The sequence below is a fragment of the Pinus tabuliformis genome, chromosome 2_1 (genome assembly GCF_031772625.1).
Source record: "Pinus tabuliformis cultivar Carrire ecotype Pingquan chromosome 2_1, CPIR1, whole genome shotgun sequence".
In the NCBI taxonomy this organism is placed as follows: domain Eukaryota; kingdom Viridiplantae; phylum Streptophyta; class Pinopsida; order Pinales; family Pinaceae; genus Pinus; species Pinus tabuliformis.
The window spans coordinates 713,147,551-713,219,639 of NC_142299.1; the positions used below are offsets into that span (position 1 = coordinate 713,147,551).

General features: G+C 36.0%; 1 protein-coding gene and 1 pseudogene across 1 annotated transcript; one reads left to right on the plus strand and one right to left on the minus strand.

Moving 5' to 3' along the window:
- Positions 1 to 2,899: 2,899 nt before the first annotated feature.
- LOC149202579 (putative cellulose synthase A catalytic subunit 2 [UDP-forming]) lies at positions 2,900 to 5,393 on the minus strand. The gene is made up of 6 exons (XM_089401629.1): positions 5,280 to 5,393; positions 4,707 to 4,919; positions 4,358 to 4,610; positions 4,062 to 4,258; positions 3,600 to 3,950; positions 2,900 to 3,501 (listed from the first exon to the last, which is right to left on the minus strand). The coding sequence occupies exons 1-6, from the start codon at positions 5,391 to 5,393 to the stop codon at positions 2,917 to 2,919; spliced, it is 1,713 nt and encodes a 570-aa protein (XP_089257755.1). The 3' UTR covers positions 2,900 to 2,916.
- Positions 5,394 to 16,914: 11,521 nt separating this feature from the next.
- On the plus strand, positions 16,915 to 32,449 carry LOC149202580 (ABC transporter B family member 1-like; annotated as a pseudogene).
- The last annotated feature ends 39,640 nt before the right edge of the window (positions 32,450 to 72,089 follow it).

The following is a 72,089-nucleotide window of genomic DNA, read 5'->3' on the forward strand; positions in this document are numbered from 1 at the left end:
GAGTGTTATGATCAAAGTTATTGGAGTTCAAATCCCCTTAACTAACTCGCAGGAGGAGCAACCTAGACACCTAAAAGTTATAGTGGTAGCAATGAGATTCAACCCCATATCAAACGAGTACAAAACCAGCCCAATTACCAATTCCCCTGATCACTAAAAAAAATCCATATTATTTTTAATTATAATTCTAAAATAAATAAAACCCAAAAATAATTAAATATAAAAATTTATTTAAAATATATATATTTATTAAACCGAAGCGATTAAAAAGCATTGATTACCACTTTTCTCATTATCATTTACCATAAACCCAAGTGCTCATATTCTTTGCTACCCATTTTCCCGTATATTAATTAAAAAGAAAGAAAAAAATTGCCACCACATTCTAAATGTGTATTCAATGGTTTATTTTATACACATAAATAAACAAAGCTCGCACCTTTTATATATATATATATATAAACAAAGCTCGCACCTTATATATATATATATATATATATATATATATATATATATATATATATATATATATATATATATATATATATATATATATATATATATATATATATCGAAGTGCTCGTGTTCTTTGCTAACCCATTTTCCCATACCCCATATTCAATGGTCTACTACTATAATACTGGTGTACCTTCTGCACATTAATAGAAGAAAAACTCGCACTTACTTTATATCGAAGAACTTACTACCCTCTTCGTGTGTATTCAGTGGTCTACTACTATAATACTGGTGTATTTTCTACACATTAATAGAAAAAAAGCTTACACCTCCCAAAATACAGTCATGGTTATATTACTAGAAAACATAAACTTTAAACTTTTTGCTCTCACAGACTGTTCAAGTCAACATGGTTTGTTGAATTTTTAATACAGAACTTATTAGCAGCATCAACATTACAAGCCAAACCATAGTTCTAACATAGATGCCTATCTAGTACATAGTTTATCTCTAACATCAACATATATGGCTATCTACTCCATAATTTATCTCTAAAATCCCAATGGATTACGATTAGTTGCATTTTGTTTGAATTCCCTTCGGTAGGTTAAGCCGAGGATAGTGACCATCTTAATAAACCTTCTGTTGAGTTCCAAGGGGAAGGAAACCTTTGTAAACTCTATATTTGCAAACTATTTTACCATGTACTCACCTACTATGATTTCATTCCACTCGAAATCTCACATTAGTGTCTCCTCAACAATGCCTAAACACTGATCTTTGGAACGTCGTATGCACTAAACAGGCATCAGCTAACCGAGTCACCATGAAGCTGTGACACTTCTGATGGAACACTTCACTCTGGTTCTAGTTTTCCAGTATCTTCTCTGCGAGAGGGACTCATAACTTTCCGACTACTCAAATCCAGAGTCTCAGTTTATACGTCACTAAAGGCATGATTAGCATTCGAAAAGGAGAGGGACTCCATAACTTTCCGACTACTCAAATCGGAGTCTCAGCTTATCCGTCACCAAGGCCTGGTTAGTAATACAAAATTTTGAAGTTCTAAACCGAGTCTCCTCATTTTTTTCATTGCATTTTCTGCTCTTTTCATGACATTAATTTTCTGCTCTTTGCATGACATTATTCAAATGTAACTTGTACTCGTAGGAACTCATTGTGTGTGGAATTAAATTCTGCGACTGACAAGTATCTGACAAGTATCCACTTTGCATTCATTTTTGTAACACATCAAGAGAAAAAAAAAAAATTGAATTTTCATTGTATTTTCTGCTCTTTTCGTGACATTATTCAAATGTCACTTGCAGGAACTCATTGGTTTCCCCTCCCAAAATGTTTACCTCGAAGAATGACATTATCATCTTGAATCTGGCTGATTCTTTTAAAGTTGATTTTGATATTACTTTTTTTTATTGGGAGACTCATTTTTTAGCAGAAAAATTCCCCTAATAACAAGGAAGAGAATTATGATTTATAAGAAAATTAACAGACCAAAAATGATCACTTAGTAAAAATGATAAAAACGCTTAGTTTTATGATAAAAAGACGTCCCTCCATAGCAGGGGCTGAGACATCCAACGAAACATCCTAGCACAGTATAGACATTCATCTTCTGAATGAATGCAATTCAACCTCCTTCCTATTATAAATGTAAAGATGGCAGGAGTTTTATAAGTTCATGACCGGCCGTGTAGCAAGATCCGTTGAACAATAACTTCATAGAAATCTAGAATCCATCAAGGTACATGATGAAAGAGCTTTAGCTCCTTTAACCACAAATATGAACATAGTAAGATTGGCATCAGTTAAAAGTCTTCAATTATTTACAAGTAACAGCCGTGTCATTGCATGTAGTGAGATAATAGTTCAAAAGAGTAAACTAAGAATAAAATATTATATCTTTACAAAGAATCTTACAGAAAACAGACCATCAATGCTACGAGAACTACTACACTACTACACACTTTTTATGATGAATATATTACACAAACCCTCTTGGGCGTTGTCACAGGAGGTCAGATTATTTTCAGATACGGAATCACACTACAGTCAAAATTTCTTAACTATAGCTTGCAATTGTGCCATGTTCGGCAGAATCAGCACAGTACACAAACAACTGTCTTCAATGTCACAATGCCATCAGTTACCAGTGTCTTTTCAGTGGATCTTACTTGGTGACTTATCACCAAAACGAAGGATCACAAGTGCCAAGAAAAATGCCCTAGAGAACAAATGACGAGAAATATCAAGAACACTGCATCTACATGCCAACAGCATCCCATCAAATTAGGTAAGAGAATTATCAAATCCTGAAAAAGCTGTAATAGAATGCTCAAGCCCTCTGAGTGATATAGATCTTCGATGTCAGAGAAGCCTTTCCGAATCACAAATTAATTTTGGAATAGTCATGGTTGACCAGCAAATGGATGTTTGAGCCACTTAGCAATTGATGCCACACTGTTGTAGGTCTGGTCCTTTGATCTTGGTTGTGAAGGGATCTATACGAACCCATAACAAAGAGAAAATAGATGCCAGAAGAATTGACCAAACAATAACAATAGTTGGAGTGCGGTTCTGGCGACCCATTAAACCCTTGAGGAAAGGATAAAGGTGAACAATCACCCAAAAAGCAAAAAAGAGTTTCCCAAACAGGGGACCCCATGATCTATAACCGGTACTGATAGCATATGAGATGCCCGCCACCACATCTACAATGTTAATTATAAGAAAAGTGGTTGGGGGGATAAGGAGAGCAGTCCATTTGATCATATACAACTCTGCAAAATCACCACCTTCGTCTGAAGTTTTTGAGGTAACAGTGAAGTTTGTGTCAACGCCAGCAAGGACCTTTAGTAATCCTTGAATGACTGCAAAGAGATGAGCAGACACACCTCCAATCACCCAGAACTGCTCATTCCTCCACCATTCATCAATGCCAACCCCGCTCCATCGCATTTCTAGTATGCCAGTAGCAAAAATGGATAAAAATAATGAAATGAACCATAAACTTGCAAGAGTGCTAATCTGCAAATCAACAAATGAAAGTTAGAAGGGTCAGAACAATCCGATGTCTGTTAAAAGACCAGTTTTAACCAGATAGTGAGTAGAGGCTAAAAATCTACCTCGGGAATAATGAATTTCCCAGTAAGAAGACATATTGCCGGAAATGTACAATATGCAAGCAGAGGAATAGAAGTGATAGGATAAACAGTGGTGTTTATATATGCCAGCCTCTCCAACCATTTGAGCCTTCCAGTATAACCATACCAAATTGGAAAATGCCTGCTAAGAAGAATTTCCACAGAGCCCAAAGCCCATCGCAGAACTTGGTTCAGACGATCAGAAAGATTAATTGGAGCAGATCCCTTGAATGTAGGGCGAGGAGGCATACAGTATATTGATCGCCAACCACGAGAGTGCATTTTAAAGCGAGTCAAAATATCTTCTGTCACAGAACCATATATCCAACCAATCTGCACAAGATACAAAATCCCAATCCATTAAAAAATTAAATCTCAGTTATGCTAGGCCCAAAGAAACAAATATAGGCACTATTATTCGCAAATTGGTGGTTATGGTTTTACCTCTTTTCCCCAATCTGACTTGTCTTCATAACCACAGCTGATTACATGGATTGCTTCTTTTAATAAATCAGCAGGAGTTGCAGATTGTGGCACGCCACTATTCTCCATTTGAGTGGATGCCACAAAGACAAGGGATTGACCAAATTTTTTGTCCAAGCTTTTTTGGAACACCAGCGGGGATTTTTCATCATCAAATCCTGTGTATAGTTAGCAAACAGTGAAATATGTAAGGCAGAGGCAAATATAAAAATGTGGCATCTAGTAGCTTAAGAAACTGTTTAGAAATTGGCATTTACCTTCCACACCTCCTTCTATGTCTTCCAGACTACTGAATATGGGGACAGTTGAATCAGTTGGCCTGTCTAATTTTTTTGTGTCGTTGTACTTCTTGTTTGATTTTCTGCTCTTCTTTCTAGGTCCACAACAGCTTGAAAAATGGATCTTACCTTTGTGAGGAGGCTCATAACCATAGAGGGCTTGCCTATTGAAAACGCACCCTGTGCCCACATAAACAGGCCCCTGTATCCCATCCAAACCCTTCAAATTGATCTGCAAACAATCCAGTACAATATTTTAGTTTCAAAAGCGCATAAAGCAGCATACGCAAATGCAAGTCTGTAACAATGCAATTTGATCAACACTCACATCAAAAAAGACTGTATTGTGATTAGCATATCGATCATTTCTGTCAATGCCATCAAACCTTTGAGGGAACTGAACATAACGGACTTTCTTCCCAAGGGTAGGATCCATCATAAAACACATGGCCTCACGAAGGGCCCTGTTGTTGTTTATATAATGGTCACAATCAAGATTGAGCATATAAGGGCCATTGGTAAGAAATGCGGAAACACGAACCTGTAAATAAATAACAAGAGGAACATTCTTACTAAGAACAACATAATTTTAAAAAATCAAATTTAAAAGGCAAAATAACTTTTCCATATTTTGGTTTAGAAAATTACTTACCAATGGTTGCTAGATGAGCACGATGGGTGAGGAGAGTGGAAATGCTATTGGCAACGTAATGGAAATTAGGATTTCTGGGTGCAATCTAGGAGCAGTGGTAGCTGGTTGTGAAGTAGCTCAGAGATTGGAGGGATGTGTGCAGCTTATGAGCCTTCCCAGAAGTGCAGGAAGCATTGTTAGGTCAAAGCAAGTGAGTATTTGATTAATTTTTCCTTTTGAATGGATTCTGCAGGGTGCAAAGTTCCTGACCAGATCAAGCTTTATATGGTTACTTCCACAGGCATAAGCCAACTTCATACAAGCAAAATCGGCAAAATCAAGCATCACTTCTTTCAGTCCATCGAATTTACAGAATCGATCCATCCATGCACTCAGCAATGGAATTTTCTCTGGATCTATAAAACGCTATCGGTAGCCTTCTCGAGGACTTTGATAATCGCTGACAAACCACCCAATGCGATGTCAAGCAAGCCGATATGATCCCCTCCAAAATACAGTTTTCCTGAGAAGCACTGGTTGGTTCACAACGCTTCCTATCAAAAGAAAGTTTGTAACGCTATCTTCCACTGCTTTTTGTAGCTGCTCGCCATGGCCAGCGAAAACTCCTCGCAGACATGGATAGAACTGAGGGGCACACATTAAAACCAGGAGTATATTGGTTATTGAATAGAAAAATAATATTTTTAACTTTCGATTACATGGACTGCGATGATAAGCGGGTATGTGAAGAATGAGTTGTTCCAGGAAGCAATTCAACTCTATTCTCAAATGCAATGTGCTGCTATACAGCCTGATAATTTCACATTTTCCTGTGTACTTAAGGCCTGTGCTGCCTTATCAGCTCTGCAACAGGGCAAACAGATTCATAATCACATAATTCGACTTAATGGAGTGAAGCATGATGTGGCTATAGAGAATGCCCTTGTGGTCATGTATTCTCAATGCAGCAGATTAGACATTGCACGCCAAGTGTTTGACACAATCTCTCATAGAAATGCCATCTCTTGGAATTCTATGATTTCTGGTTATTCTCAAATGGGTATCCTGAAGAGGCCCTAGAATTGTTTCGTGGAATGCAGAGTGATGCCGTGGAGCTTAATTGGATCACCATTACGGCTCTGCTCCCGGCCTGCGGATACATGGGAGTTGTGCGACAGGGGAAGGAGATTCATGGGGTATGTAATTAAGAGTGAAATAGAGACTGATGTTTTGGTGGGAAATGCCCTCATAGACATGTATGCTAAATGTGGGAGTATAGAAACTGCGTGCAAAGTCTTCGATGAAATGCCAGTGAGAGATTTGGTGTCGTGGAATACAGTAATTGCAGGGCAGGGAATTAATGGGCGTGGGGAGGAAGCCATAAAATATTTTTTTCGAATGCAGGAGGATGAAGCAGGGTTGAGGCCAGACAGTATTACCTTTATTTCGCTTCTATCTGCGTGTAGCCATGCAGGCCTCGTCGAGGAAGGATGGCTATATTTCAAGAGCATGAGTGAAGATTATGATATCACTCCTGAGGTTGAGCACTATGCATGCATAGTGGACCTTCTAGGTCGTGCTAGACGAATAGAAGAGGCATACAAATTCATCCAAGAAATGCCACTGGAACCCAGTTATGGATAGCACTGAGGGGCACACATTAAAACCAGGAGTATATTAGTTATTGAATAGAAAAATAATATTTTTAACTTTCGAAGACACAAATAGCAGATAAGGAAAGGATCGATGAGATACGAATGCAGGCGATTACTAAGAATGAACTAAATTACCTTATCATCTACAAAGGCAGCCCAGAAACGAGCAATGGCTCGGTCATATGGATCTTTGGGAATTCTTGTGAACAGGGTTCGATTTCAGCAGCAGCTCGCTCTTAGCTCTGAGATTCTCTTCCGCGAACTGTTCATCGATACGTTTAAGAGCCAGTGCTATGCGAACTCGCGCACAATGAAGGGACTCAGAGTCATACCGAACCGCTTTACCTGCCCCTTTTCTCCCGTTTTCTTATTTCAGTTTTCGATCAACGATCAAAATTCGTTCAATCGTCTAACATCACAGATCCACGGTCCACAATAGAACACCAAGGCGGCTGGGGCAATTCATCTCAAAGGGAAACGCCTTACGGCGTAATTATTAGTTTTGCAAGAAGTAAAAAACCAGTGAGTCATAATAACTATTGGACACTAGTTGTGTCAAACCTTGACGTACATAGACTTGATAAAACAAAATAGTTTATTAGTGTTGCAAGAAGAAAAAAACTAGTAAGTCATAATAACTATTGGACAGAAGCTTCAAACATCACCCTAGTTAGTCGCTAATCTCATCCAAGGAGAAGGAGATGTTAGTTGATATCCTCATCGAAGGAGAAGCAGATGTTAGTTTATATCCTCGCTAGAATTATCAACATGTTGTCTATAGTGTCAATATTTTCTTCCAACTCTACCATTTCTATAGAATTCTCTTGCTAAGTCCTCTTGTACCTTCCTATGTCGCTTACAATTGTGTATGTTTCTTTGATCGATGAAATGACAAGAGTGCATGCAATGGGCCAAGTATAGTAGAAACCACAACCCTTTTCATGTAAACTAGCATCATATCAAGACAGGGGAACACCAACCCTTAAATACTTCACTAGGGGATAGTAAAATTTAATTCTCCTAAGGCATTCCTCCAAATTGCTATTTGTACAATTATTTCCCATCATTGAGCCGAGAGGCTCATTCTACAGTCGAGTATGAGGGGTATGTGTAGGTTTATTAGTCGATAGGCCCCCCTTTAAAATAAAAATAGAAAATAAAAATTATGTACTAAATAGAAAAATAATGTCAACTATAATAAAAAAATTAATACTTATAGTTTTCAAAAATATTTAAACAAGATATTTAATTAAACTATTTGAAGGTCTATGTTAACTAATATATGTCGATATCAACTCATAAAATGAAAATATATTCTAAATAGAAAAATAATATCGACTATAATTAGAAAAACAAAAAACTTGTACTTTTCAAAACTATTTCAAGAAGAGATTTAAATAAACTATTTGAAGATCTATGTTAACTAATATAGGTCGATATCAACTTCTTATATATCTATATATAGAAAAAATGTTAAAATAAAATATTTTAATGTTGTATATAAAAAAATATTCAATGTGGGTTATCAATAAAATATTTTAATAAAAATTGATATTGACATATACTTAAAAATATATTAATAATAAAAAATCATTTTAATTTGCAAGATTAAATGTCTCGATGTACATGTGATGTAAAATATCTTAATGTAAATTACATATAATGTAATAAACTTTTATTTGGTCCTATATATACTCTATTTAGCATTCAAAAATACAATTTATTATACAATGAAAAATAACACATTGTATGTTGCACTCTTAAGAAGTTTGCACGTGAAGAAATTTGATCCCTCTTCACTCATTTTAGATCAGTACTTACGATGGGTCTATGTTGGTTGGGCCCAAAGGCTCATTGTTATGAGGGGGATGTGGAAGTTTGTTCGTCCATCTTCCTTTAAAATAAAAATAAAAAATAAAAATTATGTTCTAAATAGAAAAATAATGTCATTTATAATTAAAAAACAAATTAAAACTTAATACTTTTCAAAAATATTTCAACAAGAGATTTAAATAAAATATTTGAATATCTATGTTAAGTAATATATGCAATATCAACTTCAGAAAAGATAATGTCAGATACAATAAAAAAAATAAAAAATAAAACTTATACTTTCAAAAATGTTTCAATAAGAAATTTAAATAAACTATTTGAAGATGTATGTTAACTAATACAAGCCGATATCAACTATATATATGTGTGTGCATGGGTGTGTTAAAATAAAATATTTTAATGTCGTATATAAAAAAAATAAATATTCAATGTTGGTTATCAATAAAATATTTTAATAAAAATTAATATTGACAGATACTTAAAAATATTAATAATAAAAAACCATTCTAATTTGCGTGATAAAATGCCTAGATGTACATGTGATGCAAAACGTTTTAATGTAAATTACATATAATGTAATAAACTTTTTTTTGCCCCTATACATACTCTATTTAGCATTTAAAAATACAATTTATTTTATAATGAAAAATAACATATTGTATTTTACACTCTTAAGAAGTTTGTATTGAAGAAATTTGATTACGAGGGGATGTGTAAGTTGTGCCCCTTTAAAATAAAAATAAAAATAATTATGCATAAATGAATGTGCCATAAAGTAATTAGAAGTAAAAAAATGTATGAGAAAAATGTTTAAATCTTATACTTTTCAAAAATATTTTCACAATAAATTTAAATAAACTATTTGAAGATCAGTTGCATTATCTGAAAAGTTTACATGCTCGGTTTAATAGGAAATCATGCCATCAAAATCTTTAATATAGTATAAAAAATTTAAATTAATAATATAAAATAAATTTTTTAACTCTAAAAATTGTATTTCTTAATATAATATTAAGAGAAATCTTTAAAAATTTTAAATAATAAATTTAATAATTTTGAAAGTATAATTTTCATAATATTTTAAATAAAATCTACATAGAAAAGCTAATTAAGCCACCCTAGTATCGTTCCACCACTCTCTACAATCATTACATTGTATGGGAAAATTTTAGTTTAATGTAAAAGTATGAAGTATAATTTGAGGACAATGTGAATTGCTATTTCAAACTAATTATATATATATTATATATATATATATATTTTTGAATTTTGAATTTTTATATATATTTGAATTTTGAATTTTTACATGAGGTATTTATATTATTTCCAATAATAATTATATAGATTAAAATTTATTTTGTTATTAGTTTGTTTTAAGGGAAACTAAATCTCTAATATATGTTAAGATTTTGAGATTGCTAAAACTTTGTTTAATTAGAGCATTTTGTAAATAAAAATTTACAAAAACATATTGGTTGTGTCAAACTTTGATGTACATGGACTTGATAAAACAAAATAGATTAGTAGTTTTGCAAGAAGAAAAAAACCAGTAAGTCATAATAACTATTGGACACTGGTTGTGTCATACCTTGACATATGTGGACTTGATAAAACAAAATAGATTATTAGTGTTGCAAGAAGAAAAAAACCAGTAAGTCATAATAACCATTGGATAGAATCTTCAAACATCACCCTAGTTAGTCACTAATCTCATCCAAGGAGAAGGAAATGTTAGTTGATATCCTCATCCAATGAGAATATGTACATGTGATGTAGAATATCTTAATGTAAATTACATATAAGGTAATAAAATTTTATTTGGTCCTATATATACTGTATTTAGTATTCAAAAATACAATTTGTTATACAATGAAAAATAACACGTTGTATTTTTCACTATTAAGAACTTTGCACGTGAAGAAATTTGATCCCTTTCCACTCATGTTAGATCCGTACTTAAGATGGGTCTATGTTGGTTGAGCCCAAAGGCTCATTAGTATGAGGGCGATGTGTAAGTTTTTTCGTCCATCTTCCTTTAAAATAAAAATAAAAATTATGTTCTAAATAGAAAAGTAATGTCATTTATAATTAGAGAAACAAATTAAAACTTAATACTTTTCAAAATATTTCAACACGAGATTTAAATAAACTATTTGAAGATCTATGTTAAGTAATATATGCAATATCAACTTCATAAAAGATAATGTTAGATATAATTAAAAAAAAAAAAAAAAATTCTTATACTTTTCAAAAATATTTCAATAAGAGATTTAAATAAATTATTTGAAGATGTATGTTAACTAATATAAGCTGATCTCTTCGGGCTCATGTACGAGGTGATGTGTAAGTTTTTTCGTGTGCCCCTCTAAAATAAAAATAAAAATAATTATGCATAAATGAATGTGCCATAAAGTAATTAGAAGTAAAAAAATGTATGAGCAAAATGGGACATAAAGATACCTCGACCCCTTTTATGGTGTGTTATGTATATTTCCTAAAACAATATATTTGTTGGGATTTGTAAGATTGTTAAAACAAACATAGAAGTAATCAACTATAATTCCAAATTATGGCTTATACGTACAACAATTTGTTGCATACAAGAGCTGAATATTCCTAAATTTCTACCAAACCTCATATATTTTCCAAAACAATATATTTGTGGGGATTTGTAAGACTGTTAAAACAAAAATTGAAGTAATCATCTATAATTCCAAATGGCTTATACGTGCAACAATTTGTTGCATACAAGAGTTGAATATCCCTAAATTTCTACCAAACTTTGTAGTAGATTATGGTATTTGAAATCATTTATGTAGCCTTTATTCCATGAGGACTTAAACACTATCACCAGATAATCACTAGGAAATGATGCACACTGTGGATAGATAGCATTTGGGGTGTAAAACCATGTTAATAGTTTCATTTGGGGTTCATGCTAATTTTTTCATATTCACTTAATTTTTTTGCTTATCTACCCTGCTCCTCATGAACATTTCCTTTTTACGTGTTGAATATTCTAAAAATGTGATTCTGAAATTGTAGAGACAAATGAGACAATAGCAATTCATTTTACAAAATTTACTTTGTGGCAAAGTCAAAGGGTTTCCAAATTCAAAACCATAACATCCAGAGGGTAATTATTGAGAAGATTCATAGCCTATATGACAATAATAAAGTAAGGGCAAGGACATCCATGAAACGCGCTTTGCTAGGTCACGCCGTTGCTGAACCTGCTCTTTCGGCCTTGGCCCTTAGCCATGGCCCCTCCGGATGCAACCCTGAAAGTGGCTACTGCCTAACATGCCTTCTCCACCCTTGTCAAATCCTTACCCCCACAGCGCCCTTGCTCAACAATCTCTAAGTTTGGGAAGAAGCTAGATGTTTTGCAAGAGGTGATCCTTCCTCCAGCTCTTCGTCGCATGTCAGCTCTTTCATTAGCAGAACGAGACCTATCTCATCGGATAATTCACTGGTCTCTAGCCCTCTCTAAAGAAAATGCAAAGGTGGGTCGAACGAAACTGGTCTGATAAAATACAAGGAAAAATCTCCATCTGCTTTTGTGGGAAAGGGTACTTCACCTTCCATTTTGAATCAAGAGAATACAAGGATCTAATATTTAGAAACAGACCATATTTCATGGACTCAAAAGGCTTATACCTCAACAAATGAAATCCTATTTCGACCTCGAATTGGATGTCCCTAGTGCAGTCCCGGTCTAGGTTCGACTCCCTCACCTTCCTCTCCACTATTGGGGAGACGAATCGGTTCGAGCCATTGGGAATGATGTTGGAAGATTTATTGATCGTAGTGAGCCAAAAGATAACATGCAATCCTGCGCCCACATATGTGTTGAAGTTGATCTTGGAAAAGGCCTCCCTGAGGCCATCAAACTCAAAGTGGATGACTGGATGCACATCCAACAATTGGAATACAAGCAGATCCCTTTCAAATGCAAGGCATGTCACAAATATGGCCATTTTTCCAATCGCTGCTCTAAATTAGTTGATGTTGAAAATGTTTCACAAGATGAGCAACGAGAAATGATCAAGAAAAAGAAAACTGCCCCCAACCCCAAGGCAAACCCTGAAGCTGCCCCTCCCAAGACTAATACAACCATTCCGTCGACCTCATCTCTCCTAAACTCTTCCATCCCCTCCCTCACCCATCCACTCCCTCCCCCTACTTCATCCAATCCTTTTTCCGCCATTTCCCCCCTTGAAGACAACCCCCCTTCCATGTTCCAAGCTGATGCCACTGAACCCAGGCCCCCTCGGCTTATCTCCACCTCCTTTTCCCATGATCCTCCCTCTTCTAGATCTACTAGGAGTTCTTCTAAAGAGCACGGTGTAACTATGGACACAAAAAAAAAACAAGGATTAGGAAGGAAGTCTTCAAAGCAACAGAGAGATGAAAACACTCAAAAGGATATTGCCATGGGTACGCAAAACCCCATAGAAACCTACATTTTCGGGCAAAATAATAAATAAGCAGTGCACAAGGAACAAGGAGGGCGAGCAACTCTTCATACCCCTCACACTCAATGATGAAAGTTCTATCTTGGAATAGCAGGGGACTAGGGCACCCCCCCGAAATTATTGCCCTAAAAGATATAATAATACATGAAAAACCAGAATCCTATTGCTACAAGAAACAAAAAAAGGACACCAAGAAATGAAAGGAATCATTGGTCAGCTAAAGCAGTATAAAGGATGCATAAGCGAATCAAGGGGTGTCTCCGAGGGAATTGCAACCCTCTGGAATCACAACATTTTAAAACACATAATAGATATAGTTAGCTAGTACTGGATTAAAATCGCTCTAGAGAGATTAACAGATAACCAAAGGATTGTCATCTATAACATCTATGCACCAATACACTATAGAGACAAAGAGAAGTGTTGGACTTCCCTCAAAACAAACATAGATGAAGAAGGAAGTAGCAATGTTATTATCGGTGGAGACCTCAATCTCATGCTCCACTCCAATGAGAAAAGAGGAGGCTATTTTTCTCATGACCCCTATAGATCACAGTTGGAGACCATCATGCAGGATCATCATCTAGTTGACGTTGTTGCAAAAAATCACAGATTCACTTGGAATAATCGCAAATTGGGAAAAGGTAATATCATGGAAAGGCTTGACAGGATTTTGGTGACTGTCATGCTCCTCTTATCTTACTCCACTGCTTATGCCATCGTTCTCCCCTACTCAACATCTGATCATTACCCCACAACTCTTGTTCTCGAAGCACACTACCCTTTAGGGCCCATACCTTTTAAATACAGCCCACTGTGGAGCAGCATTCCTACTGTCAAAGAGATTGTCAAAAACACATGGTGTCAGCACATAGAAGGATCATCGGGATACATATGTGAAAACAAGTTTAAAAGGACCAAATATGCCTTGAAGGAATGGGAAAAAAACTACTACACGGAACCTCAGAATGACAAAATTGAGAAAAAAAACAAATTGGGAAAAATTCACAGCATAACAGAGGAACGAGGCCTCACCCAAGAATATAAAGCACTCGAAGGTGATCTCTACTTCCAGCTATATCGTGCCAATAAAGCAGAGGAGCAAAAGTGGAGAATAAAATCAAGGCAGTTGTGGTTGGAAGGAAGAGACAAAAATTATTCTTTCTTTCATAAGCAGGCCACTATTAGGAAAATTAGGAACAATGTTAGCTCCATCATCGATGCTGAAGGCAATCTCCAAACCACTCAAGGTGCTATCAAAAAGGCAGCCTCAAATCACTACAATGCTCTTTTAATAGAAACGAAAGAGGTGGAAGATTACTCAGATCTACTACAACACCTCCCCACTGAGATCAGTAAGGAAATCAATGAAAACTTGATCAAGGAGATCGAAGAAGAAGAAATAAGAAGAGATATCTGGATGCTCCAACCAGAAAAAGCTCCTAGCCCAGATGGTTTCCCCATTTTCTTCTTCCTAGCTTATTGGGGAACAATAAAAAAAATATCTTGTCAAAATGATAAATTGGACTCAACGCAAGGGTTAAATTGGAGGTTTCACCAATGCCACCCATCTTGCCCTCCTTCCTAAAGAGAATTGACCTTCATCGTTCTCCCGATTTTGACCCATTTCTCTTTGAAATTCATCTTACAAAATTCTAACCAAAATCCTCGCCTCTCGTCTTAAACCCCTCCTCCCCTCACTCATCTCTGAAAATCAAGGAGGCTTCTTGGCTAATAGGAAAATTTCTGACTCAATTATCCTAGTCCAAGAAGCTATACACTCCAGCCAATCTAGGAAGGAAAAAGGTTTCATTCTAAAATTTGACTTAGCCAATGCCTTCGATAGAGTTAGACACTCATTCCTCCTTGTTGTTCTACAGAAAATGGGGTTTGTTGTGCCCTTCCTTGACCTCATCAAAGCTTGCATTTCAGGTCCCTAGATCTCTCCTCTCATTAATGGCAGACCAGGTCAACCTTTCAATCCTCTCAAGGGCTAAGACAAGGTTGTCCCCTTTCTCCTTACTTTTTCATCTTGATGGCTGAGTCCTTTAGTAAGGCCTTGGACTATAATCTGTGTGTCAGTCTTATCACATGTATTAAGTTCGGGAATGGAGTTAGAAACATAAGCGACTCTCAATTTGCTGACGATACACTATTAATGGGAGGATCCTCCAATATAATAGCTCGTTGTTTCAAAGCCCTCTTAGACAAATACATGAGCTACTCAGGAGGTATGGTCAACCATCTCAAAAGTTTCATCTATGGTTGGAACACATTTTCTCAAGTCCTTCATAACATCGCTAGCAGTTTTGGGGTCCCTTGCAAATTAGACTGGAGGCATTTCACTTATCTGGGCATGCCAGTGAGTGCTGGTACTCTGAAAGTTGAAGTATGGGACACTATCATAGATAAAATGAAAAGGAAAGTGTAGCAATGGGGCTCCTCTTGGCTCAATCCAGCAGGCCGCCTAGTTCTCTTAAAAAAAGGTCTTTCTTCTTTTCCCTTATACTAATTCACGCTTTTGCAAGCTCCTACTAATTTTCATCACAAAATGGAAGCCATCCTCCATCATTTTCTTTGGAAAGGGGAGAAAAATGAAAAAAAGAAGTACAATCTTATAAATTGGAAGCAGGTCATTCAAACCCAGGAACGTGGAGGTTTAGGAATCATATCTCCCAAGCTCCTAAATCTGGCATTTGGTGGCAAGATTGTTTGGATATTCATTAGCGGCCAATCTGCTTGGTGGAAAAGTGTGTTGGAAGCCAAATATCTAAACTCTCCAAGATAGCACCACTTGGATTATGATATCCCTAACAGAGTTTTCTCTAACATCTGGAAGTTGTGCAAGAAATCGATACCCTTTCTTGCCCAAAACATTTCCAAAGTCCCCAAGGGTGGCACCAACATCAAAATCGGAGTAGACAAAATAATGGGACAGAAGCTTATCAGCAATAAACCTGGAACTGATAAGATCCTCTCCCTCTTTGACAGCATAGGGCTTCATTACTTGGACCAGATATCTCAGTGGGATACCCAATCTCAGACTTCGATAGGATGGACCTTTCCAACCATACCCATAGACCTCGAAGCACATTTTTCTAATCTCCAAGCCCACCTCCATAGCATTGCTCCAATTAAAAAAACGACAACGATCGCTTCCATTGGGATCCTTCAGGCTCCAATTACACAATAAAAGCCGCACACCAGCATATCTATAAAGATGAATACCCCATGCCCATTTGGCCGCATTGGAAAATCGTTTGGAAATCAAAGACCATTCCAAAAATAAAATTCTTCATTTGGGTCCTCCTAAAAGGGAAAGTTCTCACATCTGATAATTTGCAAAAACGAGGCATAATTGGTCCATCCCTTCGCCCAAACTGCCAAGCTTCTGAAGAAACCATCCAACACCTCTTCATTGCTTTGCCCTTTACCATTGTCTGTTGGAAAAAAATCTATCTTAACACCCATCTCCCCTGGAGCCCCCATAACTCCATTGTTGAAATTCTGCATCTTTGGAAGAACAACTATCCATGGCAACGAAAGAAGAACAATATTGTCAAAAGAGTTTGGGATGCTCTTCCCTATTCTCTCTTGTGGAACATATGGTTGGCAAGAAACTGGATGGTCTTCAAAGAAAAAGAAACCAACACAAGGAAATTATGTAACAAGGCAATGAGCCTTACATTGGAAACCATTTGAGTCAAAAGTCAAAAGAAAATTGACATCGCTGATCTCTGTGTTGAATAAAGGAACTTCATAGGGTATTTGTTAGATAAAAGTAACAACGACCAAAGCAGGAGTAACATCAGTAGCCAGTGCAACAACTCTAATCATAGTTGGAAAATAAAATTGAATGATGAAGAGCTTTCCATCTGGCTCAGAAACTGTAACACCCACTATCTCTTCTTCGATGGGGCCTCCAAATCTAATCCAGGAATGGCAGGGGCTGGTGGAATTATCTACGACACCAATAGAGATATCAAAATGACTTATGAATGGGGATTAGGCCCCGTCTCCAACAACAGGGTTGAAGCTCTCGCACTATACCAAGGGCTGATCCAACTTCAAAAACTTGGCATAAACATTGCAATGGTCCTTGGAGACTCGACCACCATCATAAGTCTAATGGTTCACAATTGGAGTGCTTCTAATGTGCTCCTGCAACAAACTATCAATTGGTGTCAAGTTCTTACCGAGCAAATGATAGATATCCATTTCCTACATGTTCTTCGATCCCTCAACAAGGAGGCAAACACTTGTGCCAATAGAGCTTGCACCATATCCATAGGCAGTCTCCTTTGCAACTCCATCGAATCCCAAAATTATCTACCATGATCAGAAGAAAATCAATACTCAAACCTGCTGCCAAATTTATTAATAATATTGAGTACTTTTTCACTGTCACTCGCAGCATCCTCATGCAGAATCAGATGCTGGTCACCGCAAAAATCCATATTGAAATTCTCCATCATGATGAATTTATCACCATATCTCTAAAAACAATCCGCCAATCTCCCTTCTGTCCCATCACCCATGCTGCTCTATTCCACTCATTCCTCTCTCGTGAGGCTTCTCGCATTTTTCCCGTGACTCCCTCCCCATTCTTCCCTACCCCTTTGCGAGAGCCCACCTACATAATCGCGCTCTCCTTCTCTCAGAATCGCATCTCAGCTTCTCCCTAGCTGCATCCACTCCATCTATCGTTTCCTCTCGGTCGATCATCTGCTCCGAGCCTTCGTTCCCCTTCCCTCATTTCTGTTAATCCTTCTCCAAGTTTCTTCTTGCTATGCTTGTTGGATCAGCAATCCTGCAACACACTGATCTCACTATGCAAGAAGAAATTAGATTGGACATACGCAATGGCGAGAAATGAGGACTGCTTACATTGTGCTGATCTGCAAGCAGAACTAGAAAAAATCCGAGCTCACCAAAAGATTTTGGAAACCAAAATCGACACCCATGCCCAGATCACTAAGGAGATGCATGAGGCTGACCTCAATCTCTTTCTCCATAGAGTTTCTTCCCTTCAAGAGTAGTTCAATGTCCTCTCAAATAGATGCAGTCATGTCCAAGAGTCCATCGTCATTCTGAAGTTCATCATGGAAAAAACTAGCACTCCCAGCACCAACTCCTCAAATTGAAGGAACGCAGAAGCTGAAGGCAATCCTGAAGATTCTATAACCCACGAAATGATTCATATAAACATAGACTAAGCATGACTTTCAAATTTTGTCTCTTACTGTTTCAGTTTATTAGAATCTATACTTTTTCAAGTTTTCCAAAAGTCAAGAATGACAGAAGCAAAGAGGAAATTTGTCTTCCTTGTAATATTTCCTTACTTTGCTTCCCGAGCATAATGCCTTGTAACACTGGAGCTTAGCCTCCCCAATTTTTTTTGGAATACAAACAGCAACCGATTATGTAAAAAAAAATAAAAATTGAGAAGCTTCATAATTGTTTGTTTCCACAGTGGATGTACAATGGACAAGCACCCTTAATGACTCATTTTCTTTTTAAAATTTAGTTAGCATGTTTCACCCTTCATCCCATATTTGGTTAGTCGTCCTCATTTCTTCCATGAAAATTTTTGTGCCCAAACTAGAAATAATCCAAAATGGAAGTTCCCATTTCACATTTTGCTTTTATAATTGTTGTGATAAGTGTATTATATATTTCTATTGTATGGATGGCACAATGTAATATTGAGCAACCTAACAACAATTAATAATTGTTTCAGCTTACAAGGGTCCTCAAGAAGCGTTTAGGAATTCATTTTATTATACATATTGTCTAGTTAGGTTTCGTAAAAATGAAAGGTTTGTGAGTGCTTATTACTATGAGCAATATAAACTTAGATTGGATATCAATAATGGCCTCGACCTGATCTTGATTTTGACTAAACACATGTAAAAATAACTTACCACAACAAAATATTTCATAACACCATTTTCAATGGAGAAACATGCTCTACTAGATTCCATGATTATAGCAACCTATGGTGCATGACACATTCAACTATTTTATTAATCGATATGGTATGACGATTATTTTTGACCTATTGTTGCCTCTTTTAAATCATCTCCAATCTTAAAGAACTTGTGGTTACCAGAGTTCTCTTCTAATGAGTATGAAAATCACTACTCTCGTAGGTTAAATCATTTTCTTTGACTTTCTAGTTTGGCCATATCATACAATCTGGGTCTTGTATTCTCATCTAGTGTTTCTTGTATATAGTCATTTATCTTTGTTTGGTATTCTCATCTGGTGTCACTTGTATATAGTCATTTATCGAAGAGACATGATTAAATGCATGTAATCATGGAATATCTCATTGCTTTTGCCATTGAACTATAATACAGAATGGGTTTATTTATATCTTTATTTTTAAACCAGGTAGCTCATTGTAACTATATAGTAAGTTTATAGAAAATCACATACAAAACATTCTAGATTTGCTTCCTAGACTGATTCACAATTTTTCTTATAATTGAAAACAAAGATAATGTCATTTTATGAAATTATGTTAGCCTGATTCACAATTTTTCTTGTAATTGAAAACAAGGTTAACTTCATTTTATGAAATTATGTTGGTTGGTTGCCATTCTGACTAAGATCAAAGTGTAGTAGAGTAGTGCTTTTTGATATCCATTGGTCATTAAGCCGGTGCACAATTTCTTCTTGAACTTTGTCATGAGTGAAATTTGTAGATGTTTTGTTGTTCAACATTGTTGAGAAAGTGTCTTCATGCAGGCTAAGCACAAGACCTTTAAGCACATTGCACACAACCTCAATAATATCCATCTTCTACCTTTGATCAACCAACAATTTCACTAGAGAAGCATGTTGAGTAACACATGTTCATTTTCATTTAATTTTGTGGTTACCCAAAATGAAGAGGTCCTTTAAGCATATTGCACACAACCTCAAGAATTTCCATCTTCTACCTTTGATCAACCAACAATTTCACTAGAGAAGCATGTTGAGTAACACATGTTCATTTTCATTTACTTTTGTGGTTACCCAAAACAAAGAGGTCTTGTTACATTTGAATACAAATTTTGCATCTTAATAGTTTTTTAATTTCCGCCATATCCATATGCTTCTTATCTTCACCCGCAATGAGTGGAAAACCAAATGAACAGGGCAAGAAATGCCAATATAGAACTAGGTGTAAATAATTACACCCAATTTTATGAGACTTGAGCTAGGATGAAGTCATACATTTATTCCTGTGATAGTAGAAGTTATTGGAGTAATGGGGGCTCTTTCTTGAATTTCATTTCCATTGTTTGCATTGAGGTTCTCTACAATCCACTATGGGGGAATATTGTAGTGCTTTTAAATGAGTGTAAACATTTAAATGTCTAATCAATGTGGGAAAGTTATCCCTGGTTTTATAGGTTGAATATAAGTTGTGGTTAGTTATTTTCCAAGAATATTAGCTAACCCGGATGAGTAAGGTGGCCTCGTAATGTCTATGCTTTGGAAACATGTGTGTTGTTGTTGATTACAAGACCATGACATTGTTCCTTATTAGGTTTGAAACAACAGAAATATTAAAGCACGCACTGAAAAAATAACTTGTGCCGAATTAAACATAGACATACCTGAACGTAAAATCCTTTTATGATCATGAACACATGCACAATATATGCTACTAATCCAGTCTTTCTGATATCAAAAATTGTAGCACATATCAACTCTCCAACTCCCTTCATGTGAAGAGAAAGTGAGTCAAAACAATGTCAATGCATTTATCATAGGTACGTAACATGTCTAGGACAAAAAGTTACAACTCACATGTGCTTTGATGATTACTAAATATAGCCCAAGCAAGGTTAGCAAAAATGTAGTTGCAGTCCTTTGAAAATGGGTCATAAAATACTATGCAATAGAAAATAGTTGCAAAGAAAATTTGAGCTAAGATGTGCTAAATTGTAGCATCACCCATATTACCATAAAACAAATAGTGAAGACCTAGTGCAAGGAGTCGTGTCTCAAAGTGGTCAACCCAAGAAGGTGTTCTTACGCAATGCTTGTCAGTCTTGTACCAAAGAATGATGCTTCCTTCTTATAATGGATTGTAGTAGAAAATAGAGTCACTCATTTCTTCATGAAATGTTACTAATTTCATTGTGCAAACTATTTTAAAGCAGGATGAATACACAAGATTGAAGGATTAAAAAGCTAACTAGAAACACTCCGAAAGAGAATTCCGAAAGAGTAATTAGGTGTTGTTTTCAATCAACTTACATGGTACAAACCAATCTACAGAATTTGGATGAATAAAAAGTTATTTTAGAGCACAAGTAAATCTTAGATATGCAAACAAAATGTATATTTACTCTTTGTTGCATGATTTATATAAGTCAGAGGAGATAATTCGATATATTGATTGATCATATGCCTGACTCAAATATAAATATTATTAGGAACACAGGTCAAATGGAAATTTCAAGCAAAATGGTTAAATGCCTAATCAATGTTGAAGTGTTTTCTCTTGAAGCTGCAAATCTGGAAAATGTCATTAATCATTTTGGTCGTTATATGAGGAATCCATGAGTTCAATAAGAAATAAGGTACTCTAATGCCTTTTGAAAGAGGAGATAACAAAAAATACAAAAAAAATAATCTCTTCATCTTATAGTTTCTACTCCTCTTAAGAAAAGGAGATGAAGACATTAAAATTGTTGTATTTTTTTCATATATCCTCTTTCAAAACGCATTCAAATACCTTATTTCTCGTTGAAGGTGCTTATTTGGAGAGAAGGTGCTGATTTAAAATTTAATTCCTTGCACCTGTTGAATCCATGGTTGAGCCTTTGATTGTTATCTTACCACATTGGCATTCAAATTCTTCTATTCAAGATGTCTATAGGACTCTTCTTAAAATGTCTTGCAATATGCTACTGCAAAGGCATACTATTAAATCAATTGGGATCATAAAGACAAACCCATACCAACCTCTTTGTTCAGTAAGAGTTTGAGAAAACTAGAGATGTTGATGAGTGTGGTGTCCCTATTTCAAACATACAATTGGCCATATATCAATTTAATTTTGCTAGTTTTGTATATCTCAATGAAAAGACATCCATAACAAGAAAATGTACTCATTTAAATTTAGATTTACATGATTCTGCATTCACATGGCTTCATGATTCATTTCCTAAAAGAGAACTCTCATTAATTGGGTGCAATCTTTGTGGAGGAATTAATAAAGCTTGATACTGTTATGCTAATAGGAACATAAAGCTAGCCGTTAGCTTTTGATGTTTCAAGAGATGAACTAGGAATTAAAATAAGATATCTGCATCTTATCATGATTGTCCTCATCAATATCTATGACCACTGGATCGGGAAGGTGCGAGTACCTCATCATTCTAACTTCTGGTAACACCTTTCCATGAGAATTTTCATAATTTGCACCACCTTCTACCTAAACATTAGAAATAGATGACAAGAACCTACTTAGTGAAGGAGATTGATATTGCATAGGCCACAAAAATTGGCATTGGTAGGATAGTAGGTTATCACCATAGTAGTTATTGCAGCCTCATAAATCTCTCTAGTTTCTTTTTGCTTTTAGGAATCGAGTTTTATCAAGCTCTGCATGAGCCCTCTCTCTCATTTTCTTTGCTCATAATAGTTATAAGATGAAGACATTAAAATTACTTCTCTCCTAAGTTTACTTGAAGCACCGTATCTCCTAATTTTAATGCCTTCATTTAATTTTCTTGAGCCTACTAGGAATTAATTCTTGTTTACCTAATGTTCATGCTTCAATCCCAAATTGAAAACTTTAATTTCACAAATATAAAGTATTGACTAATAATGGATTTTTCTAACATCTATCCATTTGATTACATTCATTTAACTTATATTTCTAAATTATATCGCCAATTTAAAGCTTTAAATTTTATGAAATATAAACTAAAAACTTCAAGGTATTTATAATGTAGGACAGCCTCAAGTAGTCCCTCAAGATCAAGTTTTGTATGGGAATAATATTTGTGTTTACAGAATCAAGTTCATAAATAGAAATTTGGAAGAAGTAAAGATTTTCACACACAACATCCTTTCCTACCTAGGCTTTCAGGGCCAAAAATATTTATTGGACTTGTTATTTACCTCTTTTATGGTAATCAATAATTAATTACATTGATGTCAATCTCCTTAACAACCACTTTGTGAAAAAAGTCAGTTCTACCTTCCACTTAGATGTTATCGCTGAGGGATATACCTTTCATTGAGACACTATTGTTTGAAAGTATCTTTTACTTCTCAGTCATTCCCCCATAGTAGATGGTGTGTTTCAGCAATGAGATAACAAGTCAAAAGAGAGGCACAATAGTTAAGGAAGGAGCATGGTTAACAACATTCCTCTAGTTATGCATACATTGTTCTCGTGAATTTTTAGTATTAATTATTGTTCTAAAATTAACAGTTCCAGAATTAGGAATTATTGTTGTCTGTAGAATATAGGTACTTTTTAATTCATTTTGACTTACTTAGAATTATGAGTTTCTAATTTAGGACTCCAAAATAGGTTCCCCGCCCTTCATGGTTTGAATATGGGCTATCTACGTGGTGGTGCTCCATACCAACCACAAAATAAAAACTCACAGCCCAAGGTTTTGATCCTTGTTTATTTAAGATTACATTGGAAATCATGTTGCAATTCTTAATCTAAAAATACGTCAACCACTTAGCCCACATGGTGAAACTCAATTGACGATTGCCATGTTATGAAGTATTACATGAACCATGAGAGTCAAAGTTCAAATCCCTGTGGGTCGAGCCAACAAAAAAAAAAATTATGTTAACCACTTGTAAACAAATCTAACATATTATTATAAATTATGTCTTTGGAAGTACACATTTATTTTAATTAAAATGTTTCAATCTAAATTTCTTTCCCAGATTGGGATATAATGTTAATTGTTGGATAGAAACTTTTGTAACCTGAACACTAATGAAATTCAAACCAAGGATGATATGATCTGCATTTAGTTAGAAGTTATTTTTCTCCTTGTTGAATATTGTTTGAGACTATTAAATAAGGAAAAATTAGCTTAACCTGATAATGTATCAAATCTAACTTCTTTTCTCCCCAATCTTTTAAAAATGGATGTATATGAATTATTTTATTGAAAAGTTTCATGCATATTAGCATTGATATCTTTTTTGTGACACAGACATTGCTTGAGTCTGGTACATCTGAGTCAGAATTGTGCAAAGCATTGGATGAGATGTTCAATGGAGGAAGAATGTAGATGATTCATGTTTATCAGTGCTTGTCGATATCCCTGTTAAAGAAGGGGATGAGAGTGAAGATGTTTTCAAACGTCTTCTTTTCAAGTTTAAAATTGTCTCAAACACAAAGATTTTTGTTTCCCTAATTAAAAATCTCATCAAAGCTAAGAAATTAACCACTGCTTACTATTTATTTACAGTATTGAGGAATGAAGGTGTTGTTCTGAACGTGGCTGTTTACATTTTTTTTATTGTTGCAGGAGAAGATGGAAACTTTAGTTCAAGGCATTTGCAAAGGTGGGAGATACAGGAGTAGCCTATGACTTTTTCAGGGAGTTGTTGGAGAGCTTTGTTTGCAATACAACAGTGATAAAGAAACTTATCGATGAATTTGTTGAAATAGGGAAAATAAAATCATCTCTTGGACTCTCTGAATTTATGAAGCATTGTAAGTGAAAAAGAGACCTGGTCACCTATAATGGTATTATTTATATTCTTGACAAGGAAGGCCAAGTAGATGCAACGTTTCATGACTTTTTGACTTCGAGGGACTTAGGACATGTACCTAATATTATAACCTACAATACATTAATAAACAATTTTAGAAAGTTTGATCGAATATATTTGTGTTTGATTCTTTTTCAAGAGAAGGTTGAAAGAGGAATTCAACCCAATTTTCACACTTACACTGCTCTAATAGATAGTTTTGGTCGAATGGGGTAGGTTGAAGAAGCAAAAAGGATGTTCCATGAAATGAAATAAAAGGGTTGTAAGGCATCAATTTATGTTTGTAGGTATCTCATAAGAAATATCAAAAAGGCCAGTAATATGAGCTTAGAAAATGAACTATCAGAAGAAATAAAATTATGTGGTTCTAATTTGTTACATCCTAATGATTTTAAGAAAAAGAAAAGATGATAAATGATTTTCTAGATCTCTTACATATTGAAATTATGCATGTGTATTATTCTTTTGATGAACAATCTTGGTTCTTAGGGATGTCTGTTGATTGATTTTCTACTCTTCAGTTGTTGTTATGATGTTTTATGAAACCCCATTAGGAAAGATATATGTTGTAATGGAAGACAAAAAAGTTACTTTTATCAAAATGAAGTTAATGCAAGATCTTGGAAAGGATAGAATATGAAACATAAACTCTAAAATACAGATGTCGTTAAAATGTACTTAAAGGCTAACCTATTTCAGACACGAAAGTACCAAACAATTTTGATGTTAGTCACTAAGGTTGAAAAAGTAACACTCTCCAATGGATAGACTATGCAGGGATCATCAAACTGTTCCAAAAGAATAATAATGCATTTTGTGCATATCAATAGAAATGTTATAAAGCATACTTTTAATAAATTTCATGACTAACACATTATTCAACATGCATTATATGAACAAGAACCTTCCCATTCATAAAGAATAGGTCTTTTGTACTAAGGCTAGCTACAATAGACCATCCCATTGTAAATATTTGACCTTCAAATAAAAAATCTACACTCATTGTAAATTTCAAATTAGGGAATTGAACCTTGCAAAAGTAACAAACCTTCACTTTTTGATTTGATGTCAGAAAACTCATACACCACTTTAAGGTCATTACAATTGGTCAGTACTGATACTTGAACCGCTTCTGCCTCTGTGTGTGGAACTGGGTAAACTCAATCTCGAAATGGATTTTCTACTCGATATTTTGCTATAACTACGTAAACTCAGTAAAAAATGATTTATTACATCCCCTCACCTTGTTTAACATCATACAATGTGATAACATGCTGTTTATAGAAAAAACCTTGGTTGGAGCAAAGTTATTTCTGAGCCCTAGACATGGTCAAGGAAAAATATACAAAATTCAAATTGTTCACTTCCAGTAACATATTTACAAACATGAAAGACAAAGAATAAATAAACAAATTGTGGTGCATTTCAGCTAATGGTGCATACACAATATAAATCTTTAATCTAGGTGCCATGTAGTTCAAAAAATAAAGCATCTAAAAGTCCAAAACTAAATGCATTTTCAACTCCATGTATTTGGTCATTTTCCAAGAAAAACTCTGCAGCCTACATTGTGCCATAACTCCAAAAGGACTAATTATAATATGCAATTCGCACCATATTGTGTCATGTGTGCATGAGAAGATTCCAATGGATCCAAAAAGTAATGCCCTTGGCCATATATCATTTGTTTACTTAAAGACCTGCCAACAATCCTCTAGATGTTTATAAGTTTTAGCGAGATTGATTGTCTTAGTTGGATGGATTTGATTTGAGGGACTAGATATCTAGTTTCCTTGATTTAACTCCATGATGCTATGGAGTGGATTACGACCTTATATCATGGTCAAAGATGTGAAGCTCCATATTGGTGTTCTTTCCCCACAGGAAATGCTTGCAGTTAAGTCCCTTTTGGTAATGTAAGTATTAGGTTTTTCATTTAAAATAGAAAAAATAAAAATCTTTCTCTGCCCTTGGATGGCAAAAACAAGTTGATTCCATATCCATTTATGTGTGCTCTTCATGGATTCATTAGCAAGATCATTCTCCCTTTCATAGGAGAAAAGAATATTTGCACAAGAGAGGAATGATTCTCTCTTTTAAATCAAACATACAACATTTCTTTTATAAGGAACTTATCTCCGCCAAAACTCATATAATTTCTCTTATGCACACTAAGTCATGCATACTTCTCTTGTTTGTATACAATATAAACCAATTTGTATAAATTTGTTGCATCATTAGCATTTTATTGTAAGGAATCTAATGCAGTTTAGTCTTATTATTGCATTGACTAATATCATTATCACCTATCATTAGATCTTGTTGTTGGGGGTTGAAAAACAATGACTTCAATTCTCTTAGATCATTAACACTTTTCATTAGATTTTGTTGTTGAGTTCATATGTTATTCCACTCTAAACAGTATTACTTTCATTGTCAGGGTCAACATATTTTTCCACCTCTATTTCAAATGTTTTCTTATATATATTTTAGGGGTCAAAAAACCGAGATCACTATTGCCATGTCATTTACACTTTGGGGTTAAAGAGAGAACCTTGGGGGACCAAAGTCCTCGCTCACAAGTCCCTTCCTGAGTTAGAATACCTCAGCGTAACCACACACACACACACACACACACACACACACACATACACACACACACACACACACACACATATATATATATAATTACGCCATAAGGCGTTCCCTCTGAAATAAACTTTTCTCTTTGCCTACGTGTCATTACTTTTCACCATTAGATGATATGTTAGATGACTCAGCCATGTTGAGTCGTTCAATTATGCTGAGGTAGGTACAACTCCCTAACTGCCTAGACCAGCGCAAATTTGATACTGTAAACCACACAAATTTGTCAAAACTGTCTCGGACCTTTTGGTTGTTGAATACCTCTTGCACCAAAAGGGTTTTGCCCTGTCCTCCCATAGCCACAATAGCAATCACTCTGAATCCATTTTCCAATATCCACTGACTGACCTTTTCAGTATCTTCCTTTAATCCCACCGCTTGAAATTGAGATAGAAGAGCACATGATTTTGTTCTTTTATCTTCTTCTGAAGATTCAATATATGCATTGAGTGCTTGAACAACAACAGTAGCATTGAGGGAGGTTAGATATTTGAGATATTTAGCACCCACGTGTATCTTTTGATTCTTTCCTTCAGTTTTCTAGTGCTCCTACCCATTCAATAGTGGAAAATTATGTTGATGAAAATAAGATTTCCCTGCTCACATTCCTCCACTATGTCCACAACATTAGTGAGAAAATCCTCAAGCTTGTTAAGCCAATTGGTCATTGAACTAGAATTGGAAGTTCTGGTGGCTCTCGCATATGTCAATAAGCATTTAATCGAATTAACCTCATCAGAAATGAATTCAAAATCTTCTTCCCTAACTACCTGACCAGCGCAAATTTGATCCTCCATAATAGTTTTGGCTTCGCTTCTGGTTTAGGCTTTAGGTCATCAATTGAAGTGGTTGGTGCAATCCTCCTCTGGAGCACTTTGATCTCTCGGAGCCCGTTTTTGAGCACATTGCTAAGTTTTAGGCTGGAATCGTCCCTGTTCAATATAGAAGGTTTGTGGATTTTGTCTGTATCTGCTAGCTTTAGCGTTGTTTAGAGTTTCTTGATGTGGGTTTTGAACTAGAGGTGGTGCTCTGTTAAAAAGTTGTTTTGAGTTTCTTGATATGGGGTTTGAATTGGAGTTGGTTTCTTGATTCAGGGTACCCTGTGAAAGAAAGGGCGGAATTCATTTCACCATTAACGGTCGTTCGTACTTCAATCTGCTCCTCATCACCAACGTTTTACCCTCCACTTGACAATTGTGCACCGAGCTTCCAAGAGAGTTCGTGGAGTTTATGGCACCCTAAATGAAGATATTTTCACATCGAGGAATGTCAGCGGTCTTTCTGGATTCCTACACTAGTAATGTTTTTGAAGCAAAAATCTAGTGGCCTTATCTCCGCTTATCCGGTGGAAGAAAGGGGAGAGGCAGTCGACCAGGCTCTGGATCAAGTATCTGGAGGCCACTCTGAATCAAGATGTGGAATATTTCAACATTGATGCACGGACGGGCGACATCATCAATATTATCCGCAGTGACATTGTGGATGTTTAGGATGCTATCAGTGAGAAGGTCAGTTAATTTTTTTCTATGTTCTCAACGGTTTCAATTTATGTCAATGGAGACAGCCAAAATGAACTAATGTGTCTTACTAATGGTTAATTGATTACTTAGTGTATGTTTGTTTGCTTGACCTTTTCCTTTTATCAGTACAGTCTACGACTAGTCTTGAAGAACTCATGAACACCCTTTCATTCCCCTGCTACTCCTCTCTTTGGGGCCTTTTGAAATTGCTTATAAATCTCCTCTTGAGATTAGATTCTGGAAATTTCATTAACTTTGATGTAATTCGGTTCGCAGTTAGGCAATTTCATCCATTACATGGCAACATTTGTGGTGGGGTTCATCACAGTGTGGAAGTTGGCTCTGCTGACTCTTGCAGTGGTGCCATTGATAGCTTTTTTTGGAGTCGTTCATACCATAATGATAACCAAGTTTTCCTCCAACAATCAGGATGCATATGCAGAGGCTGGTAACATTGCAGAATAGGTGCTGAATTGTTTGATATAATCATCTCCCTTTTCTACCGAGGAATTGAATTGTTTTTAATGGGGCTAAATTTAATTCAATTCAACTTGTAGGCCTTGGCACAAATTCACATGGTTTTCTCATTCGTAGGCGAGGAGAAAGTGTTGAAAGTGTATTCTGCGTATCTGAGTGTGCCTCAGAAGATTGGATATAAGAGTGGTCTCGTAAACTGATTTGGGCTGGGGTCAACTTATTGTGTGATATTTTGCTGTTATGCTCTACTTCTGTGGTATGGACGATGGCTTGTGACGCACCATGATACAAATGGAGGATTGGCCATATCTACTATGTTTTCAGTCATGATTGGTGGATTGTATGTAGTATACCCAATTGCCTGTTTTCTCCTGTTTCTCCACAATTTGATTTGTAGGAAGTGATTTTACAATTTGTTGCAGAACATTGGGGCAAGCAACTCCCAGCATGACAACATTTTCAAAGGCAAAATCTGTTGCTGTGAATATATTTTGAACTATTGATCATAGGCCCAAGATTGATCGAAACTACTCTAATGGAATTACTCTGCCCCCAATCATAGGCCATGTCCAGCTACGAAACGTGAGTTTTGCATATCCCTCTAGACCAGAGATACCCATTCTCAACCGTTTCTCATTGAACATTCCCGCAGGAAAAACTGTAGCTATGGTTGGTTGAAGTGGGTCGGGAAAGAGTATTGTAGTTGCTCTGGTTGAGCGCTTCTATGACCCCATTGAAGGTATCCAATAGATGATTTTACATGGCATTTTCATACCCTGAACTCCGGTTTTTAGTTTAATGAATTGCTTCTCAAAAGTACTGTTTTTAATTTCTGTGAATGAAGGTCAAGTGCTACTTGATGGGTTTAACATCAAAACTCTATAGTTGAAATGGCTTAGACAGCAGATAGGGCTTGTGAGTCAGGAACCAACATTGTTTGCAACAAGCATTAAGGAAAACATGCTATTGGGAAGAGAGGATGCAACCCAGGTGGAAATGGAGGAAGCAACCAGAGTTGCAAATGCACACTCTTTTATCACAAAGCTCCCCAAAGGATATGACACTGAGGTATGTGCTACTAGCTGTAATAACTGAAAATTCTTTGTTGCAAAGATGATTGATTAGTTGTCAGTTGATTGTTTGTTGCAGAGATGGTTGATTAGTTGTTTGGTGATTATGCTTGTTTCCTTGCTCAGTCTTCTAGTCGCTCTTTATGACTTGTGTGTGTGAATAACAACAGTCTGATATGTTTACCTTGCCATCCTAGAATACCTTCTCCCACTATTAAGTCTCCTTCCCTTCCCTTTCTAACCCAAATCCCTAGGATTTGAACTATATATCTATGGTTTATAGCACTTTTCTTCCATCTCACTGTTCCTTTTCTATATGTCAGAGTTGATAGTAGCCATGGTTATGATTTGTACTAAGTTGGGTTTGCAGCTCCAGGTTGGTGAAAGAGGTGGTCAACTATCAGGTGGAGAAAATCAACACATTACAATAGCCAGAGCGACGTCGAAGAACCCGACCATACTACTTTTGGGTGAAGCAACCAATGCTCTGGACTCTAAATCAGAAAAACTTGTTCAGGAAGCCCTTGACAGGTTCATGATACGAAGAACAACAGTAGTTGTGGCACATCATCTCTCAACCATTAGGAAGGCTGATTTGGTGGTAGTTGTTCAACAAGGGAGCATTTTGGAGATGGGGACTCACGATGACCTTATATGAAAAAGGGATGACGGGGTTTATTCAACATTGATCAAACTCCAAGAAACTGCCCATGAGCTTGGTAACAATGCAAGAAAGAACAGTGTCACGTAAAAGTTTTATCCCACTATGTTAATGCAATAATGGCACATTGTGGTTAACCTATGCAATAGTTTTCTCACTGAAAGTCTATAGAATTGGAATTGTTTGTTTCTCCCATAAATCCTCTCGCCTTCTTTATAAAATTGTAATTTTTTTGTAGCCCCATAAATCCTTGGGGCCTTCTCTGTAAAACTGTAATTATAATGCTTATCCTCAGCTTCTTCTTCATAAAATTATACTTGTTTTGTTCGTCCTTAGATTAGCAGTTTGTGAAATTATAATTTTTTTGTTTGTCTATATATCCTCAGGGTTTTCTTTGGAAAATTATTTATCAGCTGCCAAGTTTTTCTGGTTTTATTACAGTGAAATATTTTCCACCAAATTGTTTGGATTCCTTCTCATACAATCCTTCATTTTTTTCCCTCAAATTATATTGGTTTTGTTCGGTCCAGAGATAAATCTTTTTTCTTAAATTGTAGTTTTTGTGCTCCTCCCATTAACCCTTATAGTTTTTATTGGTACTTTAGATGCTACTCTATAGAAGTTTATGGACTTTTACATTTTGTCACATTCTGAATGACCCACTCGTTCATCACCAAGATAGAAAGGAAACTTGTTCTGTACCTTCCATAAATTCTCAGTATTTATCAGTCTAAATGATCTTGGGAAGAAAGGGGAAATAGAATTAACATAGATTTGTATTCTCGTTTTGATTTTTTGTTTGTTTGCCCATTTCCAAGCCCTCTAGTGCAAGGAATTCTGTGAGCTCGCCCATAATTGGAAGAAATTCTTCTTATGGCCGATCTCCCTATTCCAGAAGGCTTTTAGACTTCTCAACTTTCGATTTCAGCACATCTGTCGATGTCAACGCAGCACACAAAACAGAGAAAGTACCCTTCATAGAGCAAGCAAGGTCATTCTGGAGACTAGTCAATATGAACGCCCCAGAATGGGCCTATGCCCTACTAGGATCCGTAGCGTCCATGGTCTGCGGTTCCATAAGCGCACTCTTCGCTTACATCCTGAGTGTCGTGCTGAGCATCTATTACAACCTTCATCCATTATACATAAAAAATGAAATCAAGAAATATTGCTTTGTTCTGATAGGGATATCGTTTGGCGCCCTCATTTTCAATACGGTGCAGCATTCCTTATGGGAAATCGTTGGCAAGAATCTGACCAAGCGGGTCCGACAGACAATGCTCGAAGGTGAACAAAACAGTTTCCGTGAAAAAATTCAGATTGACATGGCATTCTGAATATAGTTTTGGTTTTCTGGTAAAAATACAAAAAATGAAAAAAATTGTAGGTTTCTGATGTTTTTGGCATTTTTGAACCAGGGAGCAACAATCCTAAATCAAGAGGTGTATATAGTGCCATGGGGAGGATCAGAGGTGGCAGTGAATCAATGGGAAAAGCAAATGATAAAATTTCATGAAGAGGGCAACACATTAGGAGTATTTTCATTTACTTATTTTTACTCTTTTATATTTTTTATTTATTTTTATATGTGGAGGAACAATGTTCAAATAAATTTAAGAAGAAATCTCTTTACTCAAAATAGCATTAATACTGCACTTAGATGTAGACCTTGCTTACCTTGCCATAGTTGTTCTTCTGCCAAATCAATTTTATGGTCTTTGTATATGTGTTTCTTGACTGAGTTTTATGCAAAAGTGATGATTTCCAATTTCTGCAATATCTATTGAGCATAATAGTTGTCAACTTGTGTATTATCAGAGTTGCAGAGAAGTCTTCTATCAAGAATATGTTGAGAAATAGAGTGCAGTCACAATATTATTTTTGTGTTGCAATATCTATTGAGCATAATAGTTGTCAACTTTTGTTTTATCAGAGTTGCAGAGAAGTGTTCTATTAAGAATTGGTTGAGAAATAGAGTGCAGTCACAATATTATTTTTGTGTTATCAAAATTAGAGAAGTGATTCATGGAGAACTTGTTGGATGTAGTAAGACTTGACATCAATGAGTCAGGAAATATCAAGCCAGGCAGTAGCCCTGGTATATATTTTTCCTGATAAAACTGGATAATACTAGAGGATTTTGATTGATATACATACTTAAGGTCTATGTAACATCAGACCTTAACTCGCGAAAACCAGTGCCTGATTATATTTTTGGGTGGTGATAGGACGGGGCAGTGGACACAAGTTGCTTTAGTGACTATCAAGGAGCCCTATGCTTTAGAAATTGCTATCCTTCTTAGTGTAAGTATGAGTTTATTAGTTTATCAGTGTTTGAAATTGTAAGGTTTAATGGGTAAATTCTCTGTTGTGATTTTGTTACAAGTGGATTTTGGATGGGATTTGAATTTGCTATAAAGAGATGGAATTCAAGATGTAACTTTACTGATAGTCACATTCAGATTGACATGGAATTCTGAATATAGTTTTGGTTTTTTGGTAAAAATACAAAAAGTGAAAAAATTTGTAGGTTTCTAAAGTTTTTGGCATTTTTGAACTAGGGAGAAACAATCCTAAATCAGAGGTGTATATAGTGCATGGGGAGGATCAAAGGAGGAAGTTAATCAATGGGAAAAGAAAATGATAAAATTTCATGAAGAGGGCAAAGCATTAGGAGTATATTAATTTACTTATTTTTACTCTTTTATATTTTTTATTTATTTTTATATGTGGAGGAACAACGTTCAAATAAGTTTAATAAGAAATCTGTTTCCTCAAATTAGCATTAATACTGCACTTAGATCTAGACCTTACTTACCCTGCCATAGTTGTTCTTGTATCATATCAATTTTATGGTCTTTGTGTATGTGTTTAAATCTCTGATCTTTCAATTTTCTTTTGAGGTCTTTGATAAATGAGTACCATTCATGGGTAAACGACAGTACTTTTTTCCTGTTGTATAGTTCCAAGATCAAGATTGGATCATGTAGATTACCTCAAAGACCATTTTGGTAAAGGATATTCATAATAACCTAGAATAATATTTTACTTGTGAAAAGAAAGGAAAATAATGAAAAACAAATTTCATTTATTTTGACTGTTTTGTAAGAAAAACTCTTAAATGTAATCTTGCTTTACAAACTATTTACAGAGAAGGAAGATCCTACCATTTAAATTCTACTTATTCCTATAGTTTTGTAGAATAGAAGTAGCTTAAAAAGTCCACCTACCTTACCAATGGAGAAAAGTAAAATTTAGATATTACATCAAAATTTAGAAAGTCATACTTCTTAGACTGAAAAATGATTTTCTCAATTAGCCTATGATATTCTGAGGATATTAACATTGTTGTTATTTGACAATTTGAAGTCCTTGATAAGCAACTCAGATATCAAAAGCAACTTTGTCAAGATGTAACTTTACTGATAGTCACAGATTGACATGGAATTCTGAATATAGTTTTCGTTTTCTGGTAAAAATACAAAAAGTGAAAAAATTTGTAGGTTTTGGATGTTTTTGGCGTTTTTGAACCAGGGAGCAACAATCCTAAATCAGGAGGTGTATATAATGCCATGGGGAGGATCAGAGGAGGTAGTTAATCAATGGGAACAGCAAATGATAAAATTTCATGAAGAGGGCGATGCATTAGGAGTATTTTAATTTACTTATTTTTACTCTTTTATATTTTTTTTTTTTTTGTATATAGGAAATTTCTTGATCATTGTGTATAATCCTAATGTTGATAGATATGTCTACCAAGTGGTTCCAGTTAACGGGGCATTGATTTGAGCGTTCAATATATTTGTATTATTTATCAAAGAATTATTTTGTTGTATTTGTGTTCTCCAATTTATGCCTTACAACTTTTCATTTGCAACATCTGGTACAAATTCTATTTATAATTTAATGTGTTGTAATTGATTATTCATTAAATTTTAAAAACAGAAGGAAAATAAGTCAAATTGGCAAAGACTCCGGGGCAATTTTATCCCAAGGCTTAGCCAAAATCCGGGCGATTTACAGAGCCCTTGCCTTATACAACTACTTAAAGCATAAAATATTTAGGCAAAGTGGAAACTTCAAGCTTATTTGCGATTTCCAAATCCCGTGATTTAAGTGTAAGAAAACTTAAAGAAACTAAAGCACAGAATCTGATGAGCAGCTCAAAATATCGAATAGAAGCCGGTATAATTTCTTATTGGCATTAATCTAAACATGTGGTAAAGAATAACGTTGTGGGAAGCCGGAACCTGCATACATAATATTGTTCAATATTTTTAATACGATTGAAGCTAGACTTATTTTCTCTTTTAATTTGCAATTTTTCAAAATAGAAGACATATTCAAGCAACATTATTATTCATAATTTATCACAAAATAGGATACACATGGTACGGATCTTTGATTAAACACTCTACTATTATCACTAAATCATCATGATCCATTGAAACCACTTGTTATTTAATATCCATCTCTTTAACACTATTATCAGAAATGGATATCACCCCTAACAACAAACAAAGCCCAACAGTAGTCGAAATACTTATCTACCCCTAGTTGTGGACAGGAGTGGCTAACCCGTTACTATTATCAGAAATGGATGTCACCCCTAACAACAAACAAAGCCCAACAGTAGTCGAAATACTTATCTACCACTAGTTGTGGACAGGAGTGGCTAACCCGGGTGGAGGGGAATTAAAGGAGGGGAAGCGAGGAAGTGGAAGACGGGAACTAAAAGGTGGTCGCAGTGGCGGGGTTGAACCACCCAGAGACGGTGGCGCCAAACCGCGCAATGGAGGAAAATGAAAAGGTGGAATTGAGGGAAGTCCAATCCCACCACTGCCGGGAAGCTGCAACAATGATCGCCTCCTGCTCTCACCATTCTTTGATGCAGGATCCCTCGAGGTAGCACACACACTGCTCATAAATAGAATCACCGCGAATGCGGCAGCAGCCCATAATTTCGACGAGCGCTGCATTTTGGCAGAAATGGATGTGTGGAATGCAGTACCGGACTACCATCTACAATCTTCTTTTATAATACCCAGTAGCCCAGCTGCACGCTGTCTCAGCTGCCTCTGACATCGTCATGGATTCAGAAATCAATGACCGAAAAAACACAGCGACTCCAACGGTTATCATTCATGGCGGACACGCTGCATTGTCACAAAACTATTTAACAGCAAAAATGTAAAAACGCGGCGTTTGATAAGTGGTATCATATACTTTCAATTCTGCCATCTGTCTTGGAATTGGAATTTGGTAACGCCAAGATTGTTGAAATTACAAATTCAGACTTGGGTAGAATTCAGGGACTCCATTTCTACAATATTAATCATCTGGTAAATTCTGCCATGCACGTGATTCCCCGCCGCAAAACGTTAGTTGCTACTGTACAATAAATTATCGTTTGTGGCTAAGAACTAGTACGAAACTAAATAACGGCGTTGTCTATGGAGGCTGTAAATTTGTCCAGGCAGATAAAAGTGGTTGGCTTCTAACATTTTTTGTCAAAAAAATTGGCAGTAGGACTGTATTAATGGTGGAAGTAGATTCAGGTTAATATTAAAAATCACTTAGCTTCCATTTCTGCCATCTTTCCTGGAATTTGGTGATGTCAAGATTGTTGAAATTACAAATTGAGAGTTGGGTAGAATTCAAGGACTTCATATCTACCATATTAATCATCTGGTACTTCCTTCGAGATTTCTGCCATGCACCTTATTCAACGCCGAAATTGTTTAGTGCTACTGTACAACAAGTTAGTTATAGCAGACAAGAACCAGTACGAAACTGAATAACAGCAAAAATTTCCATAGTAGAATCAGTTGCTTTATCCGAAAGGTTTACACGCTCTGTTTAATAGGAAATCATGCCATCATACGCCATTTCTTCCCACTACCGACATAAATATGGGTCGTCATCGGCTTAGTGTAACGAGGCGGTTATTTACCGGCTGAAATTCTGATGTGATACCAAAAATATTTAATATAGTATAAAAAATTTAAATTTATAATATAAAATAAAAAATTTAACTCTAAAAGTTGTATTTCTTAATATCATATTATGAGAAATCTTTAAAAAATTTAAATAATAAATTTAGTAATTTAAAATTATAATTTTCATAATATTTTAAATAAAATCTACTCAGAAAGGCTAACTAAACCCTCCTGGTATCGTCCCACCACTCTCTACAATCATTACATTGTATGGGAAAATTTTAGTTTAATGTAAAAGTATAAAGTATAATGTGAGGACAATGTGAATGACTATTTCAAAGTAATTATAATTATTTCTATCTATATATATTTTTGAATTTTGAATTTTTACATTTCAAATAATAATTATATAGATTAATATTTGTTTTGTTATTAGTTTGTTTTAAGGAAAACTAATCTTCTAACATATGTTAAGATTTTGATGTTGCTAAAACTTTGTTTAATTGGAGCATTTTGTAAATAAAAATTTACAAAAATATATTGGTTGTGTCAAACCTTGATGTACATGGACTTGATAAAACAAAATAGATTATTAGTGTTGCAAGAGGAAAAGAACCACTAAGTCATAATAACTATTGGACAAAATCTTCAAACATCAACCTAGTTAGTCGCTAATCTCATCCAAGGAGAAGGAGATGTTAGCTGATATCCTCGCTAGAATTGTCAACATGTTGTCTATAGTGTCAATATTTTCTTCCAACTCTACCATTTCTATAGAGTTATCTTTCTAAGTCCTCTTGTACCTCCCTATGTCGCTTACAATTGCGTATGTTTCTTTGATCCATGAAATGACAAGAGTGCATGAAATGGACCAAGTATAGTAGAAACCACAACCCTTTTCATGTGAACTAGCATCATATCAAGACAGGGGAACACCAACCCCTAAACACTTCACTCGGGGATAGTAGAATTTAATTCTCCTAAGGCATTCTTCCAAATTGCAATTTGTACAATTATTTCCCATCATTGAGCCGAGAGGCTCATTCTACAGTCAAGTATGAGGGGTATGTGTAGGTTTATCGGTCGGTATGCCCCCCTTTAAAATAAAAATTATGTACTAAATAGAAAAATAATGTCAACTATAATAAAAAAATTAAAACTTATACTTTTCAAAAATATTTAAACAAGATATTTAAATAAACTATTTGAAGATCTATGTTAACTAATATATGTCGATATCAATTTCATAAAATGAAAACTATGTTCTAAATAGAAAAATAATATCAGCTATAATTAAAAACACAAAAAACTTGTACTTTTAAAAAATATTTCAAGAAGAGATTTAAATAAACTATTTGAAAATCTATGTTAACTAATATAAGTCGATATCAACTTCTTATATATCTATATATAGAAAAAAATGTTAAAATAAAATATTTTAATGTTGTATATAAAAAAATATTCAATTTGGGTTATCAATAAAATATTTTAATAAAATTGATATTGACATATAGTTAGAAATATATTAATAATAAAAAATCATTTTAATTTGCATGATTAAATGTCTCGTTGTACATGTGATGTAAAATATCTTAATGTAAAATACATATAATGTAATAAACTTTTACTTGGTCCTATATATAATCTATTTAGCATTTAAAAATAAAATTTATTACACAATGAAAAATAGCACATTGTATGTTGCACTCTTAAGAAGTTTGCACGTGAAAAAATTTGATCCCTCTCCACTCATGTTAGATCAGTACTTAAGATGGGTCTATGTTGGTTGGGCCTAAGGGCTCATTGGTATGAGGGGGATGTGTAAGTTTGTTCGTTTGTCTTCCTTTAAAATAAAAATAAAAAATAAAAATTATGTTCTAAATAGAAAAATAATGTCATTTATAATTAAAAAACAAATTAAAACTTAATACTTTTAAAAAATATTTCAACAAGAGATTTAAATAAACAATTTGAAGATCTATGTTAAGTAATATATGCAATATCAACTTCATAAAAGATAATGTCAGATATAATAAAAAAAATAAAAATTAAAACTTATCACACATGTACAACAATTTCTCCTAATCTCTACATGAAATTTTTTAGCCTACTAACTTCAATAATTTTTTTCTTTAACATCCATGGCTAAATCATATCTATCCTGAAGTAGCACCATTCTATCACCATCATCACCACTAGGAAGCTCAACATGGCTATCATCAGATCTGTCTAAAACATAACTAAAAAATAATTCATATTTACTAATTCCTTTAGATCTAATTTGTTAGAGCACATATAGTTATGATTTCTCCTTATAGTCAACCACACCATTCACTCTAGGGAGGCTCGTCTTATCAGGCTAAGTGTAGAAGCTATGTGTAGATTTGAAAATGCTCATGAAATTTACTAAATCACAAGACTAAAAGCTACTCTATTGCTCTGTGGAATTCAATTCACAATCTAGAACACAAATCATATACATGCAAAAGGAAACATCACACATACACAAATATTTATCTAGGGGAAAACAACTGCTCAAAACCCCTTCCTATCTGTATGACATTAACCAAATAATAGAGATGAATACATATGTTTTCTCAAGCCTGAGCACAACCTACAAGTGTATAGCCTATCTCTCTGGCTGATTTACTGACACTGTACAATACTTAGCCAATTTTCAAACCGTCCAAGCTCTTATCTCCTTTTGTTGTTCCCTGAGGAATTAGGCCCCTATTAAATAGGAAATTCCTCAATTTGAATTGTGCAATTCCTTAGGTTCATCCTTAGATTTCATGCACCACCTGTACACATCGGAGTAGTCTATAACTAATAGTACACCGCCTTAGAATCTCCATCTCAATTGGGTAACTCGAACTCTTTCCATGAAACAATTATTTTGGGTTGTTTGATCAGTTAACTAGATGATCACTGAGTGTGAGTAAAGTCACACTACACAACTTGAACTTCCACTAGTTCCTCTAATAGTCAGAACTAGTGTAATTGAGAATAACTCAATTTAACTGAATTAGATTATTACAAATTATAAATCACTCATGCTTACCTGAACTCAGTGCATCCAACTTGAATTAATTGAGTTAACTAAGTGACCAAATCCATGTCACCTCAGTTAACGATCTCCAAGGTTTCTACTGAATTGGAAATTCAAATTTTCTCTAGTTTGACCAGGGCAAAGTCAAACTCATATTTTTTTCCTACATTTTTTCAACACTGAGATTATATCTTTTGTGAGCCCTTGTTCTTATTTATATTCTCGCTCTTCTTCTTGACATCCCCATTGTTGCTTCCATATAACACCTGCAATCTATCCCAAATGTTCTGTTTGGTCAATTTAGTGTCCTAAATTGCTCTACATAAATTATCAATCTGCGTATCGTAAACTGATGAAGTGTAGTGCACTATTTGTGCTAGATAACCATTCTTACTTCGTTGTTTTTCTGTTTTATTTTGTTTTGGGGGTTCTTGGTCTTCAGTTCTTAATGATTTACAATGTAATTATCAGAAAATTAAATCTAACTTTTGTAAATATTGCTCAAAATCTAAAAATAAAAATAGAGCTTAAGCAAGAAATGAAAACAAAGTTTCTATTCATGTTTCTCTGTTATTTCCAAATCATGAACTAAAATTGAAAGTGAAATTTTCAATTGATGTCTGACTAATTACAGAAATAAAACTAAATGAAATACTCAGTTACTCTGCCTCTCAATTTTGGGAGAAAGTCTCATTGGGATGACATTTGAGGAATTTTGTACTTCATTATTCTAAGAGAAAACAAATACAGAGGTGCAATAGAGACTCATTGCATAAATGAAAGCTTCAACCACTTAGTTTAGGACGAATTATCAACTTGAAGGGTTTTTTAGAAACATTCATTAACAACATGAGTCAGTAAACTAAAAATAAAATGGCAAAGACAGTAAATGGCACTGATCAGTCTAATTGAAAATTTAAAGACTAATAAAGCAGTGAATAAAGTAAACTAGATTACATTACTGGGTTTCAACTTCTAACTATTGATAAAAACTAGAAAGAGATCAAGAAAAAAGAAGCCACTCTAAATTATGAATACTATTAATAAGAAAATGATGAAAATTGCATCATAAACATTGTTAGTAAGAAAATTATTATAAACACTGTGAAGGAAAATGATGAATTTACAGTTAACAAGAAGAAGAAAAATAAAATGAGATGAAACCTTCTTCATTGCAGGGGCCCTCTATAACTGATTTGGCTATGCTTGCTCAATCAACTCCATGAAAACTCCTTCAGATTTCCATAAAACATATGGTCTTCATATTAAAAATAGGGACACAAAAATGCCTAGGAATTACAGAGTTTTAAAACTTCGATTTCACAATAAAACTATCACTATTAGTACTAACTTCTTCAGTCCTTTACACAAGTATTTATAAGAAAAACCATTACAACTGTTTGTGGAGAAAAACATGCTATAGCCAAACACGTAGAAGGAAGATATGCAAAATTTCTTCCTCAGCTGTTGGAGACATAAATCCAAGACATGGTGATTGTTGGATTCGGTTATACAGGTGGCTATTGGAGTTCATAGGTACAGGCAGTTGTTCCTGATAATGCTTCCCATTACTATGAAATGTGTTAATTAACCACGAAACAGAGTCTTGTTACCTTCGGTATCTGTGTTTGACTTATCCATTGACCGTAGTCTTATGACATCTTCTTTGTCAACCTAGGATAAGTGAATAGGATAGGGTCCATGTCACGATGATTTCCAAGCTGCCCATGTAGCTAGTTTCTCCTTCTAACACCTGGAGCCTGTTAAAGCATGAAGATAGCCGCAGAACAACTGATTAGCTGCATAATAGGCTGTGTTCCATAGCTAATATACAAAAACTTATTCAAACAGCAAAAAATAAAATCATAACATGTAAATCACTAAATGTCCTCCTCAAGACAGTATATACTGGTCATTGGTGATGAGAATGCATCTTTCTCATGGAAAAACAAAGGAAAGGAATGAGAAGAATTTCTTAGGGAAAGAGTAATTTTGAGGCTCAACATACCCCCACTACGAAATCATTGCATGTCCCCATGCAATTTTTCCAAACTGTGGACTCTTTTTTCTATTGCATCTGCTCAGATACCTCTGCCAATACACCTAACTTCCTTCTCTTGCTCTTCTTTGAAGTGACAGCCATCCTTGGTTTCTTCATGAGAATTCTATATTTAAGGTTGATCACTGCCTTGTTCAAGTTTCAATTCTTCCTCTTTAACTTCCTATTTTTCTTGTACCATAGGCCTAGGTGTAGTATTGTATTGTCATGAATGGCTTTATCCAATTTGTTTTGCTTCTTTAGGGCTTCATTTTCTTTCTTAATATGCATTTTCAATATCTCCAACTCATAGATTTCTTGTTTGAGTGAGTCAGTCATAGGTTCTTGTGGATTGACAGGTTGTTCTGGATTGGCTGAGGAACTTGGATCCCTTGAGGCATTTTTCTTTTCTAGTGATTCTATGTAATCATAAATTTATTGTTGTATTGGATCTATGCTTGGGGATCCTCTGCTGGGGTTGCCTTCAAAATACTGTCTAGGAGAGTTTTGAGGATTGTATGTAAATGGAATATTTTCAGGGGATGATACTGGGGTTTCTCCTTCTAGATTGATGAACTTTGTTTCCTTTGATGATACCTTCTTTACCATTCCTCTGAGCCTAGAGCTTCTTCTAAGGGGTTTTATGTTCTCCTCCTTTGCACCCTTTTTCTCTTTTCCTATATTTTCCTTCCCCTTGATTTGTCTCTTAATCTCTGTCAAATTTTCAGAGATTGGTTGTTCGTCATCTGGTTTCAATGGATATTCAGATGTGTTCTCAGTAATTCCACCGACTTTTTGTTTTATCTTCTTCCTTTGCTTGATTTTCTTTCTGATCTTTGCTAATTTTTCAGGGATTGTTTCTTCTTCATCATTTTTCTATACTGAAGGCTCAGGGTTGCTTTGAATGGTGAGATTAGTCTTCTTTCTCATACTCTTTCTGACACTATATTTTTAGTAGATTCTGGTGTCTCTTGGAAATGGTTTCTTATTAGAAAGTTTTCCCAGGTGTCCCCAATTTTCTTTAGATGATATTCAACTAGGATTTTGACCAATCCGTGGTGGTACATGGTTGTTTCCAGAGATTCTATTTTCTTCTGTACATTTGAAGCCATTCTCCTTAAACTGTTTAGAAGGAAGTAAGGTTGGTTGATGTTTCCATTGTCTAGAATTTTCATCAATAAATGTATATGATAAACATACATACATTCAAATCTTCCCTCACAGGTAATAAATTTTTGTAATATCAAAAGCATGTTTCTCCATTTATTTTTGAGTGTTGAAATAGGGATTCCTTTCCTAAACACAATGACATCCATACTTGGGTTCCTGAGGAATACCTTCCATGATTCACTGTGAAATTCTTTGTTTTTGAACCACCTCTCACCAAGTCTTGGTAGTTCTGTAGCCTCTACTATGTAAGATTCTCTTATTGCAAACTTGATGTCCCCAATCTCCACTTTTGTACCATCAAATGATCTAGTGAAAAATTTCATGATCTCCTTGTGATATCCATCAAATTTTTCAATGAACTTGAGCCATCCAGTCTTTTGCAACATCTCCTTGAGTTGGGGGTATCCTTCCATAAATTTTGCCCCTACGAGCTCCGCCCTGACAATGAGTCCCATGGTCTCTGTTTTGTAGAATTTACTAACCTCAAAATTACTCTTACTGTTTATAAAATGAGTATTATTGAGGAAATGGAATGATTGTGTGTATGGAAATGGAATGACTGTGTGTAGAAAATGGAAAGACTGTGTATATGAAATGGCCATGTGAACATGAGAGAAAAACTTAAGAGTTGGCATGTAATAAATAGACAGTAAGGTTTTAAAAAGTCGTAGATAGGTAGTTCATATCGTTATCTTGACCATTAACAGGTGTAGTTGTGGAGGACCCATTTGAGTACAAGTTATGGAGTTTGAAGCGGAGATTTGTTATGAAAGAATCATTGAGATCGTTTGTCATTAAAGATGGAAGATATGGTGGAGACATCATGGTATTCAAATCAAATTATGGTTGATTAAGGAGACATGTGATTATACATACTATACAAACTTATGTTTTCAAATTGATTTTTGAAATAAAGTTTTGCATTTACCTTTGGAACCTTTACCTTTTGCTTGGTAATTTTTTTTGATGTTGATCCACAGGTACCTTTAGCATGATTGGTATTCAAAAATTGTTTTTTCTTCAATTCCTTGCATACATGATTTTACTATGAACGGTACACTTGTGCCTGAACTGATAAACAAATTGTAGTTGCAGAATAGAATCAACTGCAGAACATGAAGCAGAAAGTGAAGTATGGCTTATGGATCATGAATGAAATGGAAATGGCTATGCAAGTGAAATGAAATGAGATGAAAGACAAGATGATAAATGAAATGGAGATGGAATGAATACTGAAAAAGGAAAAATTTATTGATGAAATATGACAATGGGATGAAGTGAAACTGCAAAAATAAAATGGAGTGAGGTGAGATGAGATGATGAATTTTGCAGAATCTAAACTACAAAGTGATTGTGGCTTTTTGTCACTACTTATTACAAAAATAAAGTGGAGAATATAGGGTGTCAGAAACCTCTGATTTTTACCCTGTATTTCTGTATAAGTATTCCAATCAATGATTGGTTTTCAACCTTATACAATTTATTATATTTTTTTATTTGTTTTTTTTCTTAGGAAAAATAAAGACTAAGTTAGTGGAGAAGAAGGATTCTTCTTCACTAACTTCATTTCAAAAAATTGTCTTGAAAAATCTTGATGAACTCCTCTTTTGAAATTGGTTTCTGATATATCTTTAATCTATGACCATTCACAATAAGAGGAGTTTTACTTTCATCTATTGTTCTGATCCTCACTGCTCCATTACTAAAAACCTTTTCAATCTCATATGGCCCAAGCCAATGAGTTTGAAACTTCCCTTGAAAATATTCAAACTTTGAATCAAATCACAGTGCCTAATCAACCACTTGAAATCTCTTGTCCTTGATGTATTTTTCATGCCATTTAGCCCTCTGTTGTTGGACTATACTAGTACTTTGAACTGCATCTTGTTTGATTTCACCAAGTTCATTTAATTGCTCCAACATATGCTTTTGTGCCTCTGATAAATCTAGTCCTAGTTGGACTACCACCTTGAAAGTTCTAATTTGGAACTCTATAGGGAACATGACTTGTTTTCCATAAACAAGTTCATAGGGTGTATGTCCCGTTATGTTCCTCCATGTAGTTCTATAGGCCCATAAGGCTTCAGGAAGCCTTTCTACCCAATATCTTCTATGTAGATGCACAATCTTGGTGAGGATTCCTGCAATCACTTTATTTGTTGATTCCACTTGACCATTTGCTTGTGGATGATAGGGAATAGATTTCCTATGCTTGATCTTGTATTCTTCCAAAATCCCTTCCACCATGTTAGATGTGAATTTAGATCCCTGATCTGTCACAATTTCTCTTGGAACACCAAAATGAGTGAAGATGTCCTAAAAAAGAAAATTAACTACAGATTTTTCATTAGAAAAAGGTAATGCTTTGTCTTCTACCCATTTAGTGACATAATCAGTGCATACCACTATATACTTTTTCTGCTTAGATGGAGGATTAATTGGTCTAATAAAATCTAAGGCCCACTTTTCAAAAGGTTCGATGAGTACCTGAGTTTGTAATGACATTTCATTTGAGGGAACAAGTTTCCCTACCCTTTGGCAATTGTCACATCTTCCAACATATTCTTTAGCATCTTTGAAGATGGATGGCCAATAATATCCTAAAGAAATGATTTTATAGGCTATCCTCTTGTCAGCAAAGTGTCCCCCACACGGCTCATCATGACATGCCTTAAGAATCTTGGGCATTTCATCTTCCCTAAAACACCTTCTAATCATAAGATCTGGCCCTTTTTTATACAATTTGTTAGTGATGCATGAATATCTTGCACTTTCCTGAATAATTTTTCTTTTCTCTCTAGGAAACAAATGTGAAGGTAACTTTCCTGTGACTAAGTAGTTAGCAATATTTGCAAACCAAGGAGTTTGAGTAGTTACTGCAAAAATATATTCTTCAGGAAACTTATCTTCAATTGGAGAATCTTCTTTGATATTCTGAATCCTAGACAAGAAATCAGCAACTGTGTTTTGTTTTCCAGGTCTATCTGTCACAGTAATGTTGAATTCTTGCAAAAGTAAAAGCCATCTTGTAACTCTGCCATTAGTAATAGGTTTCTTCATCAAATATCTAATTTCAGAGTTATCTGTATGAACAAAGGTTTCATAGCTTGTTATATAATGTCTGAACTTGTTAATTGCATGAACAATAGCTAAACATTCCTTTTTAGTCACAACATAATTCGACTAAGTGGGAGTCAAATTCTTACTTGTATAGTAAATGGCATAAGGAATCAAATCTTTTTGTCCCAATACAGCTCCCAGAGCTATATCTGAAGCATCTGTGGAAATATGGAAAGGGAGTTTCTAATTTGGACCTCTTAAAATGGGTGCTTCAGAAATTTTTGCTTTCAAGGTTTCAAATTCCAACTGGCAATCTAAATTCCAATTGAATCCACAATCTTTGGTAAGAAATTTGAAGAGTGGGGATGCCATTTTAGTCAAGTTTTCTATAAATCTTCTATAGTACCCTATAAATCCCAAAAAACTTCTAACATCCTTTTGGTAATTTGGAATTGATAATTTAGAGATGACTTCAACTTTATATTTGTCAACTTTAATTCCATCTCCTGAAATGTGATATCCTAAAAAAATACCTTTTGTAAACATCATAAAACATTTTTCATGGCTTAGTGAAAGGTTTTTTTTCTTACATCTTTTAAGAACTTTTTCCAAATTTTCCAAAGCTTATTCAAATGTATTTCCATAGACTGTAAAATCATCCATATATACCTCTACAAAATCATGTATTAGATCAAAAAAAATTCCCAGTACTGCTCTTTGGAATGTTGCAGGTGCATTACATAATCCAAAAGGAAGTACTCGGTAGGCATAAGTTCCCCATGGACAAGTAAATGTGGTCTTATCCTGATCTTCAGGTGCTACCTGAATTTGATTATAACCACTCAAACCATCGAAGAATGAGAAATACTTCTTACGTGTTAATGTATCTAACACTTGATCTATAAAAGGCAAAGGAAAATGATCTTTAAGGGTTGCTTTATTCAATTCTCAGTAATCAATGCACACCCTCCATTTACCATTGTTTTTAGGCACAATTATCAAAGGAGAAACCCATTGGATATATGAAATTGGATAAATGAAGTTTACAATCAGTGGTTTTTGGAACTCTTCTTTCACAATGTCTTTAAGATTTGGATTCATCCTTCTTTGAGGTTGTCTAATAGGTCTACTATTTTCCTCAATGTATATGTGATGGATACAAGTCTTAGGATCAATGCCTTTCATGTCGATGTATTCCCATGCAAATGCAGCAGAATTTTTTTGTAATGTTTTGATTAGCTCTTCTTGTTCTAGTTTTTCGAAGTTTCTGTTTATGTTCAATGTCCTACCTGGAAAAATTTCAATTGTAGAGCTACCAAAATCTTCCATAGAATAGAGAGACATTTGCCTAGATGACAAATATTCAACATTAGTTTTTTCTTGAAATTTCTCATGGTTATATTCTGAAGATGATTCAAAATTTTCTGATGTACTTAAAATTTGACTATCTCCACTAATTCCTAAAATAGCAAAGAGAGGTTGAATATCATCTTCATCATCAATCCATTCTTTGTCATCTATTTCTGAAATTGCTTTTGTTGGAGGATACAGAGTAAATTTCTTTGTTGAATTACCATCATAAATACACATGTCACAAGATCTACAGCTAGTAAAAGCATCAACTATGGCCAGCCAAGGTCTTCCTAATATGAGTGGATGTCCTCCTAGATTGTTCTTGGGAGTTAAGATCATGAAATCCACAGGATATTCCCAAGAATCTAAGGATACTAAAATATCTTCTAGCACACCATCTGGTTTGATTACTAATCTATCTACTAGTTGCAGTAACGTAGGTGTGTAGAGAAGATTAGGAAGTTTAAGCTGCTCCATAGTTTGTTTACTCATGATGTTTATTGCTGCCCCTAAGTCAATCCATGTATTTGGAATTTGAGTTCCATTGATATATGTTTTGACAAATGGACTTCCTGGATCCACATATTTTTGTATGGAAATTTTTCCCATCATTATGTTTGTTCTTTTTCCTACCAAGTGAATTTTTTTTGTTTCTTTTGCTTTTCTTGCTAGTTTTTTTATGCTCAACTCCTTTATTGTTTTGGCTAGAATTGGAATTTCTCTAATGGCTTGTAGCAAAGGAATTTTGATACAGACATTCTTCAATTCATCTAGAAAATCATAGTTGGGCAACAAGATCTATTTTTCTACCCCTCTATCAATTTGTAGTCTTTCAGGAAAAGGAGGTGTAGAAGTAGATGCTGGTTGCTCAATGATAGGAGTTGTGTTCACTGATTCTTTTTGTTTTCAATGTTTTGGTTTTGGAGAGATGTTCCCTCAAAAATTTTATTGACTTTTAGAGAATCTTCCTCAGAACTGTCTTGTTCTTGAATAACTACAGAAGGTCTTTCCTTTTCTAATATCCTTCCAGATCTTAGTTGAACATCATTAAGATCTAGAGGAGTAATCATGTAAGTTGGAAATTGTTGTCCTTCTACTATGTAAGCATTCTGAGGGTTTTTATTGTTCAGGTTTGGTAATGGTTGGGCAGGTAGCTGATTTGGTTTCTGCTAAAATGGCAGTAAGAGTTGAGGATTTTGATTTTGAAGTTGTGGCTACTGATTTTGTTGCTGAATATGTGGGGGAAGATAATTGTAATATGATGGAGGTTATTGGTAATATTGAGAAAATATCCCATAAGGATTTTGTACTCCTTGTGCCCACGGTTGAGATTGAGATTGAGGTTGAGGTTGAGGCCAAGGTTGCTACCAAGAATTCTAGTTTGGTGGGGGTTGAAGATAAATTTGATTGTTAAATCCCTAATTTTGTGGCCCCTCCAAAGGTATTCTAGAAACAAAACAAAGAGATTCTGTAGAATTTGGGACTGTTTCCTCTTGAAAGACAGCGTTAAGACCTGGGATTGAAGGAAAACCCTTGGTCTCATGGCTTTCTGAGCAAATCATACAAGTTTCTACAATTTGTTCATCTAAAGGGCATTCCCTTAGAGCATGTTTTTCTCTACATTTTGGACAAAAAATGGCTAAAGCATCAGCCTCAGTTTTTTTGCTTATTTTGCATTTTAAGGGTGTCTAATTTCTTACTAAGGCTCTGTAGAAAGTCAGTTTTAAATTCATCAAGCATATTACCAATTTTTGCCCTATTTATAGATCCCATTGTAGATTTATTTACTCTAACAAGAGAAGGATCTCTTGGCCCTTTCCCTGTTTTAGATTTCCCTCTTGAGAGATGAACACGCAATTCTGCTATATCATTTAATGGAAGTTGAGAGATATCTCGCTTCCCCATCATGTTAAGGATATCTATCCACTCATCTCTAATGGATTTTGATAAAATAGCTTTCAAGGTTTCTTCATCTAAATTGTTCATCTTTTCTCTTTTCAAATTATAGTTGAATCTCTCAATCAAATCTTCTAAGTTTTCATCCTCCCTTTGCATCATTTTGAACACTTCATCATCATGATCGGTAGGCATGCAATAATCCAAGTACCTATCCAAAAACATTTTTTTCATGTCATTCCATGTTCTAATGGACTAAGTGACTAACCCCATGAATCATTTCAAAGTAGCTCCTTTCAGTGTTGAAGGAAACAATTTAAGTATTTGAGAGTCTTCTAGATATTCATAATTTTTGCACAAGACTTCAAACTCAAACAAAAATGTTTAAGCATCCTCACTTTTCAACCCATAGAAGTTTGGGAGGACAAAAGGTGAGATATTTTTCATTGTGGCATTTGTTTCCTCATCCACTATAGGGAATCCAAAAGATATATCTATTTCCCTATTTCCTATGCCTCCTCCATTATTTCCTCTACCTTCTCCATTATTTCCTCTACCTCTCCCTCTACCCCCTCCTCCAAACAGTGAGAATTCTCCAGCTTGTTCCTCTTCTACCATTATAGTTTCTTCAAAGTCAGTGTAGGGTTCAATTTGCAAGGTTACTTCCTCCTCTTCTGGTTCTTCTATTAATGGAATATGGGAGAGAGGTTCTACTTCTTCTTCCTCACCAGGTATTCCTAATTCTCCAACTACAATGTGCTCTCCTGTGGAGGTGAAAAAGGGCTATTCCTGTTGTTGGAGATTCAAAAAATTTCTCCCCTAGGATTGACTTGTAGATGAAGTAGGATATTCTTTTGATTTGATTTCTGCCCCTGGAATTCTAGGAGTCCTATGGCTGGGAGTATGAGTTTGGGATGGAGGTGTGTCTTTTCTTGTTCTTGGTGGAGTAGGTAGTGTTGTAGGAATTGAACTTCTGCCCCTAGCTATGAATCCACCCCTAGAGTCTCTTTCCTTATGCATGTCATTGTTTTTTTTTTGAATGTAAGAGATAAGGCTACCTACTTACACTTCCCTAGCAATGGCACCAAAATGTTTGGTCAATTTAGTGTCCTAAATTTCTCTACATAAATTATCAATTCGGGTATCGTAAATTGATGAAGTGTAGTGCATTGTTTGTGCTAGATAACCCTTCTTACTTCGTTGTTTTTGTTTTTTATGTTGTTTTGGGGGTTCTTGGTCTTTAGTTCCTAATCATTTACAATGTAATTATTAGAAACTTAAATCTAACTTTCGTAAAGACTGCACAAAATCTAAAAATGAAAACAGATCTTAAGAAAGACTTGGAAGCAGAGCTTAAGCAAGTATTGAAAACAAAGTTTATATTCCTATTTCACTATTATTTCCAAATCATGAATTAAAACTGAAAGTGAAATTTGCAACTGATATCTGACTAATTACATAAATAAAACTAAATGAAATAATTAGTTACTCTGCCTCTCAATTTTGGGAAAAAGTCTCATTGGGATGACATTTGAGGAATTCTGTACTTCATTATTATAAGAGAAAACAAATATAGAGGTGCAATAAAGACTCATCGCATAAATGAAATTTTCAACCACTTAATTTAGGATGAATTATCAACTTGAAGGGTTTTTCAGAAACATTCATTAACATCATGAGTCAGTAAACTAAAAATAAAATGGCAAAGATAGTAAATGGCACTGATTAATCTAATTGAGAATTTAAATACTAGTAAAATAGTGAATGAAGTAAACTAGATTAAATTATTGAGTTTCAACTTCTAACTACTCGTGAAAGCTAGAAATAGATCAAGCAAAAAGAAGCTACTCTAAATTATGAATACTATTAATAAGAAAATAATGAAAATTACATTATAAACATTATTAGTAAGAAAATGATTATAAACACTGTGAAGGAAAATGATGAATTTACAGTTAACAAGAAGAACAAAAATAAAATGAAATGAAACCTTCTTCAGTGTAGTGGCCCTCTCCAACTGATTAGGATATGCTTGCTTAATCAACTCCAAGAAAAATCCTTCGTATTTCCATAAAACATGCGGTCTTCATATTAAAAACAGGAACACAAAAATGCCCAGGAATTACAAAGTTTTTAAACATCGATTTCACAATAAAACTATCACTATTACTACTAACTTCTTTGGTCCTTTACACAGGTATTTATAAGAAAAACCATACAACTATTTGTGGAGAAAAGTATGCTATAGCCAAGCACGTAGAAGACAGATATGCAGAATTTCTTCCTTAGTTGCTGGAGAAATAAATCCAAGACATGGTGGCTGTTGGATTCGGTTGTACAGGTGGCTGTTGGAGTCCATAGGTACATGTAGTTGTTCCAGATAACGCTTCCCATTACTGTGAAACATGTTAATTAACCACGAAACAAAGTCATGTTACCTTCGGTCTCTACGTTTGACTTATCCATTGACCGTAGTCTTATGCCATCTTCTTTTTCGACCTGGGCTGAGTGAATAGGACAGGGTCCATGTCACGATGATTTCCAAGCCGCCCATGTAGCTAGCTTCTCCTTCTAACACCTGGAACCTGTTAAACCATGAAGGTAGCTACGAAATAGCCGATTAGCTGCAGAATAGGCTGTGTTCCGTAGCTAATATACAAAAAATTATTCAAATAGCAAAACATAAATGTATAACATGTAAATCACTAAATGTCCTCCTCAAGACAGTATATACTAGTCATTGGTGATGAGAATGCATCTTTCTCATGGAAAAACAAAGGAAAGGAATGAGAAGACTTTCTTAGGGAAAGAGTAATTTTGAGGCTTAACATGTCCTTGGCAGATTTCATATCTGTATTTTGGAGATTCTCATAAATCACACACCTCGCTTGTGCAATATGATACGTAATTTTTTCTTACATGGTATCATTTCCACAACTTTCACATACTAATCTCAAAATGTTATATCCATAAGATAATAACTATGACTTAACCTTTTCTTTCCATATCTAGTATTTTGTAAATTTTCACCCATATTTTCTTTTCGTCAGTAAAGATGCACTTGAAAGCCCCGCTCTGATACCAATTTTGGGAAGCTTGAAAATATTGAGATGGAAGGAGAGAATCAGTATTCCGTTGCTAGATAGCGTTTTACATTTTTTATTTCATATTAACTAAATCATCACGTATTAAATAGTAGCATGATATAAACAATAATAACATATGCATCGACAATAATCAACACAAGTAAAAATTAATCACGATCAATGGCACATCAACAAAAAAATGAAGACATGGGATGTAAGGTGGAAACCCTTTTGCGATAAAAACCACCATCTACTTTTCTTCTTATTTATCAAAATTTTCTCTTTTACATATGCACTGGGCACCACCAACGTGCAAGCCACAACTTCCCAATCATGCAAGCAACTCTTTCTCAAGGCACTTCCTAATGGAAGCCACCACTTCGTGAACTTTACAGGCCATCACCTACTTAAAGCCACACTCGCATAACTATGTAGGCCACCACCTGCTAATGACCACCACCTTCAGTAATCTTTCCAACCACCACTGGAAGGAAGCCACTACTCCAAATTAATCAATACACTACCTGAGGGATTATGTTATGCCCTAAATAAACAAGCCACAACTTTCTAGCGATCCACCACTCACCCGCTAAAGGCTCCAACCTTCATGCTCTTGTGGACCTTTTTTCACAATGTTTTATATAGAGATCCACCTGCATCAACCCAAGCAACTATGAGACTTATTTCATCACATTTTTATATTGGATCCGCTCTAAAATTTATGCTCATGAATAATTGAATACAAGACCTCTATGCAACATAACTCTCTACTCATGTAACCAATGCTCTCAACCTCAAGCTCAAACCATCTGAACAACATACTCTCAAAACACCTCTCTCATACATCTATACAACTGGTATTATACATATCATCAACTCACTATGACTGAGTCCAATACATAAATTCAATGAGAAACATAATTCCCCCTCACTTAGCAACATAGACACACTAGGTTCCTAGCCTATACTCCAACTCAAACAATACTAGGAAGCATATGTCAAATACATAAAGCTACAACACTATATATATTGATCACAAACTCTGTTAGTAACACACAAATTAAAACCTATAATCACATACTCCACATGGCAGTACTTTCAACCAAAATTAATTAACATCGTCTATCTCTAAGATCAGCCTCTACAAAAATGCTTTCCAGCTACAACGACCATACACTATTATCTACCCATTGAAAACTCTGCCTCCAAAATGCACTCCGTAATAAATCCAATGCACTAGCATTCTTTGTTCTGACCATGCACATGTATAACCATCAACAATGTGCACTTCTACACTAGAAAACGCTCTATGTCAATTTGTTATCCACACTACATTCCTATCAAGCACTCTCCATGCTTAGAACCACTCCAACAAACATACAACCTCTTCCATTTTTTCCATTTCACTATGTCCAAACCAACTAATGATTCCTGGTATTACAAGAAGAATGCTGCAACTCCCAACACTTCCAACTTTAATTTATCAATCTGGAGTTTGTAAAAACTTAAGAAGTGATAGTGCTATATGCACAACAAGCAAGATTCTATTCAAGTTGTTATGAGGGAATGAATTGAATTGAGATATGCAGAGACCACTTTGCAAAATGCAAAAAGGAAAAATACGTAGCTTAACTTTGCAAGAAAACAGATTATTGAAGCATAACTTGTTCTATTGCATGAAAGAAACATTTAACTTATTTTCATGAAAGGAAATGTTCGAAAGGAAATCCTAATCTATTTTGCAGAATCTAAATAGTAGGAAAACCATAACCTAGTTGTGTGAAAGTAAATGCCATGAAAGTGACTCTAATATATCTTGCAAGAAAATAAATCTATGTTATTGCAATCAAGGTAAATTCTATTCTATTTGCAAAAACATTAAATTGTCAAAAGTAATCAAGATAAAATAATTTTGTGCTACTTAACTCATAACCAAAATAATTTACCCTAGTGCTGTAGCGACTACAACCACCCTCCAAAATTTTGGCTTGCATCAATTTCGGAGACTCCCTTGAAGAGTTTCACTTGATGACTGCACACACCTAGGTTCACTCCGTGAGCCCATGTGAGTCTTTACATTCGCCTTGCTTGTATGTTGCACTCAAGTCTTTGCATGTTGATGTCTAAGTCATGCTTGCGACCGTGTTCTGGTTATGCTCAAAGTCTTTGCTTTGTATGTGTTTAATGTTTTTTCCATGAAACCATCTATCACACTAACACACGAAGTCACATTCATTGTCACGTAAACTTCGTCTCGATCATTAATGATTAATCACAAGTGTCGTGCTTGTCGCTTGAACAATTGGTCAGTCATGTTGAATATATGTATCCTGATGGCTTGGTTGTTTCATCGTCAAGTCATGTGAGTGTGTGTCTGTATGATCACCTTTGCATGTTTCAACTCTTTACACACTTAGTCAGTTTTACTAAAGTTCTGACAGCCAGACTCATCACTGAAAACCGGACCATAACCTCGCTTTCGACCAGGTCGACTGTCAACTAGAATAGTGCAAAAGCACCAAGCTAGTTCTTTCAGGTTGTGTTGCCCACAAGCAATTCAATCAACACTCATGTTGGCCACCCCTATAGTCGAATGGTTGTTCATCTTAGAAATTATCCAGTGCTCATGAGAAGGCCGCTCACTTCCCATCAGTCATCTCAGCTCAAACATTGAGCAGAGATTATCAGAAGGCCGACCTCCCAGCCTTAATGCAATTTTCCCAGCTAGCAGCTCCCAGCAGTAGACTGCCTGTTCCCTTGAGGAACTGCGCAGATTTGGATTCCAGTAACACCAGCAACCAACTGGTAGTTCCCTCTGGGAGTTGCGCAGATCTAGCTGCCAATGACCCCAGCAGCCAACTGGTAGTTCCCTCTAGGAATTAAGCAAATATATCTGCGATTGACCCCAGCAACCAGCAGGCAGTTTCCTCTGGGAATTGCACAAGTCTGGTTGCCAGTGACCCCAGTAGCCAACTGGTAGTTCCCTATGGGAATTGTGCAAGTCTAGCTACCAATCTCCCCAGCAGTTCCCCACAAAAACTGTGCAATCCTTGCCTTCTGACCCTTCCTATAGCTCGGCTCGTTCCTTTGGAAAATTACGCGAATTTGTTTATCTAGCCCCTACTAACTATTCATTCTAGAAAATGCGTAGAGCATGCCTGCCTTTCCTTCCAACAGCTCGGACTATTCCTCAGAAAATTTTTGCAATTTTTCCTCCTAGCCAAGACAGACCTTGCATTCAGTGAGTTTCGACTTAGATCGCCTATCTCCATCTCGAAGTGACTCTTACGTAGTTTTCATCAGGAGTTTCTCAGAGCCATCATCCTGCATCACAGCCCTGCTGCCTCTCTCGGTCACTTGCATTCGAAAGATCATGTGTCATGGTAGACTAGGGCGTTTTGGATTTGATGACATCTCATCATGAGTGACGGCAGTTACAGGTACACCAAGAAACATGTCAAGGCGATGAATGACATGAATGAAGGGAGCACATGCAGATGGACAGGTTCACCAACGGACGAATGAGCAAAGCATGCGAAGTAGACGAACGCATCGAACATGCATCTTCGCGAACAAGTGAGCCTCTCAAGCCTTCTAGCATGAAAGCAAGGAACAACATGCTAAAGCTTCATCAAGCAAACCAAGGACCATTGAATACTGCGTGCACTTCGCCATGCGAAGGTGAAGCTATGGTACACCATGAAGACATCCATCACTCAACAACACTCTAGCTCAACATGCACTCTAGCAGCAACACGAATGTACCAGCAATGTCCTGCCAAGTCATCTTGAGTCAAGTCATGAGTCATGCTGCCCACATTTCTATTATGGGCATGTTGCCAATCAATGTGATGTAATGTGGAAGTCCAAGAGACCCACTTGTTGAACATAGAGTCATGTAAGTCAAAAAGTCATGGAAGTCGAACGGTCATGGGGGTAGTCAAATAGCCACAAGGGTCAGTTTCACCCTTGGCTATAAATACCCCCCTCATTTGTACATGAAAGGAATTTTCACCTCAGCTCCTCCCACATAGCCAAGAGAGTTTGTAATCTTTTCTTTGAGGAGTAAGTAGTGGCTCCAACGCCCCGCTAATGGGGTTAGTGATGTATGGTGTAACAATGTGTCTTGGAACTTTCTCTTAATTCAGAAGCCTGTCAACAGGCCAACACATTTTCACACATGTATTGTATTTGTTGTAAGACTAATCTTTAACAGTTGTAATGAATGTTGCTTTAACCATGTGTTTTACATATGAACTGATTAATTTGTTGTAATGCATAATTTATTAATGGAAATGTGTTGTATATGCTATTAATGATGTTCTGTCTATGTCGACTGCTCTGTCGGACATTAGACAAACCTTTCACATGAATGTTGTTGTAACAACCGTTACACTCGTCTTCGACTGATGTGTCAGTGTTGTACATGTTATCTTACCTTGTCTGTTTTAATTGTCACCTCCGAGTGGACTGCTCCGCCGGAAGCTGTGCATGTCCTTTGTGTTGTGTGTTCCTAACCAAGTTGGGACTGATCCCTTTCAACCTGGAACTCACCTTCACCTTTTCCCCTCAGAGCGAAAAAACCATTGGCACAAATACACTTACACTCACCAGGCATGTGAAGTTCACTTCTCGAAGACAAAGCGAAGCACTCTCCTGTGCTGACAAGCAAGAGTTGAGGAAAATCCTTAAGACAATGGCAACTGGTCCATCATACCGGATTGGACTCCCACACTAAAGTGTGTGAGGTTTAGTTGGGACTTCATACCAGGGTGATCCCTTAAATGTTGGTGGGTCCAGCACCATCAACATTTCTGGTGTGAGAAGGAGGGCAGCTAGTTGTACATGGTTGAAATTCCCCTCACACTCACTCATTAACCATCTGGTGAATGAAGTAACTCGAAACCACTCTCTCACGACTCTGCAGTTGGTTACTCCTCACCTCTTAGAATTGAAGGCAAAATTTCATTTCAAAACCTTCGCTCTATCTATCCCATCACTCGCTAGTTCACGAAAGTAGTTGGACTAATCCCAGGCATATAGTACTTTCCACACGCTTCTAAGAAGTCAAAGGGCACTCCAATAGGAGTGGTTGTATCATCAGTGGAAGAAGCAGCCCTTGCTACTCTTGAAGTTTCGGAAGAAGCTATTGAAGACAGAGAGAAACCTCCAATCTTCTTTGAAGACGAACAAGGCACTCTTGTAGTCTTGGGATCAAACTCTGGTATAGGAGGCGGAGGGGAAGGCACTGGAGGAAGTGGAGGAGGAGACGAATTGACATACTTAGGTACAAAACCATTAGATTCTGAAGGAGAGGAAGAAGAAGAAGAGGACGAAAAGGAAAAATAGATGGCTAACCCAAATCTTAAGTGGATGACTCAGGGACCATTGGCTCTCCCAGATGTTCTGCACAAGATGTTGAAGCGAGCGAATAGAATGAACATCAATTTTAACCCTAACAGTGCAGTGAAGGAAAAAGACCACTTAGACAACTTCTACCTACAGTTGTAGACCCTTGAGGTACGTTATGACAACATAGCGTGTAGATTGTTTCCATGTACCTTGGATGGCTGGGCAGCTGCTTGGTATCACAACGTTCCACCCAACTCTATACAAAACTAGGGTTCTTTCAAACGTATGTTCCTTGAAAATTTTATTTATGAAAAGACTCTAGCCATGCTACTCAAAGAATTTGGAAGCCTCAAGATGGAGGGAAAAGAGAAGGTATAAGATTTCAATCAGAGGTTTACACGTAACTTGAACAAGTTTGTAGTAGACACCAAACCTCATCACTCCATCACTATCGACTATTACACCTTTGCACTGCCAACCACCATCGTGAAGTTCGTCAAGTGAGCTGTGAAGCCAACACTGTTAGAAAGTTACGAAGAGGCAATTATTGTTGAGAAAGACTTGCGCATCATTGGAGTCATTAAGGATGACGAATCAACGAAAGACTCCAAGGATGCAAGCAGAAAGCCCCAAGAAACGATGATCAAAGGCAGGGACAAGGAAGCAACTGACATTGAGACCCTCACTCGCCTTGTCAAGAACTTGACCAGCGAAATGTCTGAACTCAAGCAACAGAAACCAGACACATTCATGAACAATCATCTGCCCAGAAAGAGATAGGCAAGCATTTCATCAACTGACTCATCAAGCAATAGCTAATTTGGTTCCAAATTTTCACAAAAGCCTATGTTTCAACTCAATCAATGCATTGATCCTAAGTACTATTCCGTCGATGAAGAATTTCATCCTAAGAAATCTTGTTCAGATTGGAAGTGAGTTGTTACCTTTGTCTATACTCATACACTCTATGCGAATGGTGACATACAATAGCAATCAGAAGATATTGATGATAACCAAGAGGTTGCACCTAAGGAAGCACCAAGTTCTGGGCATGTGGTGAACGCATATCAATGCTCACAAGTAGTCTCAAAGATGAACACCAAGAAGCAGCCCCAAAAGAAAAATGATCACTACAATCTTAGGAGTAAAGGGGCTCCCCCCACACTTGAGGAGATGCAAGAGAAAGTAAGATGGCTGATAAAGAAGGCCAATCCACCAACTACCTCAAAGAAACAAACACAAAGCAAGTCCAGGAAGACAGCGATGGATAAGAACACATCCATTAGTAGCAAGTTGCAGAATAATCCACCAGGAAGCACAAGCAGTCGCCCCACCCTGGACACCTCAATGAATCTACCACCTCTAGATTACAACATAGTCGATGACATGAAGAAAACTCAAGTGAACATCAGTCTGTTCAAGTTAGCCAAAGTCCATAGCCAATGAGATATCCTACTGCACACATTGGGACAAACGGAAACAGACAACAGAACCTCTACCAACAAGGGAACATGCACACCTCCCGGATCACTATCCACTGTGCTTAATACACTCAAAATGGAAGAATAAAACCCAGGTTGCCCCCCATTGCTGCTTTCATTCGAGTTTTCAACTACAATGTCCATAAATGTTTGGTTGATTCTAGCACAATAGCCAATGTCATGCCGCTCTCCATTGCTAATAAGATCAATGCACGATGGAGCAAAACATCCGTGATAATCATCTAACTTGATAGAAAATTAGTACCATCCATTGGTGAACTACGAGACGTGATCATTCGACTATCCCATGACAGTTGAGTCCACCAGTGCATCAACATAATTATTGTGGACATCTCATAAAAATATGGTCCGCTGCTTAGCAAAGACTGGTCCAGCAAGCTAGATGGATACTTTGCTACAGACTGGTCTCACCTATGGCTTCCATACAAGGGAAAATGCAACCAATTACGGGTGTTATCCGAGAGGTATATGAAGTATAATTTCACTCCCCTTGACAGTGAGAATGAACCATTGGCCTTCACAGAACTCATGTTTGGAAACTGCCTCGAGGAAAAGACATTGGAGTGTTATCCTGCATGGCCTACTTCAACATCATTAGATAAGTAGTTGGGACTCCTTCCTCGCCCAACTGATGATAATGAAACTTGTAAAGTTGGTTTTTATGTTAGTAGCAGTAGTAGCAATAGTGGCAGTAGTAGTAGTACCAGCACGCCAAATGGTCCATGTACAAAGAAGTTGTGGGCCATGAGTCTGGACAAATTAGGAACACATGATGGCTCAAAAACTAAGTGTATCTCATTCATCCAAAACAATGGAAAATGCATGATTTCAAGTTTTTCGAAGTTCGAAGTCACAAACAATGATGTTGAAGCACTCATGCTGAACACACGAAGGACCAACACTATGAACGAATAGAGCAAATTGGGAATCCACCATGATTTGAAGATGACTAATCTCGGTACAAGTTACACACTACAACAATGACCAATCGTTGACCGCTTGATATAACTATACCAAGATGGGCCTGCACGAGTACATGATGACCTGAGTACCCACTACATGTGAACAATCCAACATGAGATTCCAGGTAAAGGAGAAGACAAGCCACTACAACAAAGAACAGGTATCACATACATGTTGTTTGTACTCCTTTCACCGAATAGATTGATTAACATTTTAATTGTTTGGATTACTTGCAAAGTTCATCATCACACTTGGTTTTCTGATTTAAATCCTCCACACAAGAAATCTGGGAAGATCCACTTACGCATTGACTTCAGAAAATTGAAACCTTCTCGGAGTAAAAACAATTACCCCATGACATTATCCAAGCCCATGCTACACACAATACTTAAGACACTAGTGTTGTCTTCACTTGAAGGTTTTCTGCAATGCCACTAGGTTCCGGTAGTAGAGCCCGGTGGACCGGCACTGGTCCATGAGAAACATGGCTCACACACCTATCATTTGCAATCACTCAATGGGAGGATTGATGATCTTCCTGTCAAACAGACAAGTCCTCAAACATTAGTTTAGTAAGTTGGGTCGCGTCCGTGCCTTGTACATAGTCTGCCTACTTCTTATTGTTTCATTTGGCTTGTTTTGTTGATTATCTTTTCTTTTGCTTTGTTTTATTCTTATTACTATTTTTGTTCACTTAAATTTTTTTTGTTTGATATATTACTATTTTTTTTCCAGAAATAAGTGCTACCAACTACTATGTTCTGGATTTTGAATAGAGTATGTGGCTAAAATTTGAAGAGACTTGTGACATTGCAGCACTTGACTAGTGTTGTGTCTATTTTCTTTGTGCTTGGTTACAACCTTCGGCCGATGAAGTCCTGACGGAAATATGAACCGTCTGTAAGGGAATCTTTGGTCGAATCATGAACCTATGTCCACGCTGGGAAGCCCCATGCCTGTACTCAACCTTCTACTCTGTGTGTTGAAGCTAATCCAATTAGTAGAAATGGAGAAGGGGAAAAATATAAACGAGAAAACCTATGTCAGAGGTCTTACATGCTTCTCTGAAGGAACAACCTCTTATGCTCTCAATAAGTCAGGATCTGTCTTATGCCCTAAAAATAAATAAGTGCCTATACACAGTTTTCTTAAAAAAAAAAGGTGAAAGAGGAGAAAGCCTTCATGCACAGAGAGGTGAAGCATGCAACTCCACCATGGTATTGACAAGGCTAGATGGCAGTGGACCAATGTGTGTGTTCCTGCGTGACTCTACCAGGGTACTGTCCAGGCCTGCTGGTAGCAGAGCAACACCAAAGACGAAAACTTAGACTCTAAAAATCTTCAACTCATGAACTAAACTACCCTTCTTGGATTTGAAACATTGAGATCTAAGCTAAAATTTTGATTGTGTTTGACTGAGTTGGCAAAGGGTGAACCATGTATGTCCATGGGGTAAATGGAGAAACTGAAGTAGCCTGCACATCGATTCAATACTTCCTGAAAGACCAAGGCCATGTGGTCTCATGAACCGAAACAGAGAAGTTGGAGTCCTACCAGTCTATTGCCAAGTGTTGTAGTGGCTACAACCACCCTCCAAAATTTTGGCCCACATCAATTTAAGAGCCTCCCTTGAAGAGTTTCACTTGATGATTGCACACACCCGGGTTCACTCCGTGAGCCCGTGTGAGTCTTTACATTCGCCTTGCTTGTTTGTTACACTCAAGTCTCTACATGTTGATGTCTAAGTCATGCTTGCGACCATGTTCTGGTTATGCTCAAAGTGTTTTCTTCGTATGTGTTTGATGTGTTCGCCATGAAATAATCTGTCGCACTCACACATGGAGTCACATTCATTGTCGTGCAAGGGTCATCTCGATCATGAATGATCAATCACGAGTGTCGTGCTTGTCGCTTGCACTGTCGGTCAGTCATGTTGAACATATGTATCTAGATGGTTTGGTTGTTTCTTTATCAAGTCATGTGAGTGTGTGTCTGTATGATCACCTATGCATATTTTCACTGTTCACACACTTAGTCATTTTTGCTAAACTTCTGACGACCAGACTCCTCAATGACAGCCGAAGCATCACCCTGCTTTCAACTCGATTGATTGTCAACCAAAACAACACAGAAAATCGAAGCTAATTCTTTCAAGTTGTGCTACCTGCAAGTAGTTTAATCAGCACTCATGCTGGCCACCCGGACAGTCAATTGATTGCTCATCTCAAAAATTACGCAAAGCTCATGAGTAGGCCTCCCACTGCCCATGAGTCAGCTTAGCTTAGAAATTGTGCAAAGATGATCAGTAGGCCGGCCTCCTGGCCTTAATGCAATCTTCCCAGTCAGTAGCTCCCAACAGCAGACTGCCTGTTCCCTGCAGGAATTAGGCAGTTTCTGTTGCCAGTGACTAAGCACTCGTCTCGGAATGATCCGTGAGTGATGTACATGTTATCTTACCTTGTATGTTGTGACTACCGCATCAGAGTGGACTTCTCTGTCGGAAGCTGTGTATGTTCTTTGTGTTGTGTTTTCCTAGCCGAGTTGGGACTGATCCCTTTCAACCTAGAACTCACCTTCACCTTTCCCCTCACAGTAAAAGAACCATTGACACAAGTACACTTACACTCACTGGGCACGTGAACCTCACTTCTCGAAGACAAAGAGAACCACTCTCTTGTGCTAACAAGCAATAGTTGAGGCAAATTCTTAAGACAATGGAAATCGAGCCATCATACCGGATGGGACTCCCACACCAAACGGTGTGAGGTCTAGTTGGGACTTCATACCGAGGAGATCCCCTGAATGTTGGCGGGTCCAGCACCGTCAACACCTAGTTGTAGAATTGAGACTACAATATTGAAAGGAAGGTATCTAAAGGGTCTATGATCTTCACAAGTTCCTTTTCAAGTCTTAGAGGATGTTGTGGAGTGATGAGAAGCAAAAAGTAATCTTTATAGGAAATTGTGGGTGCATTATAAAGAATTTTGTGTATAATGGTACAATATTGTTATAACATTGCTACAGGATGCCCTCTTTTGTACAAGATTGCATCTAAGAGAAAAACGATTGTTTTAGGAGTGGCTTGAAGGTGGGATAAGGTGGTAGGAGGTTGTGAAAGGGTGCAAGAGACCTTGTGTTGCATGACATTTTCTCGCATTAGGAAAATGACCATTGGTTTGGATCTTTCGCTATCCATCAAAGTGTTCCAAAGCATCCCCCTGCAATGCTAGAACCCAAATAATCCCAAAGAGAATGATATTCCTGAATCTCAAGGCCCAAAAACCTATTTTTGGCTTCTTGTGCAGTTCCCTAGTCCATGTATGCGCATACACAGAAGAGACCATTAGAGTCTGTGCAAAAGTGCGCTTTGTTTTACACTACTTTTAATTAAAAGGGTAGAAAAGACATACCTACTTTTGAGATAGATCTCAACTGTTTCCTTATGATTACTACTAAGAATATTCTAAAATATTTTTGGAAGGTTAAATCTCTACCATCCACCTAATAATTATTGATAATTAAGATAACATTTTGAAATGAGTAGTCTCTAGTGCCACTTTTTGGAAGTTTTTCCTGTGTATTTTTCCGGTCTAATTTCTCTAAAATCCAGTAGGAATTCATTGAAATCACAAGCTTGATGGGTAACCCCTACACAATATAAGTGACCTAGGGCTTTTTCATGATGCTGAATCCAATCCAAAAACTAGTTTAAATAACACAAATCAAGAATTCACCTCAAATTTTTCCGTCGGCACCAAAAACTCCAAAAAATCACACTAAAGAAAACTCCATTTTGAAATCCCTATTCAAAGAGAAACATGTCTATCCACATAATTTTAATGTTGGAATTTTTAAAAGCGTTGCATCCATTTATACATTCAAAAACACATTTTAAAAAACAAGAAAACATAATTCTGGCAAAAAAATTATTTTTGAATTCTTATAAAAACAAACCATACAAAAAAAGAAGAAGTTAAAATCCAAACTCTATAACTACTTCAAACTTAAATTTTAATTTGGTCACTTATTGTGATATTTAGCATACTCATGTAGCATTGAAAAATATTTCATAATACATCTTGAGTTGTTAAAATTAAAAAACCATAAAATTTAATTTAATTGAAACTTTATTTTAAATTATTATTTTACTATTATTAATTAAAAAAATTAATATATAAGTGAATCATATATATTTAAAAACATATAATAAGATTTTTAATCATGGAAATTCACCCTCTTTATCTAGGGTGGGTGGGGAGTTGTTGTGCATTTCCTCTTTGTCTTCCATCGGAAATGCACATTGCTTGGTGCAATGTAGAAGAAGAAATGAGGCATTTCTGAAGGGCTACTTGATCTAGTGACAAGAGAGGAAGCATGTCATTTCTGTTGTTTTCCAAAGCAATGAAAGGGTTGTGTATGACGGACAAAGCCTTGAGAGATCATTCCTTTTCTCCTCTTCATTCCCACAGGAAAATGTTTCGTTCTTGTCCATCACTGAACTCAAGCCAAAAAACACAAATTCATGGCTCTTGCAACACATATTTCTACTCTTAAACACGAATCAAGCACAGATTCATGACTCTTTCAACACATATCACTTCCAATATCCCAACTCATGGAGCTCTGGTCATAAGTTCAAATCCTTGGACGCTGGGAATTCGTGTCATCACACTCAATTTCTGAATCCTCTGGCATTGCATTTAGCATCATGAAAAATTATGTAAAGGAAGCTTGAGCAACAACAATATACATAATCAATCTCCAACCTTAGTAGCAAATTCTAGCCCCTTTCAAGCAAATTCGTCACATGCAAATATCATGGAGAGACCTACAACAAGTTAACCATATCACAGTCGGGATGCTAAATGCATGAATTACTAACAACATACAATAATGTAAAGGGGCCAAGATCTATTAAACCATAAAAGAGAACCCTGAGTGCGTCTTGCGATTGGAAAAATACTGCTTACCACTAGAAATATATTGCAATGTTCTGTGCATGCCTCTGAGGTAGTACATCATCATTCACTGCTTGGAGCATGAGGCACAAAATAGGAATTATGTGTAAAGTTTCCATGTTAATCACTATAATCTATTGAACAAAGGGATTTAGGTCAATTCCATCTTTGTCCTTACTTATGGACCAAAGGGGATTTAGGTTAGTCCATCTTTGTCCCTTACTTATGGGTTAGCCAAAACGAACGAGTGCATTGATTCCTTTACTATAACTCTGATTGATATAATTAGATCCAATCCTTAGTAAGGTTTGAAAGCGTCTATGAAAGCACTATGCGCGGGTGGGTGTGTGAGTGGCCTCTGTGTCTTGTCCTGTAGCAACAACAACAATAAATGTGTTTTGGCACCTCTGTAGTGAAACCATGTGAATTGTCGTGCCGTGCCCATGACAATTGTAGTTGCCTGAAGTTGAATTATACACTCCTCATGCTCTATGACGTAGGAATATGAGTTTGGTGGAGACACCAATTGGGGCTCATGTAGGGAGGACCTTAAATGTGGTCCACATGCATATAATCTACTTTAATTTTAACTTCATTTTAGCTTACATCTTCGATTATAGGCACATAAAATTCTAATAAATAAACTTTATACACAAGTTATGCATAGGCTAACTATTTTTAGGGGCATGCCCATGAATAGAAGAGATCTTTCCGCACAGGGAGTCCATCAAAAATATTGTGCCCCCATGGTGTTCATGTATCAGGGTTTATGGGTTTTCCTGGTAAGTTAAATCGTAGTGAGTACCATGGCACAATGAACAATTGAATTTGGCAGTGATAGTAGATGCTTCAAGTGCATGTTTCTATACAAATTTTCTAACAAGCCCCCAAGTGTTGTGATTTTTATATCTTGGTTAAGTTGCAGATGAATGCTTTTATTGGAGTTTTTGCTTTACAATCATTTTGTTGACTTCATTGTCGTTTCCAACCCTCTAATACAGTTTTATTGTTTTTGCAGACATTTAAATATCCATGGGACGTAAAGATACCTCGACCCCTTTTATGGTGTCTTCTGTATATTTTCCAAAACAATATATTTGTTGGGATTTGTAAGACTATTAAAACAAACATTGAAGTAATCAACTATAATTCCAAATTATGGCTTATACGTGCAACAGTTTATTGCATACAAGAGCTGAATATTCCTAAATTTCTACCAAACTTCGTATATTTTCCAAAACAATATATTTGTTGGGATTTGTAAGATTGTTAAAACAAACATTGAAGTAATCAACTATAATTCCAAATTATGGCGTATACATGCAACAATTTGTTGCATACAAGAGTTGAATATCCCTAAATTTCTACCAAACTTCGTAGTAGATTATGGTATTTGAAATCGTTTGTGTAGTCTTTCTTCCATGAGGACTTAAACACTATCACCAAATAATCACTAGGAAATGATGCACAATATGGATAGATCACATTCGGGGTGTAAAACCATGTTAATAGTTTCATTTGCGGATCATGCTGATTTTTTCATATTCACTTAATTTTTTTTCTTATCTACCATGCTCCTCATGAATATTTCCTTTTTAAGTGTTGAAGATTCTAAAAATGTGATTCTGAAATTGTGGAGACAACTGAGACAATAGCAATTTATTTTATGAAATTTACTTTGTGGCAAAGTCAAAGGGTTTCCAAATTCAAAACCATAACATCTAGAGGGTAACAATTGAAAAGATTCATAATTGTTTGTTTTCACGGTGGATGTACAATGGACAAACACCCTTAATGACTCATTTTCTTTTTTAAATTTAGTTAGCATGTTTCACCCTTTATCCCATATTTGGTCAGTCGTCCTGATTTCTTCCATGCTAGTTTTTGTGCCCAAAGTAGCAATAATCCAAAATGGAAGTTCCCATTTCACAGTTTGCTTTTATAATTGTTGTGATAAGTGTATTGTATATTTTTATTGTATGGATGGCACAATGTAAAATTCAGCAACCTAACAACAATTAATAATTGTTGTAGCTTACAAGGGTACTCAAGAAACGTTGAGGAATTCATTTTATTATACATATTGTCTAATTAAGTTTCTTAAAAATCAAAGGTTTGTGAGTGCTTATTACTATCAGCAATATCAACTTATATTGGATATCGATAATGGCCTCGATCTGATCTTGATTTTTCTTAACACCTAATCCTCATGATTGGGTGAATATAATGTAAATAGATAAATAAGTAATATGAATAGTCATCGGGAGATGAACTGAACAGTCTCTCCCTCATGTATTTAATGAAGACCTACCTGAAGGAATAAACACGAGTCAATTTTTGGTTGAGGAGTTACTACCTGGTCTGACATTGTATCAGAGCAACCTCTCAAAATAGTTGTAAATCCCATCTGCCTACTGCTCTCTGTCCTCTGCATACTGCTCTCTGTCCACTGCCTACTACTCTCTCTCCCCTCCACTGTCACTATTGTGTTTTGTACATTGGTCTAACATTGGTATGCGTTGATGCTACTCCATATCTAAAACCTTTTTTCTGGACTATCCAGCTGCTCCATATCTAAAACCATTATGAACGTTGCTCATTACTATGCATTGAGGATGCTCATATCTAAAACCTTTTTCTGTATTTCAAATATTTTTAGTATCTTCAGAGTCAAGCTCAGTCGCCTGTATGAGATTGGGATCTGAAAACTATTCTAGTCTACCATCTCTAGTGCTGTTGGTAATACTCTGCTGTAAAAATGGATGTTACCTCATGAACGAGTCGTTAAGTTGCTCGGTATAGTGATTAGAACTTTTGGGTACAGTTGGGTTTTACTAATCCTTATATTTCCTTTAATTTTGTCTCCACACTACATGGTTTTCTTTTCAAAGAGGACATTTTGGTTCGAGAGTAAATTGGAAAAATTACCCTCACTTAGGTTTATGCTGCTCTAGTTGCTTGTCGCAAAGCTTGTCGACTTGAGGTAGCGATGCAACTTAGTCATCGCACAGCCCTCCTCGCTGCTACTTTGATATCCACACACATTGATTCTTCACACTGATAAGATTGTCTTTTCACCCATCGATTAAGAGCAGAGTTGTGGAGGGACTGTCTAAGTTTTCAAATTGTTCCGGATAGATAAATAGCATTATGGGTTATGAATTTGTGCTTGAACTTCAGCCACATACGCCACCCTTGGTCCACACATCAATGTTAGTGCCACGCTCATCACCACACTGAATTTCCACCAGTAGAAGTAGAGGAATGGCTCCATGAAAATTCATGCCCAACATAGATGCATCCAGTGACTTTATAGACAACGTTTTTTTCTCAAACTATCGACTCTCCTTGTATTTTTTTTGCAATATGTTTTAATACATATTAGAAACTTGTTAGTGTATGTTGATATTGTGCAAAAGTCGAAGATTACAAGATTGGTGTCAGATATGCGAAACCCATGTGCATTTGATTTGATGTATTATTAGGTTGATGAGCTATGGTGCAGTTAATGGCTTCCACGCACTAGCATCATCTACCCCTCAAATATTTGGGAATCGGGTTATATAAATTTAAGTGTAATTATCTATTTTTTGGTATGTTGACTGCATGGTATTGGCATCCATATTCGTATATGAGGAAGAGATTTGAAATCTTTTGAGAATGTCTAGCTGATCTATGTTTTATATTTTCATTAAAGACAAAGATAGTACATGGAGAGAATGCCCTTTTGAAATGTAATTAAAAAAAAAAATTACCACCAGAAGTACAATTTTACTGTATATTGGCAGAAGTATTTTTCTATCAGCAGAAGTAATTTTTTTTTACAAAATGCATTCAATCATATCCAGGGTGGGAGTAGTTCTCACTGGCAAGGAGAAGTATCCTGAATGGTCTCGGATGATAAAACACACCCTCATTTTCAATGAGTTGTGGAAAGGAGTATGTGTCATAGATGGAGACAATGAACTAGAACAACCTACCTCAGACAAAGAGCTCATCATTTGGGAAAACAAGAACAACAAAGCTTATGCATTAATCGTAGCATTTGTAAATGAAGAGGTGAGTCTCCATATTTCGTCATATTCAACTGCCTTTGAAGCCTTACAAAAGCTGAAAGAAATCTATGACTCACATTCTGCACTTGAAGTTGTTCAACTCATGATTAAACTCTTCACTCTTGAACTGCAAAATAAAGATCCTCTTGCTCTTGCATCTGAATTAAAGTCTATAATGCATGATATCAAATCCACTAAGGTTGAATTGGATATTCCTCTTATCACTTTTCTCAAGGCACTTTATCCTACTTACTCCAATTATCTTGAGTCATGGCAAGCAAATGCAAATCTCAAATATATCACCTTTGACTCTCTTGTGAAAAAGTTTGCTGAAAGAGAGAAAGCTTTTGGAAAGAAGACAACCCCTAAATCTTTTGAAGAGGTTGTGTGCCTTGCTCACAAATAAAAGCATCCTGCTCAAGATTCTTCAAGAGGAAGAGGTGGTCGAAGAGGAAGAGGAAGATATTTCAGAGGCAGGGGCAGACATTCTCAAGGAGAAAAGGCAGATTTGCACTGCATTCGCTGCAAAAGAAATGGATCACATGATGCCTCTACATGCAAGCTACCATGGGACAAAATTGAGTAGAAAAGAAACCAACAGAAAGGTAAAATTGACGATACAGAAAAAGGTAGAGCACTTGAATCCACTCACTATGTTGTGGCACAATGTAATATTGGAGTAAATGAAGATTTATTTAATGCTTCACTTGCTTCTTGGAAAAATGATTGGTTGCTTGATTCAGGAGCAACCTGCCATATGACTCACGATACAGATAAAGGTAAAGCACTTGAATCCACTCACTATGTTGTGGCACAATGTAATATTGGAGTAAATGAAGATTTATTTAATGCTTCACTTGCTTCTTGGAAAAATGATTGGTTGCTTGATTCAGGAGCAACTTGCCACATGACTCATAGAATTTGTTTTTTGAATAATTTAATAACAATGTTGATGGAGCAGTATACTTTTCAGACCAATACAAAATCAAGCCATTAGGGCTTGGCACAATCAGGCTTAAACTACCTGGTCTTCCAGACTTTCTTCTGCATCATGTTCTATATATCCCACAGCTCAAGAGAAACTTGTTGTCCTTGGTCCACATCCGCCAGCAAAGTCACTCCATTCATATGTTTGATGGCAAGATTGAGGTAAGAAAATCATCTGACCACTCACTTGTCATGAGGGGAATAGAAGAAGAAAGGCTTCTTAAGCTGCAAGGAACCTCTGCTCGCGCACAACATTTCTCATACAATTCTCATCATGAAGAAGGTACACTTCCATCAAGTTTATTATGGCATGCTAGATTTGGACATTTGAACTATGACGGTCTCCGCTTGTTGAAGAAAAATGGTGTTGCTGGTTGGCCTACAATTCCTAGGAAATTTAAGCAATGTGATGCTTGTATTCTAGGAAAGCATAGCAAACAGTCTTTTCATGATTCACATTCAAGAGCACATAGAAAACTTGAACTCATTCATTTAGATTTATGTGGTCCAATGCCTGTTCCTTCTGCAAATGGAAATAAATATATGATGACATTTATTGATGACTACACTAGAATGTGTTGGGTTTATTTATTGAAGAACAAATCTGATGCCTTTCAAACATTCAAGAACTTTCATAAATGGATTGAAAATGGTGCACAATCTCATATTTGGGTCTATTTCCACTGATAATGGAAAAGAATACACAACAAATGAATTTGAAAACTATCTTCACCAACATGGGATCAAACCTCAAACAGTTGTGCCTTATAATCCCCAACAAAATGGTGTAGCTGAAAGAATGAATAGGACAATCTTAAATATGGTATGATTCATGCTCTTCTTCAAAAATGTAAAGATAATGTTTTGGGCTGATGATATTCTATGTGCTGCATATATAAAGAATAGATGTCCATATAATGCTATTAGAAACAAGACTCCATATGAAATGTGGTATGGACATGTTCCTTCGGTAAAGCACCTCAGGGTCTTTAGTTCCACCTGTTACGCTTTGATACCAAAGGTACATAGAAAAAACTTGGTGCAAGAAGTCGTAAGTGTATCTTCTTGGGGTATTAAAACACCTCCAAAGCATACTGTCTCTATGATGAAGTAAATAAAAAGTTTGTTGTATCTAGAGAAGTAATTTTTCTTGAATCATCCAAAACTGACAATGTTGTTGAGCGGCAAATTGATCGCTTGGATAGACTCGCAAAAGCAAAATCATTTCAATAATTTGATAATAAGATTCCACACCTTGAAGGGGGGATTCCTATACTAGATCAACATGTGAAATCTTCTTCTGAATAATACTCTTCCCCACATGAAACTCCAACAACGGATGATGCTTTAAGTGATGTGATTGATAGAATTGGGAGACTCAATCTTGATTCAGTCCCAACTCAATCAACGGATCAGCCTGGACCATCTGAGAAAGGTCCCCCAAAGTGGTTGACAAAGACACTTGAAAGTGTTCATCTCGATGAGGTTAGAAAGACAGGAACTAGAAATTCAAACCAGAAAAATAGAGGTGATGTGGATGACTCTAATTCACATGTTGATATGGATGTT

Excerpts from the sequence above, each read along its gene's own strand:
- LOC149202579 (XM_089401629.1), bottom strand. The coding sequence starts at position 5,393 with ATGGATCGATTCTGTAAATTCGATGGACTGAAAGAAGTGATGCTTGAT. Across the intron at positions 4,920-5,279 it reads ACCATATAAAGCTTGATCTG|GTTCGTGTTTCCGCATTTCT; the intron begins GTCAGGAACTTT and ends ATTTATTTACAG. Across the intron at positions 4,611-4,706 it reads ACAATACAGTCTTTTTTGAT|ATCAATTTGAAGGGTTTGGA; the intron begins GTGAGTGTTGAT and ends GATTGTTTGCAG.